This window comes from Arachis hypogaea, chromosome 13, assembly GCF_003086295.3.
Source record: "Arachis hypogaea cultivar Tifrunner chromosome 13, arahy.Tifrunner.gnm2.J5K5, whole genome shotgun sequence".
Lineage (NCBI taxonomy): Eukaryota > Viridiplantae > Streptophyta > Magnoliopsida > Fabales > Fabaceae > Arachis > Arachis hypogaea.
Window position 1 is genome coordinate 13,821,695 of NC_092048.1, and position 56,204 is coordinate 13,877,898.

Here is a 56,204-nt window from a genome sequence, read left to right on the forward strand (position 1 = left end):
TTGTAGACTTTCCGAGTCTTGTTCCAAATTTTCGTTGGTAAGGTGAAGAACCACTAACTTTTATGAATCATTAATAATTATGAGTCCTAAGTTAATTTTTAGTAATATTGTTGGTATTAGATTATATTGTGAGTCTTTGGATCAAATTGGTGGTGTTGCAAAGCGGGAACTTGAGTCTTGGTGACTGAGAGTTTGCGTTTGGTGAGGACTTGAAGCATTGGAGCTTGAGAAACGGTAAAATTGAAGTGTTTTGGGCTTTATCGAGGAATCATCCAAGGTATAGTTTTGGTTTCTCATAAATAACATATAATGTTTCATGAAAACTTAGGTTAGATGGCTATAGGATAAGTTGTATGATATAGAAAGTTGAGGATTAGTGACTTGTTGTTAGAATTTGTTGAGTGAGTGACTGAAATGTATGATGAATGATTGATGATAATTTATATTGAATAATGATGTTGATGAGAATGTGTGATGAATGATGATGATATTGAGTTAGGATGATGACATTTGAAATGAATAATGATTAAGTGTGGTTTGGGTTGAGAATGCTTAGAGGTATTAATGAGAGTTATGTATTGATGATGAATAATGTTTGTGAGTATTGGGGTTGTGATAGCTGTGAAATAATGGGTTATGTATTGAGGCTTTAGCAAAATTGAGGATTGGTGATTTTTGATAAAAACTTGATTTTTTTGACCAACTTTGTCGAGACATAACTCTGCTTCTAGATCCTCAATTTCTATCAAACTTTATTTAAATAAAAATTGGGTCCGTGAAGTTTATGCCATTCAAAGAACAGATGAAAAATCATTTAAAACAAGAAAGTTATGCACGTGAGAAGTTCAGAGCAAAAATCTGGTTTTCTGCAAACTTTACAGCTTTTGAGAAAAAAGGTAGTGTCACGTACGCGACTACACATGCGACGTAAGCTATGCTCACTGTTTTGCAATCTCGCGTACACGGGACAAGATCTGCATATGCGAAACCTAATTTTCTAAGCTCGCGTACGCGAGAGAACGCACGCGACGCGAGCACTCCTCCCTATTTTGAAACCTCGCGTATGCGGACATAGTCTCGCGTATGCGAGCCACTTGTTTTAGCCAAAAAATGAGATTTTTGAATGTGAAGTCACTCCTCTATATTTTCAAACCTCCTTTATACTCGTTTAAGGTCCGTTAGTAAGCTTTTAAGCCTTAGAATGAGGGTGAGTCCATTAAATACGAAGGAGGAGACATTTGAAAGGATTTTGTGAAGTGTTAACTAAAATAATGAAGGGTTGGTTGATTGAGGAAGTGCGTAATATTGAGACTATTATGAATGAAGGCTAATTTGATTGATTAATATAATAAATGAGATATGATCGAGGATGATTGATGATGAGCATGTTTATATTTTCTCTCTATTTGTAGAGTATGTCGGACACTATATCCCAAGAGTGTGACGAGCACTATATCCGAAGAGTGTGGGAGCACTTTACCTTGGAAAGTGTGTCGGGCATTATATCAAATGAGTGTGGCAGACACTATATCCTTAGAGCGTGGATCCCAAGAGTATGGAAACACTTTATCTCAGGAAATGCGACGGGAACTATATCCCATGAGTGTGACGGGCACTATATCCCGAGAGTTTGACGGACATTATATCTCAAGAGTGTGGAGGCATGTCAGAAAGACGATATCCGGGTTAGCTATCGGGTGTGTTAGGTTCTGGCGAAATAACCGACACGTGAGCTCAGGGCCAGTAGAAAAGGCATACATCATATGCATTTGTTTGTCTTGTTTGAGTTTGCATTACTTGAGTTTGCCTATTTGAATATCTATGCTTATTTGCTATATGTTCTACTTGCTGTAACTATATTTTATCTGTGTTTTCCTTGTCTGTATTGTATGTCTGTGCAACTGAGATCTCCCTTGTCTGACGGATGAGTGACGAGGGCTGTTCCACCAGAGTTTTGGAGGGTTGGAGAACAGTGAAAATTTAGGGGTTAAGTTAGATTTGGATTAAAGCCTAAATGCGTTAGATAACATACCTTGTTTATGGTTTTAAATTATAACTCTAAGGTTTAAATCTGAGTGTCGGAGTTCTAGGATCGTCTCTGGCTTTCCCGAGACCTTATATATTATGTATGTTAGCACCATTACCATACTAAGAACATCCGGTTCTCATCCTATACATATGTTGTCTTTTTCAGATGCAGGTCGAGAGGCACCTCGCTAGGCGTATGAAGTTTTTTGTCACAAGCGGAGTTGGGATATTGTCTTTTGAGTGTTCTTATGTATATGTATAGATTTCTCTTTTATATGTTTCACTTTTGTCCCTCTTAGAGACTTTTTTGGAGAATTAGGAGTTTACTTTATGTATTTTGGATTATACGGGTTGTATATATTTGTATATGATATTCTTCGGCCGGCCTTGGCTTCGCAGATTGAACTGGAGCTCGATATTCTGTATCTTTGACACTCCGACCTTATTATATGTTTATGTCCTTACTTTTCTTCGTTCGCAAGTTTCTGTTACGTGAGCGTTGCACTTTTCTTTTCACGATTTTGTTTAAGCTTTCTTTCAAGACTCCTCGAATATTAAATTCCTTCAACTATTATTATGTATATATTTAATTTTAGAGATTGTAATACCACACCACATCTGATTTACGACTTAAGCGTAAAGCTCTGTGTGGTAGGGTGTTACATATCATCTTTGTGTAAATGTGTATTATTACTATGTTTTCAGTTTCCTTCATCCTTGATTCTGTCAATCAATTATACAGAAATCATGGAATGTACAAAATATGCATAACTGAATACACAATGTCTATTAATCTAGGACCATAGTTTATTACAATTTCATAGTCTAATCTTTCACTGGATTCCCAAATTGTACCCATTACGAAACATTAAATTTACACTAACAAAAGCATACTAACATTATACAGCTGTAACTAGACTACATCCCTTTTCTATTACAATGTCAAACAAAATCAACCCAAACAATTTTCAATTGCTAAAAGCACCACTGTTCTTCTCATCGTTTTTTACCTCATCCATCTTCTTCTCTATCTCTACAATTTTGTCTTCCATATTTTTCGTTAGGTCTGTAACTCCATCTTGTGGCACTTCATCAATACAAAAATAGGCAATATACTCATCTAGCCAAGCAAAGTATTTGCAATATCGTGTGTTATTCTATATCAAAGATGCCTACTGTTAAACTCCAAAAATTACAAAATAACTCAGCAAACCAAACAAAACCCTAAACACAAAATTTACCTTAAAATAAGAACAACCAAAGAAAAGCCTCCTTGAATTTTTTAAGTGCTAGATTCGAACAAAATGGCGTAGGATCCGCAATTACACACTGGAGGAATAAATTTCTTCTTCATCCTTCTTAATGCCCCTTCCAGACTGCTTCCATCGGCACTCATTCGACTGCTCCAACTCTCCTCACACTCACCGCATCTTTTCTCGTGACTGACTGAAGAATCAGAATCCGCAGTACCCATGGCCACTGTTGTAAGTCCTCTCACATAGACTGAAGATAAAAACCCTAAACCCTTTGAATCGTACGAGAAAGGGGGGATTATGAACCCCACGCGACGACGATGTTTCAGTTGCAAGGAGGGGGTATTTAGTCTCTGTAACAATTCCCAGTGACACGTAGCACTTGCATTTGATAACTCAACCTCTAACTGACACGTGATACAGGAAACCTGTTCGCAACCGGTCACAGGGATTGATTAGTTCACTTATATCAATGGGTGGGGACCTGATTGAGATTTAGTCATGATCAGGGTGTGACATGTCCCCTGGACAAATGGTCAGGAGGCGAAAAGGGTAGTTATCCTAAACAACCTGAAAATTATAATATTGAATTGTGACGAAAAAAGTGTTAACAAGTTTTATAACATAACAAGTGGTTTAGAGAAATTTTAGAAGACCGGCAAAATTTTATTGTTTTTTATTAACAATTAGCTGCTAATGTTTAAAAATATAGACAAAAAATATATTATTAAATTACTACTAAACTAAAAGAATTAAACTAATAGCTAAAAATAATAGCAAAAAAAATAAATTTTGCTACTCCTCTAATATTCTTCAGTAGTTTAATAACTTGATTTAAAAAAAAAAAAATTAATGATCCTTTACTGCATAACATGAGCAGCCAAAATTTAGTGTTACCACAACAGGTTCTACCATTACAGGGTTAGAGATCAACTACTTCACATAGTATAATTCTTGATTATCCCTTGCACAAAACCGTAACACATGTTCATAGCTTTTGCTCAAAGGATAAAACTAACTTTTTTGTATTTTTAATTAAGTACATCGTTTCAATCAAATTCTATTAAAAAGAATAAAGGAATTTGAATTTAATTATAATGTAAATTCCATGAATTTACAAAATTCAATTTCTATTTTTCACAACAATTTCAATTTCATTGTTTTCCAAACTACTCAAAATCCCACTCTATTACATGCTTTAACAACATCTAAACTAAATGAAATTAAATTTACTCATTTATAAAATAAGAAACCCCTTTTCTTAAGTAAAACTTTATCCAGCAGCATAAGGTACACGAATATTACCATGCAGCGTTAGGCCATAGATTATGGATTTTACCGAGGGATAAAATAAAATTCGAGAGCATACATTAGAGAACTCCGAAAACGACACATTATTAAATAGGTAAGTGGCAGACTGGCAATCAAGGAGAAGAATAAAAAATACAATCCAATAATGTTCTGAGTTACAATTACACTTGCAGTAGTTCAAAATAGTTACAGTATTTAAAGAACCACCAATTGGCAAGTACCAAAACTAACCTATGGTTACAACTTACAAGACAACCACCCCACCCCCCACCCCCCCCCCCCCCCCAAAACAAAAAAAAAAAACAAAAAGAATACAGAAAATAAAAAACATCAACTATGATCAATGGTCACAAGAGGTTATATAAAGGAAACCTTTTTGGAAGGAAAAAAGAAAAAGAAAAAGAAAAAAAAGACAGGCAATAGTTAACACCTGGGAAAAGTTGTCGCCACACTTCAGAAGAGAAATACGTTAGCATGAATATCTAAATATCTAATGAAATAACATCGTACATATGATATTGATACTAAAGAAAATTTGTTCAACCACAAAACATGTTACCTAATTCTGATACACACTATGAACATCCAACTTTATACGCACTGATTGAGCTACACGATACTTGTTTAGTTCAATCAATTTTACATCATTCCATAGTGCTATTGGATCGATGTAGAAATCAATTATTCTAAATAAATACAGACAAATTAAAACTTGGCGTGTTAATAATCATTATCCATGTCAAAGATTGACACAATTTTGGGGGAAGCGTGATGTGTTTTTAACTTTTAAGGACTTCACACTAACCATGATCTGAAATTAAAAGGTGGCTACTCTAAAGGAGGTAATGTTATGACATGTCTATGATTGCTCATTTGCTCTACATTATAATTGATCTTTTGCTACCCTGGTTCGTGCCTATTTTGTCTAGTTTACCACTTTTCTATCCAGCTTATTGCTTCTATTATTTTGTTTAATATTTTCATCACGGAATCATTTTATTTATGTATTTGTCTAATCCTATTTGAGTGTTGATGTCCCTAGCTAGTCCTTGGTTAAAATGAAGCCTTATTACAAATACAAATACAAATACCAGGCCTCTTTCTAGGTGGACCATGTTGAGTCATTTGAAATTTTATTATATTCTTCTACTCCAAAAGATGGAAGGCAAACTATACGACACATTGCGTAATTGATTATACTGAAAATGAACTCGCTGAAAATCTTATTATAAATGTTATATATGACCTTAATAATATAATATAATACACTATTACAACTATAAATTTGACGGCATAAATCTTATACTGCTAATGCTCTATACTATTATACCCTTCATAAAAATACCAACTGCATAAACAGGCATATTTTAGCAATCTGTCGTCTTAATTATAAATTTTGATTTGTATGGTATACACTATATTTTATGCCTTAGTACCTTAGAAAGTTCTCCAATCCCCACCTCCTAGTTAAAATCCTGGCTATGGCCCAGAACTTGATCACCTCTCTCCCACCCCCCCAATGGCTACAAGTAGCATTCACATGATTGCGTATCTAAAGCTAAACTGACGCACATAGTATATTATCAAAATGTCAAGAGTTATTTTTCTTGTTTTATTATAAATTCATACATCTAAATTGCCTAGCATTTAAATCAAAACGCTATGGTACTAACAACTCTTTAATCTTCTTATGGTACTTCCACTAATTTACATCAAACGTTATTTAACTTATGACCTTTGGTCTCAAAAACTAGAAACTAATTCAGGTTTTCTACACATTTTGAGAGGTACATACTAGGCAAAGGGAGACACTTTCATTTGTAATTGTCAATTCCAAACATTCCATGTCTGTCATTAGAAGCCAATTGATGTTGTTGTCTCAAAATGATTTCAACAGAGTTCAAGGTTAAGCATCTTACTATTCTATAAATTTGCATCATTGTGAGAACTAAAGTAACTATGGCATATAGACTACACATGGCAAGCAATCAACATAAGTTCATACAACATACAAGCAGTGTTTTTAGATTGCGGCCATGGCATGTCAGTTTTTGAACTAACTGCCATCTTAAGTGTGTGGCATTGCAGAAAAGGCATTGAGCAAATGGTGGCCGCATTGGCGGTGGCACCATGGCGGTCCAATACAAGTATGGCGGAAATGGCATTGTTTTTTGGAACTTTATAAATTAGAAGGGTGTCTTTTGGTCATTTTAATAACCCTAAACCTAACATTTATAAGTCAAACCTTCTCTAGTTCTCATATCCTGCCTCTTTCATGCCCTCTACTCTCTGCTGTTCACTCTCCCTCTCTGCTGCTAGAGGAAGAGGAAGACCACAATGATGAAGCAACATAACACAACAGAGGCATGATGGTGCCATGACCAGCAGAGGGATACGACAGCATTGGACATTGTTCATTAATCTGCTTCTCTAAGCTGCTTCCTTTTTTTCTTTATATTTTGAACCTTCAAGTTTTTGTTTTTCTATTCTAATCCTCTTTTTCTTTTCCTATTCTCACCCTCAAATTTTTTTTCCTAATCTAAACCCTCAAATTGCTTCTGCTGTTGCTTAATTTAAATTAATATTATTATTTATGTCAATTAGAAATTAGTTTTAATCTTTAATATTGATTGTTATAATATGGACAAATAGTTTCATATTATTATTGATAAAGCATTAGTAGTTAGTAGCTTAGATATAAATTTTTTCCTTTGTCTTTTAGTAGTTTTATTATGTATCGGCCCTTGGAAATGGATCCTCTCAATTTTTTTTAACAATTGATGGAGTAAAGTGTGATCTCTCACCATTAATTGTTATAAGTGGGACCAAGAGAAAACATGAGAGAGAGTGCATTGAAGGGTTATAGATCACACTTTACTCCCTCAATTTTTTTCAACAATTGAGAGGATCCATTCCCACGGCGATTTCCGCTATTTGCCTCAACACCATCTGCTGTAACCTCATGGTGGTTTTTTACCCTTCCGCCATGAGCCACCATCCACCATCAAAATATATGCAGACAAGTTAAAACAGCCTAGAGAACAGACTCTTGGTTTGAGTTCAGAAGGAATCTATTAGCAATTTTGCATAAATTATTAAGATTAAAAAATAACGAACCTGATAAAAACACAATGACAATGCAGAGATTGAAGCCAAGAATTGCCAATCAACAAGCATATCTCACCACTTCAATGAGTGCTCCCCACAATGTGATAGAAAGATGATATAAGCTTTAACTAGGAAGAAGCGGTTCTAGGAAATAAAATACAAAAAAGATAAAATAAAATAAAATCCAACAACCTCTAAATTAGAAGCAGTCAATTTTAAACTCTTGCCACTATCACCACTACAAATTATCTGTATCCATATATAGATTACATGTTACTCAATCAGAACCAGTGTACCATAGCAGAGTATTCCTAAACATATTGGTGAATTGAATACATCCCCCTATCCTTTAGAAAAAGTTATCATAAACTAAAGTCCTCTTACATACAGTTTCCCAAGTTTCATATCATCAACAATCCAACTATACTTGTTGAACCTATGAAACTGTCAGTGACGCGTCCTAGTTGCTTATGCTTTCCTTATTAACTCTTGTCTTTGTCATCCCCGATTATGAGTCTTTATTGCTAGACATTGATAAAATATACAGTTGTTGTTCATGCTGTGTAGCATAAAATAAACATACACATTAATAACTTTTGTATATCAACCCAAACTCTACTAGAAATTCTTGTACGTATTTAAATGTTTTCTATTCAAATTAACTGGCCAAACCCTATATATCCTAGATTTTTTTTTTTTAATTTTAATAGGTAATGTACCATTTTGTAAATTTGTAGTCAAACCTGTGCCTATGCAAACAACTAACAAAATTAGCTAAGTTCATTAAAAACTAATGCCATAAACTATAATTCATGTTTAGACCTCCTAGTTACCAAATACATTAAGATTAAAACCCAGTTATCAAGCGGTCTCTGCTCCTGTCAACATTTCAAGCTACATCTCCCAGAACACATCAATTTAATGCTCTATCGATAAAAAATAAGGAATATAACTGACGGCTTCTTACAAAAGAAACCAAAAGCATGCCAATTTGCAAAATTTACAAGACATTTTTGCTTTGATTTACTCCAAATAGACTAAAAATTGTTATGATTATTAAACTTCTTTTACACATCAGATGAAAGTATACAATGCACTAGTACTCTAGTCTTATTGAGTAAATGGCATCATCCTCCATAGTCCAAAGGAATATTAAATTATGTCTGGATATTAGTGAAAATTTGGTCTAAGTTATTCTCCTAAAAATCTTTTATTGGCTAGATTCAATTTAGGGCATAATAGTTAGTCTAAAATTTTACATTTTTGATGAAATTAGAACAGTAGTGATGAACAATGATGCACTGCAACATTTTAATCCTCCACTATCAAATACGCTAGAAATGCCAATGCCTTGAGGAAAAAAGTGCCAAAAGGGCGCTTCTCAATTTATTTTGCTGTTTGAATTCTTCTATGGAATAAGTATTAACAATTCTCTACATCAATACGGTTTAATTCTTCTCCTATTTAGACAAACCCCAGACGCTCTCCTCAAATTAGATATCGTTGTACAACCTTCACCACTTTCTTAACAAACTCATTCACTTCTTTCCCAATAAACAACTTGCTCAATTTAGAAGCTATACCTATGGACATTGATGTCATGCATGTAACCAACCACACTAAGGCTTTGTTTGGTTGGAGAGAAGTGGAGGGGAAATAGGGGGACGGGAAGAGAAGTTGCACATTTTTATATGTAATTTATGAAGGAAGTTTTGCAACTTTTTTTCCCACCCTCTATTTCCCCTCCACTTCTCTCAAACTAAACAAAGCCTAAGGGATACGGCTTAGTGGTTATTGAAGCCTTTCTATGTTTCTCACTTTCTCAGTCTATAAACCGAGTCTAAACAGACTTTCAAACTATTAACATATAAAAACAGTAATTTAAAAGTAGAATTGATTAAAGTATGAGTTGGTATAAGAAGTGTGGCTTTGAAATTAATTTGCAAGGAAAAGATTTTCCTCGTTTCTTTGATACAGCCAAAAACAAAATAATGGAATAAAAAATAATAATAGCTCCAAATAGGAATATCCCTTTTCTATGATAGTGTTGAGAAGTTATACACAACAACACATAATAATGGAAATTGCATAGCCTTTATCAAGAAACATTTTTAGAAAATTAACTAGACAGCACAACATATCATACCATAATGCAGAGGCATCAATGGACAATGGAGGCCTCTACTAAAGCCCAAAAGATAAACATTCATATGTATTGTCCTTACCATTAGCATCTAAGCAACATGGGCAGAATAAAACGACAAACTGTTAACAGAGCACAAAGGTTGAAACAACTATTCTAGTTATAAATTAATTTCAAATTCAAAAGCCAACAAACTTAACTGCCAATGTACTTCAGATCCCAAAAACATCTCCATTAATATGATGGTAGCAACCTGAAATGACACAAGCAGCATAAGCAACTTGGGAAGTAGAATACGGGGATCAAATAAATAGTAATGTTATTGCAATAATACCGCAGCAATATCTTTGGTTGAAATCTGCATGAAAGCCAAGTAACCGCAAACGATGGCTACTCAATGTTTATTTCCTCGACCCTCAAAACCAGTGTTTCTTGTCTTGTTTCCATCTTTGACTGAGGAATGTTCACTTGGTATTCTACCAAAAAACGAATTTACATAATGAAATAATAAAGGGCTGACTACCAGAGAAAAGTTTAACCATGGGTATATTAAAATAATGAAAACAATTTTAAAGAAATAAAATAACATAAAAAACTTACAATTTTTGTTTCTTCACATTTTGTTTGATGCTTTTAACTATATCCATAGCCGTCCTCTGGTGCTCCCTTGTTTGAGAATGCAAGTCCAAACCTTCAACTGTTTCACAATCAACTCTACATATCCGGCACCAACCCATGCTAGCAGGCTTCCTTCTCACATTATCAAATGACCTGGCTTCTCCCTAAAAAACAAATAGTAAATTATAAATAAAAGAAATCATTAAAATTTCCATCAACAAGAATGCATTTAACTTCTTTTTAAAAGGAAAGGGGGGAAAAACTCAATGCATTCAACTTAGCTATATGATAACAATAACAAGCATAAAAATACCATGTGAGCCATTGAAACTTAACTGGTAAAAATCCAGCATCATTAGGAAATCCAGGAAGAGAAAAGCTGCTCCTGAACCCAGGTTCACCAAGCTGCGGATGACCTGGCCTGTTTCCTTTGCTGAAAGATTCAAAACTTCGAGAGCCAGGATGGGCACCATAAACTATAGGTTCCCCTTGATGCAATTGCCTTGAAAAGTTATGCGGACCAAAATGTTCACCCCTTTGAAATGGACCAGCAAATTCATCTTGGCCAATAAAATTACCATCCCTTGGATGTTCACCCAATCGAAAATTACCAAAACCCTCAAACTCATCTCTATGCAAATGACCAGGCAGACGAGGAAACCGACTATCATGGAATGCAATGCCAAATGGCTCACCAAAATGACGTGCAGGTCTTCCATCAAAATCATCTATATCTGCCTTACCAACAAGCCCACCAGAGAGGGGCCGCATTCTATGGGGAGGCATATCAGGATATTCACCACCAGGACTTCTGGGAGCCATACCGTCCATGTGATGTCTCCCATGTCCAGGACCTAGGCCAAGATAACCAGGGTGGAGAGTAGCACCTGATTTGTTAATGGCCTCATCATGGAAACCAACTGGTCTCTTCCCTGCCTCGAGTGGATCAAATGAATGATTTCCATATCTAGGAACTGGCTCAGTGTCCAAAGGCATCCTAGGGAATTTCCTGATACCATCTTCAAACTCTCTTCGATCAAAATTTTGATGTCCTTGTGCCGGGAAAGAGTTAAACCTTTCATCCCGGAAACCAAAATCATCAGGAGCATGTACTAGCATATTGGCAGTCAACCCACCGTGCATATCTCTAGAAGGTTGTGCACTAAATCGTGGCCCTCCAATACGAGATGAATTAGATGCACCAGCATGAAAAGGAGGTTCCTGACCTTGATTATATGGCGCTGCAGGTCCAAGAGACTGAGGTTGAAAGTTTTGCCCTGGTGTGCCAAATTGGATGCCAATACCTTGCGGCTGCTTTAACATGGTTGCCTGTCCCAAATGAGGATCATGGGTAGGTACATGATTCCTGACAAAAGTAGAAGAGTGTCCAGAAGGGAGAGGATCATTTGGCCCTGCTGGACGTAGCACCTGTGATCCTAACATTGCAGAAGACCTCTGCTGGACAGCAGCATATTCAGTCATTGGCTGATGTTGCTTACCATGATCAGCAGCAGGTCTTGAAGTGTGTGCATCATCATTATTCACTTCATCAGTTTCAGACTCTTTCTTGGTTTCCATCTTCAGCAGAGGACCATCTTGATTCTCATTGCCCTTGGGAGCAGAATGCTCATTACCGTTATTTTCAGCAACCTCTTCCTTACCAACACTCTGACCCACTGAATCACCATTTTCTAATGAATTGACATTTGGGCCTGAAGTTTTCACGGCATTTTGATCTCCACCATTTTGCTTGTTCCCAGCATCAATAGGCTTTATATCCATTTTGACCTTTTCAGATTTCAACTCATTTTCTGATAACGATGCTGTATAAAAATCTTTAGAATTTTTAGCAAGTTTCCCAGTGGCAGAGTCACTGTGCTGTTCAGTGGCATTGCCTTGCCTTTCATGAGGTGCTGGAGCCCCAGACTGCAAATCAGAAGACAACTGCACTTGATTATTGGTCCCAACCAACAAATTATGGTTTTCAGGCAGGTGGCTGGAACCAGTTTGCCCTGGTCTAACTGGAATGTTATTAGCAGTGTGTGCAAATGGCTGTATTTGTATTGGATGATTGGGGATTGAAGGTTTTCCAACAGCATTTTGGGATTGACTGAGCTGAGTGCTATTTAACGGTGCAGGATTACCTTGTGCGGGTGGAAAAGAATGCCTGGGAAATGAATGTCCTGGACCTTGAGGTCGTAAATGAGAAGACATGGGCATGTGTGCAAAAGGTTGCTGAGCCAAACTTTGTTGAACTGGTTGCAGGGTAGGACGGTGGTTAATTGGGCCAGGTTGTTGATTGGGATTATAAACCGGCGGCTGTTGGATAGGAGGGGTACCTTGGCCTTGAACAGGTGAAGGCAATAAAGCTGGCTGTTGCTGATTAGAAAACATCACTGGAATTTGCTGAGGAAACTGATTCTGCATCAGGACTGGATGCTGAGCATGAGGCAGAGGCCCACTTTGAGCATGCATCTGCATACCATGTTGAGGAGCTCCTGGCTGAGTACTCTGGTGAAGTTGAGGTTGTGGTTGTGGATAAGATTGAAAGCCTGTTACTGCATTTGACGATGCATTTTGTCCTTGAGGTTGGACACTAGGAGTTAGGGACTGGTGAGGACGCATTTGGGACTGAGAAAGATGTTGAACTGGAGCATTAGGGTGTGCTTGTGAATGAACTTGAGGTTGAGAAACAGGATACTTCTGAGCTGGCTGTTGAATTTGAGGCTGTGAATGCTGAGCTTGAGAGTGAGGCTGCTGATAAGGAGGAATTTGCATATGTTGCTGAGGTTGAGGGTGAGGCTGGACAGCATGAGGAACTAGGGGGTAAGGATATGAAGACTGAGGCTGAGAGAGTGCTTGGGTGAGACCCGGTGGATTACTCTGTGGCAGAATCTGACCATGTGGCGTTACAGCAGGTTGAAGCTGCTGCTGTTGTTGGTTAACTTGCATCTGATTCTGTGGTTGCGGAGCCACAGGAGCCGGAACTTGTGGAAGCGGATTAGAAACTCCCTGCGGTTGAAGTTGAGGCTGCACTTGGTGTTGGGCTTGTGGCTGAGGCTGCACTTGGTGTTGGGCTTGTGGCTGAGGCTGCACTTGGTGTTGGGCTTGTGGCTGAGGCTGGGGCTGGGACTGGGGCTGGGACTGAGACTGAGGTTGGGGCTGGCTGTAGGGCTGCTGGTACTGTGGACCTACTGGTTGTTGATAAGGGTAGTAATGTTGATACTGCTGTTGATAAGGATCTTGACCAGGGTATTGCAGGTAGTATTGTTGATATTGTTGCTGCTGATACCATTGCTCTGCAGTTGGTGCAGCAGTCTGAACATTCTGCGTTGGTTGAGATTGAGATGCTGGGTTAGGTAGCTGACTCGAATCCTGCCCAGATGTAGTTGTTGTAACAGCGGTTTGAGAATTCAAAGCTTGTGAAGCCACAGCTCCAACTGGAGCAGCAGTCTGGTTCTGATCAGTAGAGGCAACTGTGCTGGTGGCTGAAGGTTCCTGGGTAACGGCAACCTGCTGTGCCTGACTTTGCACACCCTGTCAACCAAAAAGCATAAGAAGGCAAGATGAGCTACAAAATAAATCAAAAGGATAAATGTAATGCATGAGTGGAACTTACAGGACAACTTTGTGCATGCTCTTGTACTTGTCGATGCACTATTTGGATTCCACACCTATTGCAAACAACAGGTGAATTGCCAAAAACACATCCAGAACAATGTGATGTACACTCGGACAACGTTCCTTGCCATGTGCATCCACTCCTGTGATATAGGCAATGAACAGGTATTTTTCCAATAGTTTCAGCAAGTGCCTTATTCGACTCTGTAAGAGGCTGCAATTAAATTGAGAAAAGCAAGTTCATAAATAGGTAGAAGCCAAACAGCACCAAAACAGGAGCATTTGTAAGTAGAAGCAAGACAAATACCTTAGAATCCGCCTCAGTGACCAAGTAACCATCGTATGGGCAAGCTCTCGTTGTGCTCACTACATATGTCAAGCATGGTTTGCAGTATAAGTGAGTGCATTGTGACTGCATAGCCTCGCTTGGGTACACAAGGAGGCGACAAACTGGACAGAAGTACTCTCCCGCAAGTGATTGAATGTTGACAATGCACTCATTATCGAATCCCATATTGAACTATAACTTTCCCCTCAACTCTAACTGAACATAAACCCTGAACACGAACGAAGCCAATCAACACTACATTCTATCATTAATGAATCAGAGAGAAGCTCATTACTAAAGGAGCTGATAGTGCAACAACAGTACACATTATAGCTAGCACTAGCATATAGCTCAAAGGAAGAAAAACAGCAATGTTAGTTAATATAATCAGATTCGCGAAGGGAACAATCATAGAGCATTCGATTACGAATGAAAACAAGGAGAACAATGAAATAAATGGATTCGGATTAAAGCGGCAATGTCATAAAAATCAAAGATTTCTCGAGAAATGTTCAGAACCTAAAATCTTGATAGGCGTTCCAATTCGAATAACAGAAACCCTCACTGCACAAAAAACCTGATAGGGAAAAGAAAAAAGAATCAATAGCAAGAACAAAGATGATTAGTCATAGAGAAAAAAAGAAAGAAAGAAAGAAAGAAAGAGGAGGTTACCGGGAGCTTGAAGATCGAAGGATCGCTGCAAGTGGCAGTGATTTCGTTTTCGAGAGGAAGAAAGGGTTTGAAAATCAGAGATAAAAGAAGAAAACGAACACACAGAAAGAGGGAATGCGGTTTTGTGTTGTTGAGTATTTAAGAGTGACAGAAACGAATAAGGGTAACAGTGTTTGTTGAGCTTTGCTGCGTTGTGTGTGCAACCTTCCCATATGTCTTTCCGCCATTGAAGAAACGGCGGCGTTGCCTATTCATTTTTTTTCTTTTACCCCAATTTAAAATATTTGTGAGTAAACATCCCAAAACACCTGCCTAGGCTAAGGCTTAGTTTGTTTACTATTTTAAAATGAGTGATGTTATATGTACACTAAAATTAGTCATTAAATTTAGTTATTAGTATAAAATATATGTTAAAATATAAATATACATTGAAAATAAATTAAACACACATGTATGTATTTTTTTTTGGTGACTTAAAAGAAAATAAACAAAAACTAAGAAAGGAAAAAAAAAAACAAGAAACTGCTTAAGAAAGGCAGTCCCGCTGAATACTACTCTCAAACTCTTTCCAAGGCAATGGAAGCTCCACTTGGGGAGAAATAGTCCTCATTGCAGTCTTTGCCATGATATCTGCTACTGTATTTGCATCTCTCAAGATCAACCGAAGATCAGCACGCCATTTCCAAGACATGATATCTCGGATTTTTAACACCAAAGGATCAGTAAACCCAGAGCAATCTTGTAAATTATTGACAATAGTAAAAGCCTCCACACAGTCTGTCTCACATATAATGTCTCTTTGTCCCGAGTCCCATGCTAAAAGAAAGCCTCTCCAAATAGCAAACAACTCTCCTTGCAAAATGCTACGACTCTCAATTGTTCCCAGACAGCCTCGTTGCCACCTTCCCTTCCAATCTCTGCTAACACAAGCAAAACCAACTCGAGCACCACTGCCAGGATAGCTAGCATCACAATTAATCTTAAAGGTACCCACTGAGGGGGGAATCCAAGAGCCACTAATGGTTGAGGGGATAGATAGTCGTTGCAACTCAAAAATATTTCGGAGCTCCTTTTCTAAGGACAAAGCCATACCAATCATCTTGTCTGTGGTCCAATGCTCGTGAGGATGAAAGATCTCGTTGTTTCTCGAACACCAAATCCACCAGAGACCAGAAAAGAATCTAAAGGGGCGCTGTTTGCTATTATGTAAGAACCAACTCATCAAATCCACTGGTTGATCGGAGATCCCTAAAGCTTGCCAAACAAGTTGGTGACTAATTTTAGTTATTAATTTTAGTGTATAAATAGCATTTTTATTTTAAAATATATAAGAAGAATATTTTCTTTGTTCCAACACTATTTTTATGTGATACTTACAATTAATATGTCAATCGATTCACATTTCGCAATCAGTTGTAATGATTTACTAGTCTAATTTTTTTTATGAGTGAAAGTTGTTAAATATTTTGGGATGGTTGAGGAACACAATAAATAGTCAGTAATATTCACTCATATATATTTGTTTTCATCTTGATATTCAAAATTTACATGCCTTCATTTTGCAAAAATAATTTTATATACAATGTTCTATATCTATTATCACGCAAATAGCATTTTGTAACATTTGATGAGGTATTAAAATGAAATTTGATAAAACTACAAGAAAAGTATGTGCGTGTATATATAATTTTTCATACCTTTTATATTTTTTAAAAAAAAGTGTTGAGTATGAAAGTTTAGATTTTATTTATGACAATTGTAAATGTTACAGTCACGTACAAACAGATTGTAAAAAGAGTTTAAAAGGTATATCTATAGTTGAGAAAATGAACTCTTTAGTAGAGATGTTTTATTCACTACATATAATGGTAGATGACGAGATCGCAATAGCGAGTACGACGAAAATCGTAAATACAATGAAAAAAGTTTAAAATTCGAATTTTTTTAAATTTGGTAAGAATAAATAAGCTGATGCTAAGAATAACGTCAATTTAGATATGACGCATATGAGTACATGTAAGGTAATAAACAAGTGCATGAGGGATAAACAAGAATGTTATGTATATGGTAATTAATAATGTTAATAATTTGAATAAGTAATGGTTTCTTGCAAAAAATGAAAGAGAAAGATGGTCCAAGACTCTTTCTTTAGACAAAGGGCAAGGTTTAATAAAAATAAATATTCATACATTTTATATTTTGAGGGGAAAAAAGTGTTGAGTATAAAAATTTAGATCTTATTTGTGACAATTGTAATTGTTATGGCCATGTGCATGTAGATTGTAAGAAGAGTTCGAAAGATGCAGACAAAATGGAGGAAAAAAACTCTCTAGCAGAGGCGCTCCATCCACCACACGTGATGGTAGATGATGAGATGGTAGCAGCGGGTGCGACGGAAGTTGGTGGTGCAACGGAGGCCACAGGTGCAACGAAGAAAGTTAAAAAATCAAATATTTTCAAATTTGGTAAGAATCAACAAGCTGATTCTAAGAATAATGTCAATCCAGATATGGCGCCTAAGAGCATATACGAGGAAGAAAACAAGTGCACAAGGGAATAAACAAAGATGTTATGCATGGGACAATTAATAATATTAATGATTTGAATGGTCATTATTTTTCGTAGAAAAGAAAAGAGAAAGATGATCCAAAACTCCTTTTTTGTAAAAAAGAGATGGTTTTATAAGCGTGCACGAGGAAAAAACGAGTGCAGAAGGGAATAAACAAAGATGTTATGCATGGGACAATTAATGATGTTAATGATTTGAATAGGTCTCGTAGAAGAGGAAAGAAAAAGATTATCCAAGACTCCTCATTTGAAAAAAGGACAAAGTTTGATAAAACCACAAAAAATGTGTGAATGTGTATGTGTGTGTGTGTTAATGATGTTAATTATTTGAATATGTTATTGTTTCTCGTAGAAAAGGAAAGAGAAAGATTATCCAGGACTCCTTTAGAAAAAAGGACATAGTTTTATAAGCGTGCACGAGGAAAAAAAATAAGTGCACGAAGGACTAAATAAAGATGTTATGCATGGGACAATTAATGATGTTAATGATTTGAATAGGTCATTGTTTCTCGTAAAAAAGGAAAGAGAAAGATGATCCAAGACTCCTCCTTTGGAAAAAGGACAAGGTTTGATAAAAGCATAAGAAAAAGTGTGTATCAAGAAAAGTATGTATGTATCAAGAAAAGTGTATGTAAGAAAAGTGTGTGTAATTTTTCTCGTAGAAAAAGAAAGAGAAAGATGATTCAAGACGCCTCCTTTGGAAAAAGAACATGGTTTTATAAGCGTGCACGAGGGAAAATAATAAATGCATGAGGGAATAAACAAAGATGTTATGCATGAAATAATTAATAATGTTAATAATTTCAATAGGCCATTATTTCTCGTAGAAAAGGAAAGAGAAAGATCATCCAAGACTCCTCTTTTAGAAAAAGAACAAGGTTTGATAAAATCACAAGAAAATTGTGTATCAAGAAAAGTATGTGTATCTGTGTGTGTGAAATTTTAGATCTTATTTGTGGCAATTATAATTATTATTGTTGTGTAGGCAGGTTGTAAGAAGAGCGTGAAAGGTGCATATATGGTAAAAGAAAAGAATTCTTTAGCAGAGGCGCTCCATCTACCACATGTGACGTAGCTGACAAGATTGCAGCGACGGCGGAAGTTCAAAATTTGAATCTTTTCGATTTTAGTAAGAATCAACAAGCTTATTCTAAGAATAACGTCAATCCAGATATGGTGCCTATGAGCGTGTATCAGGAAATAAACAAGGCGTTATGCATAGGGCAATTAATGACATAGTTGTAAATACTTGAATTAGTATATTGATCGTTTAAGATTCTGAACTGATCTGAATTAGTATTTTGACCGTTTAAGAAAATAAACCAATATGAACTAGTCAACAGTTAGCTACGCAGTCAACCAGTTAATACACGTATGCCCACGATGATCCAAAAATAACAGCACATGGGAGTTGAACCTTATAAAAACTTAAGCTGATAGGAGAAGGCAACATTAATGGTTATATCTCTGACAATCACCCCCAAGCAAGAGCCTCTTTTAGGTTTGCTTGATATTTGTATAGGCATTATTTTCTTCTTTATTTATCTTATGCTATTTTTTTACTTTTGGGATTTACCAAAAATCGAACTCTTAACCTTTCAGATATAGAACTCTGATATCATGTTTGGCTCACTTTTGTCAGGGTTAATGTACTCTATAGGGTTAGGATCACAAAAACTCTAGATTCCCTCAAGAATGACGAGAAGACTGTGGAAGCGTGACTTAACCCAACCAACCCAGTCTCTAAGCTCACATTGATTGGTAGTACAAAGGTAAATCTTGACAAATTTAAAATACCTTTTTGAGTATAAAAAAAGCTTAAATATATTGTCCCACGTGAAATCCGGCTTCAAAAGATCACTTGTCATATTGTATCCACGTACAAACTCGATCCTAATCCGATAGAAAGTGCTTTTGGTTATATTTGAATGGCAAAATTCTTAAGGGCTATATGACAGAAAAATAGGCATGAAAGATCGCATTTCCATACTCTCTAGTTGTTTTAAGAACATTCCTTCCTGCAGCATCATTGGCGTAGTCCAGGACCAAAATGCAAACATTCAGAAAAAGTTCATAATCAAAGCATTTATGAAGGTATCAGGATGTCATTGACAAAAATAAACTACAATAATTGCCAAATGGACTCCTCCCAAGTAACCATGTAATGTGTCATAAACTCTTTGTCTTTTTGCCCATAATTTAAGACACCTATCATAGCTTGAAAATTTTCAACATTTGGTACTAGCTAAAGAATGCATTTATTTGCTTGTACATCAGACAAGTTTTTCTAGCTAGTATCATCAATATCCCTCAAGAAAAATGGGTGTAGTATGTGAACACTCTCAGGAAGATATAGTACGTTCAAGCAAGCATATGAGAGATCAATGGAAATTCCACTGAATTTGAATCGCATCAGAGGGACTTTTGCACTCTTGACACAGTAAAACTCTGACACTTATGGCCTACTTTTAAGCATGTCGTGCAAACACAACAAAGAAGTTTTTCGAAAGGGTTGCAAAATAAGGAGGAACACACAAAGCATCAATGTTAGATTCAGCGTTGTGAACTCTTAGGCCATAAGATTCATATGTCAATACCGTGGGAGATGTAGCCGCAATCTGATGCTTTGGTAATCGCCGTTCTACAACGACCTGCTTGATCCATATTGACACAATCTGTTTGAGCTTCTAAATAGCATTCTTTCTTCTCTCTTTCTCTTACATAGAAGGAACAAATCCTTCATTAGCCATAAACTGAAGAAGAGAGATAGATCTTTGGTGATCCATTGGAAAGGTTGAAAGGGAAAGGTTGCAGGGAGTGGAACAAGCACCCCCACAGAACAATCAATAGGCAGAAATAGCGGTGGAGATGGCAGTAGCGGCATCAGAAGATGAATAGGAGGGTCCAAAATGATGCCGCTTAATGAATAAGAATAAGAAGGATAAGGAGAAAAAGGAGAAGAATAGACAATTATAATTGTTATGGTAATGTGTAGGCAGATTGTAAGAAGAGCCCAAAAAGTGGATATATGGTAAAAGCAAAGAACTCTTTAGTAGAAGTGCTCCATCCACCACATGTGCAATGAAGGAAGTTCAAATTTGAATATTTTCAAATTTGGTAAGAATCAACAAGTTGATTCTAAGAATAACGTCAATCCATATATGGCGCCTATGAGCGTGCATGAGTAATAAATAAGGCGTTATGCATGGAGACAATTAAATGACATAGTTGTAAACACTCGAATTAGTATTTTGATCATATAAGATTCTGAACCGATCCGAATTAGTATTTTGACCGTTTAAGGAAACAAACCAATACGAATCGGTCAACAGTTAGCTACGCAGTCAACCAATCAACACTCGTATGCTCAGGGTAGTCCAACAAAACTAGTGAACACGATAGGAAACCCAATTTTCGAAATTAATTCCAAAAATAACAGCACATGAGAGTTGAACCTTAGACAAGCTTAAGTTGATAGGAGAAGACAACATTAATGGTTATATCTCTAACACTCTCCCTCAAACAAGAGCCTCTTTTAGGTTTGCTTGATTTTTGTATAGCCATTATTTTCTTCTTTATTTGTCTTATGCTAATTTCTCACTTTTAGGACTCACCAAAGATCGAACTTTTGACCTTTTGCACATAGAGCTCTGATACCATGTTAGGATCACTTTTGTCGAGGTCAGTGTACTCCGTACGGTTAGGATCACAAAAATCCTATATTCTCTCAAGAAGCATGAGGGAATAAACAAGGACTCAAATTAGTATTTTGTTCATATTATATTCTGAACGATTTCGAACTAGTATTTTGACCATTTAAGGAAACAAACCAATACAAACCAGTCAACAGTCAGCTACGTAGTTTACTAGTCAACACACATATGCCCACAGTAGTCCAACAGAACTAGTGAACACGCTAGGAAATCATATATTGGAAATTAATTCCAAAAATATCAACATATGGGAGTTGTACCTTAGACAAGCTTAAACTGATAGGAGAAGGCAATATTAGTGGTTATATCTCTAACACTCCCCCTCAACTAAGAGCCTCTTTTGGATTTGCATGTTTTTCATATAGGCATTCTTTTCTTCTTTATTTGCCTTATGCTATTTTTTCACTTTTGGGACTCACCAAGGATCGAACTCTTGACCTTTCGGACATAGAGCTCTGATAACATATTTGGATCGCTTTTGTCAGGGTCAGTGTACTCCGTAGGGTTAGGATCACAAAAACCCTGGTTCCCTCAAGAATGACGAAAAGACTGCAGAAGCGGGACTTGACCCAACCAACCAGTCCCCAAGCAAACATTGATTGGTATTATAGAGGTAAATCTTGGCAAATTTGGAATACTTTATTGAGTATGGAAAAAGCTCAAATATATTGTCCCATGTGAAATCTGGCTTCAAAATGTCCCTTGTCATATTGTATCCACGTACAATCTCGGCCCTGATGTGGTAGAAAGTGCTTTTAGTTATATTTGAATGGCAAAATTCATAAGGGCAAGATGGCAGCAAAATAGACATGAAAGATCGCATTTTCATGTTCTCTAGTTGTTTTAGGAACATTCCTTCCTGTAACATCACTAGCGTAGGCTATGACTAAAATGCAAACATTCGGAAAAAGTTCATAATCAAAGCATTTATGAAGACATTAGGATGCCGTTGACAAACATAAGCTGCAAGAATTGCCAAATGGACTCCTCCCAAGTAATCGTGTAATGTGCCATAATTTAAGGCACTGTATCATAGCTTGAAATTTCTCAACATTTGGTACTATCTAAAAGATGCGTTTATTTGCTCGTACACCAAACAAGCTTTTCTAGCTGGTGTCATCAATATTCCTCAAGAAGGATAGGTATAGTATGTCAACACTCTCAGGAACATATAGTACTTTCAAGCAAGCATATGAAACATCAATGGAAATTCCATCGACTTTGAATCGCATCAAAGGGACTTTTGCACTCTTGACACAGTAAAGCTCTGACACTTCTGGCCTACCTTTAAGCATGTCGTGCAAAACAACAAAGAAGTCTTTCGAAAGGGTTGCAAAGGAATGAGCAACACACAAAGCTTCAATGTTGTGGTAGATGTAGCTGCAATTTGATGCTTTGGTAATCACCGTTGTACAGCGACCTGTTTGATCCATATTAACACAATCTGTTTGAGCTTCTGAATAGTATTCTTCCTTCACTATTCCTCTTCCATAAAAGGAACAAGTCCTTCATCAACCATAAACTGAAGAAGAGACATAGACCTCTGGTGATCCATTGAGAAGATGAGAGAATAGTTGAAAGAAAAAAGTTGCAGGGGTGGAATAAGCACCCCCGTAGAAGGATCAATAGGTAGAAACGGCGATGGAGGTGGCAACGGTGGCGGTGGTAGAGGAAGAATTCGAGGGTCCAAAACAACGTCGCTTAATGAATAAGAATAAGAAGGAGAATGAGAAGAATAGGCAATTATAATTGTTATGATTTGTTATGGTTATATGTAGGCAGATTGTAAAAAGAGCCCAAAAGGTGCAGATATGGTAAAAGAAAAGAACTCTTTAGTAGAGGCGCTCCATCCACCACATGTGACCGAGGGAATGAGTGCAATGAAGAAAGTTCAAAATTTGAATCTTTTCAAATTTGGTAAGAATCAACAAGAATTTATATCTACACCTATGCTGCCAATCTACTATAGCTCTTATTGTGCACTATGCGAATAATTTTATACATATTCTTTCCCATTTTATTTCTTTTTGGTCAACATATTTCTATGTTAGCCTTTTAATTATATAATTCTTAAAAATTCTTTCATTAACTTCAAAATTTAAATCCATAAACTTTTATTTTTAGTGAAATATATTTATTACTTTGACTAATTTTAAATTATTATATTATCATCTATATTTATTTTATAAAAAATGAATTTATTTAAATTATTAAATTTGAGTGATATGAAATATTATTTTTATCACTTAGATATTCAATAATAAATTTTGCATTCATTTATTTTAATATTTTAATTTATTATAATTTTATATATTTATTTAATTATTACTAGATTAATGATTTGACCTGTAACCCATCGGTTGAGCTAATAATCCAGTGACTCAGTAATTTGACCAGGTTGATTACCGATTCGATTTTGATAATTATGATTAATAATGCCAATGATTTGAATAGGTGTTTCTCACATAAAAAGAAAAAAATGGTGCAAGACTCTTCCTTTGAACAAAGGACAAGGTTTGATAAAACTATAGTATATATATATATATATATATATATATATATATATATATATATATATATATATATATATATATATATATATATATATATATATATATATATATATATATATATCATACATTTAATATTTTGAGAAAAAAGTATTGAATATGAAATTTAGATCTTATTTGTGACAATTGCAACTGCTATGACTATGTGCAGACAAATTGCAAAAAAAATCCAAAATGTACAGATATAGTGAAAGAAAAGAACTCTCTAATAGAGGCGTTTCTTCCACCACATGTGACGATAGCTGACGAGATCATAACTGCAAGTGCGACGAAAGCCAAAGGTGCAACGAAGGAAGTTCAAAATACGAATCTTTTCGAATTTGGTAAGAATCAATGAACTGATTCTAAGAATAACATCAATTCAAATATGGCACCTATGAGTGTGCATGAGGAAATAAACAAGGACGTTATGCATGGGGTTAAATAGGTCACTATTTCTCAAAAAGGAAAGAGAGATGGTTCAAAACTATTTTTTGGACAAGGGGCAAGGCCCACCACTGAAAAGCTCACATTCTAGAAAAACAAAAATGTTGTATGGACAAAAAAAAAATTTCTTTCTCAATATAAAAATGCTCACTCTTCTTCCAAGTTAGGACCAAATGAATTTTCATTAAAAATAATAATATTGTGATAAGACAAATTGAAACTAATTAACTTGATACTTTCTCATCTAAAACTTCTTCACAGCATAAGCATCTTTGTCCCATACTTCTGGAGACTATGCAATAAAAAGGGTTCAAGGTCTAATTATTGATAATGAAAATGGTAACAAGCATATTCATGCAATCAATGCTTAATTCTAGATTGACTTGTGAATCCTTTTAGAATAGCAGTTAAGAAATACCTACAAAAGATTCCAATATCTAAGTCAATAGGTATGTGAGTTGAGTAAATGTAACTTAGACTAAAATTTACCTGAGACATGTGAATATTTATAAAATAACTTGGTATTGTTTGGTTGCGTTGATGATGGACAATTATCTCCCCAAAATATGAATAACTTAGCATAGTCAGTAATTATAAGAGAGTTTCTTACTCGATCCTCAAGTTCGGTAGAACCTCAGGTCATGGAGTCCGAGATCGGATCCATACCAAGTTTCCTAGGATATTGGACCCGCTTGAATTTTTTGCTCAGCTTATTAGACTAGGTTGGTCATAAAGGATCTTGGTTGGTTCTGCGTATTGAAAAATGCAGATTTAAGCCTTATTGTCTTGGGCCTGGATAAGAACAACTATCTTTAATATATTTTTTTTATTTCTCTCGGGCTCATTATTTGCATTTTCTCTTTGTCTTATTTATTTTATTTTTCTATTTTTTAAAATTATTTTTTAGCCAAATAATAAATATTTTTTTTAAAATAATCGTTTTTATATTTGATGTAAAATAAATTATAAAATACTATAAAAACAAATATTTTAGAATTATTATAAATTTTTATTTGATATAATGACAGAATTACAAACTTTAAAATTATAAAGACATAATTAAAAATTTAATAAAATGATAAAAATTAGCAAAATAATTAAACTTAATTTTTACTATAAATTTCACTATCTTAATTCAAATATTATTAAAATATTACTTTATTGTTTGCTCATTATCTCCATTTAAAAAGAAACAGCTACTTCATTAACAGTGATTTTTTTAATAAAAATCTTTAGTGACTACAAATTATTTAACCTAAAAAATAGAGATGCTCATAGATCAGATTATATTCATAAATTTATGGTATTTATCTATATTTGAGCCACAATTTGCAAATATGACTCGATCTACAAGACGATCAGATCGAAACAAATTCGATTCGTACTCTAATCGGATCAGACCGGATCACATATATCCCATATATATCTACGGATCTAATTTGTATGTCCATACAAAATAATAAATAAATAATATATATGTTGTATTTATATTTTATTTAAATTAATAATTATTATTCATATATATTGTATTATTTTATTTTTGTTATTTAAAAAGTTAGTTTAATAAGAGTAAACATGTAAAAAAATGAAAAAATAAGTTTATTTACTTTTTTTAGAAAAATAAAAATTTTTAATATATTATTTTATTTAGCCGATGAATCCAATACCCAATCCAAGTATAAAACGTATGACTATAGGATCTAATTCAATAAATTTAGTATGGATCGAATCAAAATTTTAACTATATAATCTGATATGCGAACATTTTTACCAAAAAAGGGGTCTTCCCTTCATCCAATTATCTTGTTGAATTACACCAATTTGGCTACCATATTTACTTTTTAAAGTATTTAACTCTCTTCATATGAATTTTAATATATTTCTTTTCATATCGAGGGTGGCACATAGCGAGCTAGCCGGCCATGCCGGCGGAAGCAATAATGGAGAGAGCGGAGAGGGGCATGCATCGGGTGAAAAGGAGGGGATTAAAAGAGACAGTAACAAGACTCAAAGTCAGCGGATATCATTCAAACATAAAGTTGTTGATGCCTCGGCAAGGAGAGTTTTGGAGGTTACTGATTCTCTCTTTATGGGGATAAGATGGCTACAGTAGTTAGTAAGTAAGGCGATTCGAAGATACCAACTGAGACGTTCACTGAAGAAGCAAAAGAGATATTAGCAGAGCCCTACAAAGATGCCATCGTGATCAAAGTTCTTGAAAAAAAAATTTTAGCTATACGGCGATCACATACAGGCTTAAAAGTGTGTGGAGAACCAAAGGAGGACATGAGGTACTAGATGTCGGTTTTGGTTTTGGCTATTTCTTAGTCAAATTTGATCTCTTGGAGGATAAAGAAAAAGGTCTCCTTGGAGGACCGTGGATGATTACTGGTAGTTATGTTGCGGTTAAACCTTGGAGTTCTTCATTCAGATCTTGTGAAAACACTTTTGGGTCTACCATAGTTTGGATAAAAATCACAGGTTTAAACATTAACTATTTCCGTAACAAGAGAATGTGCGAAAGAGAACAACAATGGCATTAGGAAGGAAAGCACGGTGAAGGAGAAAAATTTGACGTCATTATTTCCGGTGGATAATAACGAGAAAACGGTGGAAGGTAGTCAAATCCCAGTAAGAAATCAAAATTCAACTTCTGAATTTGGAATTAATGTCAAATCAATTCCAATTATGGAGAAGCATGGAGCAGCGAATCTTGTGCATGATAATATGCAAGAATCACGCATGGATAGGGATACTCATGCAAAAGAGGGTGAATGTGTTACAGTTAGTAGAAAAGGCAAGAAAAAAGTGGGTAAAGGCCCAAAAGTGGTGCCAAAAAAAGCCAATGTAGCAATATGCTCTAATTTGGTGAATAAGAAATTTTCTTTTGGGTCTAATAACATGCATGCTGGATCCTCATCAAATACAAAGGTGGGGCCTAAGAAAAAGAAGGATCTTCCATCCACACTTGGCTCTTTGGGAACAACTCAGGTGGTTTTCAAGGATCAGAGTACTCCCTTTTTTAAAACAGGGCACAAAAAGCAGCGTCCTATTTCGCTTCAAAACTCACATACTAAAGTATTGTCAATAGATTCTCGAGTACAAAAAGAGATTGATAAAGCTAGTGCAATAACAAACTTGGAGAACCAACTTCAACAGAAGGAATGATGGTTCTGCGGCGCAAGTCCAAGAGAAGACACTTGGAGACAGGGGTTCATCAACGTGAGGTAGGATGATTAAACATTTCAATTATTTAATTTATTTTTTTGGATTGTGACCATTTAAATATTATTAGTTGGAATGTAAGGGGGCGTCAAATAAGATGTCTTGGGTGCACTGTAAAGAGTTGGTACGAAAATTTCAACCAACTTTTTTTATTTTAGTAGAAACTCATATTGGGTTTGAAACTATGAAAGAATTTTGGGGGAGATTAGGCTATTATCCTGTAGGGATTGTAGATGCTATTGGACACAAGGGAAGAATTTGGTTCCTCTCTACTAATTTAAAATTTTCTTGTAAAATTCTTTGGGCTATGAATCAATGTGTAACTTTGGAAATTGATGGTGGTGGGAGAAGATGGATCTGCAGTACAGTTTATGGCAGCCCTCAAGCCACTAATATAGTAGAATTATGGAGTCATCTGCTTGATATTAATTTGTGCATTTAGGACCCATGGGTAGTGGTTGGGGATTTTAATGATATTTTGAGTGTTCATGAGGTGAAGAGGGGTAATTTCTATTCGAATCGCAGTAGTATCTTTGCAAGTACTCTAGATTCTTGTGGTCTTTTGATCTGACAATCTCTGGAAGACGGTTTACTTGGTTCCGTAAAGTTCAAGGAAACAAAGAAATTGCAAAGAGATAATGGCGCCTTTTTTTCCAAAAGCTTTTATTGAAGTTCTCAACCGTTCTCACTCTGATCATTGTCCCCTGCTTATCCGATGTCAAGGAGTTCCTATCAAGAAAGAAAACTGGCCTTTTAGATTCCAAGCGGCATGGGCAATGCATCATGATTACAAGGCTATTGTTCAAAAATCTTGGGATAGTACAGACTTTGGCATCCATAGGAAGTTGTTGGGGGTTCAAGAAGCTTCGTTGGAATTCAACTCTACGGTCTTCGGCAATATTTTTATTAAAAAGAGGGAATTAGAGGCTTATTTGAATTGTATTCAACGGAAAATGAAAGCTGACGATGATCCGATTTTGAAGCATAAAGAGGAAGAATTGAGAGCTGAGTATAATCTAGTTTTGGCCCAGAAAAATTGCTTTGGTACCAAAAGTCAAGAGATCAATGGGTTCGGTACGATGATAGAAATACTAGCTTTTTCCATATGCAAACCATCCTTAGAAGAAAATCTAACAAGGTACATGGGTTGCTGGTCAGTGATGGTCCTGGTCTGATGATCCCGAAGTTTTGCAAAGAGAGATTGTTCATTTCTTCAAAAATATTTTTTGCTCTACTGAGCCTGTTGGGGGTTAATTGCATGGGAGAAATTCCTATGCCATCTCTTAGCCAAGATGTTTGTGATAATTTGTCTAAACCAGTAACAATATTGGAGGTTAAAGAAGCTCTAGATAATATGAGCTCGTTCAAAATTCTTGGGCCGGATGGTTTTCAAGTTTTTTTCTTCAAGGAATATTGGGATGTGGTGGGTCATGAGGTGTGGCGTACTGTTTAGAAAGTATTTTTAGGGGAGACGTTAAGCCATTCTTTGTTGGAAACTTTTATTGTTCTTATCCCTAAGTGCGACCCTCCAACTAGATTGAAGAATTTTTGACCAATAAGCCTTTGTAATGTAATTTATAAGCTTGTGACTAAAGTGCTGGTTAATAGATTACGACCATTTTTAGATGAGATTGTTAGCCCAACTCAGGGAGGGTTTATTCATGGTAGAGGAGCGCCTGATAATATTATTGTCGCTCAAGAAGTTCTTCACTTTCTTAAGTGGAAAAAGTCTAGAAAAGGAGCTATGACTTTTAAGATTGATTTATAAAAGGCTTATGATAGAGTTGATTGGAATTTTCTTGAGCACACTCTTGAATCTTTTGGCTTTCCTTCTCTAATTATTCGACTTGTAATGAATTGTATTCAGGTCTCAAATCTTTCCATCCTTTGGAATGGGAATAGATTGGACAGCTTCCAACCTCGCAGAGGGCTCAGGCAAGGAGATCCAATTTCTCCTTATTTATTTATTTTGTGCATGGAGAGATTGGCGTGCTTCATTTGCAAACAAGTTGACGAGGGTATTTGGGATGGTGTGGCTGTTTTTAGAGGGGGACCTAGAGTTTCTCACTTGATATTTGCAGATGACCTCCTCCTTTTTTGTAAAGCGAAAAAAAATCTAATTCAGAATGTTGTGCACACCTTGGAGTTATTCTGCAAAGCTTCAAGTATGAAGGTTAACATTGAAAAATCTAAAGCTATTTGTTCTAAAAATATCTCTAATAGAAAGAAGGAAATGTTGTCTGGTGTTTCTCATATTTCTTTTACTAGTGACCTAGGCAAATACTTGGGGGTGAACCTTAATCATCATCGAGCTGCTAGGTCTATTTTTTCGGACTCTTTAGAGAAGATCAAGAATAGGCTGGCTAGTTGGAAAGGTCGGCTCCTTAACAGAGCAGGCAGGCTTTGCTTAATTAAATCTGTTGCTTCTTCTCTTCCTATTTATCAAATGCAAGTGACTATTTTTCCTATTTCAATTTGTCAAAAGATTGATTCTGTGTTTAGACAATTCTTGTGGAAGGAAAAGGTGGGGGAGCGTTGCTTAAATTTGGTCAAGTGGAGCAAAATTTTCACTTCAAGAAAATATGGAGGCTTGGGAATTAGAGATACCCAATGTGTAAATTTTGCTTTATTAGGAAAGCTTGTTTGGCAATTACTGCATAATAAAGATAAGCTTTGGGTAAGAATTATGTTGGCAAAATATTTACCTGAGAGTTCTTGCTTTTCACCCAATTTTTTTAATAATGTTTCAAGCACTCGGCGAGCGATTTATAAGACAATAGAAAAGTTTCGTGATGGTTTTGATTGGTGTACAGGCAGGATGTCTCAATCCTTTTAGTATCATGCTTGGCGACCATGTGGAACGCTAGCTCCTTTGGTTTCTTTTATGCACATTTCTGATTCTCATTTGAAGCTAGAAGGTCTGACACCAAACATTGGCGATGGGATATTCTTTGCACAATGATTCTAGAAGATGTTGAACTTGATTTGATACTCTTTGATCCTATCAAGCTGGCAGGAGATAAAACAGGTTGGTTTTGAACAAACTCAAATACTCTCACCTACTCGACTAAAAGTGGGTATGAATGGCTATTGAAGAAGAAATTTGGCTGGAATGATAATGAAAATTGGCTTTGGCTTTGGCAATTGAGAATATCGGAGAAGATAAAGTGTCTGCTCTGACTTTGCCTCAACAACGGAGTTTTCACAGCTAGTTACCGGTTTCAAAGAGGTCTTGCCACTTCTGATTTTTGTCAGAAATGTTATCTTGCTCTAGAGGACAACCATTGTTTTAGGACTTTTTTTTACCAAAGATATGAGACTCGAACCCGCAACCTCTTAATTGAGTATGGGGAGATTATGTCATTTGAGCTATTACTCATTGGCACCATTGTTTTAGGACTTGCCAAAAATAAAAATATAAATTATATATATATATAAGAATAAAAAAATAAATTATATATATATATAAGAATATTTAATCAAATATGTTACATTTTTTAAATATTAAATGTTACTTTAGTATTTTTTTACATGATACTCTTATTTTAGTACTCTCAATAATCTTATTCTTAATATTAATTTAGAATCCAACGTTTATAATTTTATTATTATTTATGATTAATTTTTTATTTAATTTATCTTTTTTAATAGAATCATAATCTATATTATAAAAAATTACACTAAACATAGTATACGAGAATTACAATTATAAAAGAGAGTACTGAAAATAATAAAAAAAATTAAATATTTACTTTATAGTGATTGAAACAAATCTGAAAGTTCTTGATGATCTTTTTATATAATATATTTTTAGTATTTTTAGTACTCTTTTTTTAGTATGTTATAATTTTTTACTATTATTATTATTTATAGTTAATTTTTTATTTAATTTACTTTACCTAATAAAATCAATAAATCATATTATAAAAAGATAATAACAAACATAATATACAAAAATCACAATTATAAAAGTGTATAATGTCAAACAAACAGTTGAAAAAAATATAAATAATAAATAATAAAAAAATAGAGCTCATATAAATAGAAATAATAAGAATTTTATAAATAATACAATAACATATATAAAGGATAAAGTTGGTAAAATATAAATAAATGGTTAGTATCTATGGCTAAAAGCCCGTTAAGAAAATGCAGAAGTTAAAAATAGTTGCTTCTAGTAAACATGATTTTGGCAGCAAAATTACTTCTGCCTTGATGAGAAAAAAATTTGCTAAACCAAAAGTTGAAGTTTTTAAGAAATTTAAACGTGCTTCTTTCCTTCTAACGGATTTTCTAAACACACCTTTAGACATTATTATTATTATTAGAGAGGAGTGCTACTCTTTATCTTAGATTTTTTTTTTGTTATGTTCAGTCCAAAAAAAATATTGTGTAACAATTTTTTGTTTAGATTTATGTTTTTCCTTCTGAAAAGCCAAAGAGGAAGGAGGGTACAAGTACACCTGAAGTCTTGAAAGTTTCCAATAAACAAACTCGCGGATAAGCTTACAAAGAGAGTCACAGAAGACACTATTCCGAGCTCATTCCTTGAAAGGCAAGGCAGAATCTGTGTAAATTTTCTCCTCTTTCTGCGTGCTTCTCCTGGCATATTGTTCCATACAACTATGTTACGCATATCTAGTGTTCGATAAAATGACTCTGCTTATTTTTCTCCACTTAACTGCAAGATTATCAAGTTAACGGCCAGCCCAAGTTAACTACTACTGGTTTAGGTCCCCAAATTGAGGTTAACACTCTAATAGTTGAGTTTTGCGATTTAATTTAACCTGAGCTAATACGAGTTTGTGTGAACTCTTGAGTTTGATTACCTTGGTTAAGTGCAATTGTTACCGTACAAGTTCAATTAAATACCACGTAAGAGGTGTTTTGTTTTGTTTTCACGGACAGGTGCCAGAGACACCAACCGGGGCTATGGTTTGTTTGTGAAAAGGGATGATGAAGTTTGCAGGGTACTCCTTGGGAGTTTCATTTGCTCCCATAGGCTCAAATGTCTTTGCAAAAAGTTTCAGATTCCCAATAGTTGGTAGCATATATCGTGGGAATTTGCGAAGTTCAAGGTTGTTTTCTGCTTCTTGTTGGAGAGAACAATCAAATGGAAAAAATGGGGTGGTTGCAAAACAGTATCTTCCACCTTGGTTTAGGTTGGTACCATGGTTTCTGCATTTTCAGCTATCTGGTTGTGCTAGCTATTTGTATGCTGATTTTATTGACCTGATTTGTTTTTGTGTATTGCTTTTTTGTTGGTTGAATTGAACTATTTCAGTGTTGCTCCAATGATGGATTGGACGGATAATCACTATAGGACTCTAGCACGCCTCATATCGAAGCATGCTTGGCTCTACACTGAGATGATTGCAGCTGAAACGATTGTTCATCAAAAGGACAACCTGGTAACTGTAAAGAAAACTCTACTCATTAAAAGAAAACAAAAAAGACCAGGAGCTCTGGTGCTATAAGACTAATGTCATGGTTGCAATTTGTGTAATGTCACTTTGTTGTCTGAGTTTTCTGTGGTAAAATATATTGCCTAACTAGTAGTGATTAAAATTTAGCTTAGAAGTTGACTGCTTATCTCTTAATGCTGGGTGTATGTATTTGTGTAGAGCCAAAATCGTTGGGATGATATGCAACGTTATCACTTCTGTATGAATTGCTACTGAACAACTAATGATTACATTTTATGTTTTATTTCTATTTCTATTCTGCTCAGGACAGGTTCTTGGCATATTCTCCAGATCAGCATCCCATTGTGCTTCAAATCGGAGGGTATATAGAAAATTTGGCAAAAGCAACTGAACTTGCTAATGCTTATTGCTATGATGAGATCAATTTAAAGTTCGTATATTTTCCTTTCACCTTAAATCTCACTTAAAAGTTTCACTGATTTATGCCAACATCTCTGATGGAGACCCTCCCTTTTTGTTGTTTAATTTTAATTTTAATGACCAGCTGTGGATGCCCTAGTCCAAGGGTAGCTGGACATGGATGCTTTGGCGTGAGCCTTATGCTTGACCCAAAGGTTAGAAAATGACTGTTAATTAAATATGAGATCCAAACAGAATCAATATACAAATCTTCACCATCAATTCACTTTGATATTGAAATCTAATTTATTCAAGGAAAGTTTGTTGCTGAAGCTATGTCGGCAATTGCTGCCAACACAAATGTACCTGTTAGTGTCAAATGTCGCATTGGAGTGGATGATCATGATTCCTATGATCAGCTATGTAAGATTCTTCTTGCTATTATAGTTGAAAAACTATAAGATTAGGATTTTATGAATTGGGTTCGAGTAAACCTGATATATGTTAGTTTATGATATATTTCAAGAGCTTTTGCAGCTAAAAATATGCTCGAATAGTGTTCAATATCTTGCATTCATAAAGTAATTAAAAAGGGGATATCCAGTGGATTTGGTACATGATGCTCACTGCTTAATATCTCAAATTGCTGCTGTTTCTTGTTACCATTAAATCAAAATTATGAGTTGAAGAAGCCAGTTGTGACATGCCAAGAGGTGGTAGGAAGTATTGCAAATGAAATCATGATTGCTATAGTAACAATGGGGTTGAGTTGGGTTGCTAACCCCTTAGTAGATTTGTGCATCTTCAATTGAGAATAGATTAGAGAACAAACTTATAAAACCTTTCCTTGTCACTTGTGCCAATCTGAAATCAGTATTATTTTTTGTTTCTTCACCCATTTGTTAATGATGATAACTTATGCCAATCTGAAATCAATATTATTTTTTATTTCTTCTACCCATTTTCTTAATCATTATAACGCAATTGAACAAGACCAACAGTGACAACAACAAAACCTTTTCTCAATAAGTGGGATTATGTACATGGATCAAATAATGTGATAGTTATAATATAGCATATAGCAGTTTGAGCACCGCCAATTCAGCAATTGCTTCTTTTAATCCCTGTTATTTTGCAAATTTCTAGTATTCTTAAATATGCTCAAATACCGTTGTCCTAAAGTTAAATGGATCTCTATTATACACTGCTAGTGATGGTATTTAGATTTTAGTTATAATTCATTCAATAAAATATTTAACATACTTTTTTTTTGCAGGTGATTTCATTTACAATGTTTCGTCTTTCTCTCCCACTAAGCATTTCATAATTCACTCAAGGAAGGCATTGCTCAATGGCATTAGCCCAGCTGAAAATCGGAATATTCCTCCACTAAAGTAAGTTCTAGTAGAAATTGACTTTTGCAATCATATTATATATTGGGTCACCAATGATCTTTCATGCTCTCTAATGCAGATATGAATATTTTTATGGCCTCTTACGTGATTTTCCTGACTTAACATTTACAATCAATGGTGGCATTTCTGGTATTGATGAGGTGAACTCTTGTCATGCTGATCAGTCTTTGTTTATTGACTCATATTCCTAAGTATTTAAAGGAATTTTCCAGTACTCCATTCTCTTAAAGCATATACATACTGTTCAGGGCCTTTACCTGTTTTATGGGGATTTTGATTGTAGGTCAATGCAGCTCGAGAAGCTGGTGCTCATGGTGTTATGCTTGGACGTGCAGCATACAATAAGTATGTCTTATAAACAAATATTTTATATTTCCGTGTTTGGCTTTCTTGATAACTCAAACAAACAAGATGCTGCTTTTTTATAAAAAGAGGAAAAAGAAATCCATTCTAAAAGCTTAAACTGTTATGTGAAACAATAGAAAATGTTGTATATTTCTCGAAATGTTTTCTTGGTTGAACCTTCTTGTTGTTGCTAATGTACATTGATACATGGTGGCTTGAATAACATTGTTGATAATCATACCAGTCCATGGCATATTTTGGGACATGTTGATACTGCAATTTATGGTGCACCACGCAGTGGTCTCACACGTCGTCAGGTTCATTTACAGAATTTTTGGCTTTCCACTGCTACATCCTCTCCAACTTTGATAGTTACCTTTTCACATTACTGAGTTTCCCATTATTTTTCCCTTTAATTGCTTATTTCTCATATAATTAAGGTACTCAAAAAATATCAAGTCTATGGAGATTCTGTGTTGGGAAAATATGGGCACAAGCCAACTGTGCGAGATATTGTGAAGGTGAGGGGGATATGTAACTCTGTCAGTTAGTTTCCTAATTTGTCAATTTCCTACTTTCAAGTTTCAACCATTTACCTGTTCTCATTGAAGGGTTTCTGTTTTGTTTTAAGATTTTTTTTCTTTTCTTCCATTTCATTTACAAAGCTATATATGACATGCACATTTTCACCAGCAATTTACTGCTATTATATTGATATAATCTATTCTGTTACTGCAGCCTTTGCTCAATCTTTTCCATTCAGCACCTGGAAATGGACTTTGGAAGCGCAAAGCAGATGCTGCTTTCCGAAGTTGCACGGTAAAGTTGATGCCCAACGAAATGTGTCTTCTGTATATAAAGTACTTAAATAGTTAATCAAAGGAGAAATTCTTGTATGCTTCTCTAATTGGATTACTAAGATCTTGGGTTACATCCATTCCTTAATATCTTCAGTTTTTGTATTAATTGTTTCATATGCTAACAGAATTCTTGTGCTATCCAGACAATTGAATCATTTTTTGAAGAAACCCTTGTAGCAATTCCTGACTTGGTATTGGATTCGTCTGCTGTGGAACCACCGCCTGGCCGTGGTGATCTTTTTGCCAACATAGATAGTTTACTGCCTCCTCCTTACAGAACAAGAGAAGAAGAGATCGTTTTATGCGCTTAGGCTTGCATGTAGTTCCCAAACCCAAGTTCTAGTAGTTACCATCTTTCCCCATCTTTGTGAAATGAAAATGATAGTATCATTCAACAGAACAGCTTAATACAAGATAAATTCATTAGTTATCTATTTGTAAGCAATTGATTTTGAAATGTAATCCATGCCTCCTCCTCCTTGTGGGGTTTGCTTTAGTTGTGGAATCTTTTAGGGGGTGTTTAAATATAATGTTGGGTGGTTCATATTTACTTGTAGTTTATATCAGATAAGAAGCTCAAACCCCTTTCCTTTGGAAAAAATAAAAAAGAGACAAAGAAAAAGAAGAGGGAAGGGGAGGGGGATATAAATTTGAAAGCTAATACAATCCTCATTTTTCTGATCCTCCGAAGTCCTAGTCAGCATTTCATAACACTAAACTTCTCAAGGCCACATGTTTCCAAAGGATCAATTATTCAACGTGGCAATAATCTATTGGACACACTCATAAACTAGATAAGATTGTGGATGTCCCAACTAGTTCCTTCTTTATGACTTACATTCCATATATTTCTTTTATGATCTAACTTAACTACTTGCCGGGTAGAGAAGCTACTAACTAGTTCAGACTTCAGAGCTCAGGTTAACGTTGCAGCAATGGCATCATCAGTCACCATGACAGCATCATTCCTTGGCAGCTCAGCCCTCAGCAACCGGTCTCCGGTGGCAACCCCGAGGAGGGTGGTTGTAGCAAGTGCTGCCAAAGCAGTTGAAGGTGAAAAAATGGTTAAGGTAAGTTATGAGGACAAGGAAGGAAGCAACAACAATGGAAGGAGGAACATGATGTTTGCTGCAGCTGCAGCTGCTGTTTGCTCTGTTGCTGGCATGGCTGTGGCTGATGAACCAAAACGTGGCACCCCAGAAGCCAAGAAAGCCTATGCACCAATCTGTGTCACCATGCCTACAGCTAGGATTTGTAACAAATGAGAGTACTATAGGATTTTCTTTCACTTGTATTTTGCTTTGAAAATGAGTGATGGGGTTCTAATGTAATGTAATGCTTTGATTTCACATGATTCTCTTTGATTCTATGCATTAGCTGTTCATGAAAGAATCACTGCGCCTTATTTTTTGGTGTCTTTGGGTATTCTTAGTTTAATGGTCAATAAGGAAAAATGGTTAGTTAAATTTCTATTTATAAGAAGTTGGAACCAATTCATAGAAGAAATATTAGATTTGCTTTATAGAAAGATGAATGAAGACTATATTGTGATATTTTACTAGAAGCCGTTTGTAGAAAGGAACTGTTTCTAATGTTCTCATGAAACTTAAATCAACTTTTTCCCCCATCAATAAGGATAATATTTTTTAGCCAAACTTAAGCGTAACACTTAAGATGATAATAACAAGAACTTAAAAGTTAAAACTATAACCCCCTGTACACAATTTATTTTCACATCACCAATTTTCAGGATTTATTGGATTCATGTCATTTGGTTACAGTAGAGTTGATCTAATATTTTTCCGAATTCCAATACTATTTTTTTTCCTTTCGTTAAGAGAATAAAAGTTGAATTACTTGAATCAACCAAGTTTCGTAATTTGTCTTTCAAATAACATTTTATTCAAAATATACCAATGTTCGCACATCAATTATTGGTAAATATCTTTTATTTATTTTTATTTTTTTTAAATAATCTCATTAATATGTTGAAAAAAGAAGGAACAAATACTTGATTTAGTAATTTGGTTCAATTCATTGCTAACTTTCATTACGTTCCCTTAGTAGCTTCAATAATGCATGTTATTTTTCAAAATAAAAAATTGTTAATTAAAATAGTATCAGAAAGTTTTTAATCATTAAATATTTGAACGACAATAAAGTTTTTCAATAGTTTAAAAATGCGATAAAAATAATTAATAAATATTATTTTTTTGTAAGTGGCAAAAAATACTTTTGTATTTAATAGACAATATATCTATTTGATTTAAATCTTTGTGGTGACATTTGAATATGCACACAAAAAATCATAACAAATTTAATCTTTAGATTTTTTTATTTTTCAAAATACTTGGTCATTCACAATTTTTTTAAAAAGTAAATTTACTTAATATAAAATTACCAAATTTTAAAGTTGAAAAAATTGCATCAAATTTGATTTCTATAGTTTTTTTAATATATATTTAATATTTAATTATTTTATTGTATTTTAAAATCTTTTAAAGAGTGTCGTTTATATCTTTTGGATTACTTTTGTTAATGCGAAATTTTTGGATACTATTTTGATAGTTTAAAAAAAACACTAAGTAGCTTATAGGTTATCTTACTAGCTATGATGAGTAAACATAATTATATTTGTATGTGCATCTTAGTACCTTAGTACAATAATAAGTAATTGATGTATTAAAAGAACTAATAATGTATCTATTAATTTATCCTTTTACACTAAAAAAAATTGAATTCAAATGTTAGAGATTATAAATTTTATTAGAAGATATATAATAAAAATAGAATAATCCATGAGAATTTTGATGATGAATGATCCCACAAGAAAATTTTAAATTTTAGAGTGTTTGGATGGAATAAGGGTTTATTTGGGTGAGCTTTTAAAAAAGATTTTTTTTTTAGTTATTTTTTTTAAAAAGATCTTATGTAATAAAAGTAAGAGCACCGCTAAGGGCCAGCAGTTTTCTAACTTTCGGGCCAGCAAACAACCAGCATTAGTAATTTTATACCTCAAACAAAATAAAGCCCAAATACATATAAAGAGCGTGTACTCACACTCCTTTACCATGCTCTCTTCTTCTTCCCCAAAATTTTACACAGTCTCTCCTCTACACTCTTGCGCGCCATCTTTGTTGCTCTCAATACTGGAGCACGCTCAACACGAATCGGCATTTTTGAGCTCGCTGTCCATCCCAAGTAGCGTCTCCAATAGCAGCGGCGTTACTCTCTGCAACAGCATCTCTCAGCTCTCTATCCATTCTTCTTCGTTTCTAGTAATACGTGATGCTTCTGCAAAATTAATCTGAAGGTTAATGAGTTTTGATTTTTGTTCATTTATTGCTTTCTTCAACTCTTACCTTCTTGCTGTCCATCAATTTGTATCCATTCAAAACATGCAACGAGAAATTCATAATGGTACCCAAAAATATTACTCAATGTTTCCTCTCTATTTATGAAAAATCTTTAAGTACTCTATAATACAATTTCTTTTGATTTTGATTTTGATTAATCATATCTAGTTTATGAAACTTAGGTACTTTTAATTTATAAATCTATGAAAAAATTCATTAAGTTATTATCTTAGCAACACCATTTTCATGAGTAAATTGCCCACCACCTGTTTGAGAAATTACCGCAATACCACGAGCAAATGCAAAAAAATCCGTCCCTCCAATAACCCTTAACTCTTTTCTTCTTCTACCTTTATTATTACTTTCTGGGGTGATACTTTTTCTTTAGCCTAAACACTTAATAGTAATAGTGTACTAACAACTGAGATAATAACTTGAATTTTTTCAAAAGATTTATAAATTAAAAGTTCCAGCAATATTACTATTATGATTCATCTGCATTCAATGTCATGTGTTTTTTATATGTGTTTGTGTTAATAATATGTTTCTTAATAATATGCAGTGATTATTTGAAATGGAAAAAGATCCAGATATTAAGATGCCCCGAAGAAGTACAAATTCAAAGAAATCTGAAACAGGAATTAGAAGAAAAATGCAGCAAAAAACTTTTGAAGAACTAGAATCTCGGGTATGCACCCATTTCTTCCGTAATATTGCGTACCTTTCTGCTGAGATAGTTCCTAACATCTTTTTCCATTAAGTTTATCTTAGAGAAACCCCGCTTCACCCACCAATACTTGATATGTTTTGCTTGTTCTCACACCTGCTTCATCATTCCTCTCAATGACTCGACACATGTGCATAGTCATCTTCCTATTACGTGTCAACAATTTTGCCATCTCTGGATCACAAGGATGTGAATGATCCAAACACACCTTCGATATAATTGAAAGACCTTCCTTATTCAACCTAATAGAAATCCTTGCGGGGCAATTGTAGTTGGTTCTAAGGTTGGTCTTTTCTATTGGGGAAACTCTAGACTTGCGTTTCCTTCCCTATTGCAAGTGATCATTTGATTCTTAGGAACCTTATTTTTACCAACTCTTCGGGTAAACCTTATCTTAGTAACAAAACCAACGCGCTTGGCATAATTCTAATAAAATTGATTTGCATCTTCAATGGTTCCAAAACACATGCCAACCTTGGGCACATCCTGTAAAAAAGTTAGCATACATCAGATAGTAAATCAAAATCTCATTAAAGTAGGTACAAACTATGTTAAGTCATGTGTGCAAAATCTCATTAAAGTGGGTGCAAACTATCTGATTCATGTGTGCAAAAATAATTATATTGGATGCAAACCGTGCTGAGTAAAATGTACAAAATCTTATTAAAGTAGGTGCAAAATGTTTGATTCATGTGTGCAAAATTACAAAGATAGTCCCCTGTTTAATGTTCATACAATATTATAATGTCTAACTGCTGTTTAATGTTCATACAATATTATAATGTCTAACTGCTAACTAGTTTGTAAAGTTAGAATACAACTTTTTGTCAAAAAAATAGCATACCTTTTTGAATCCCATAACTACTCATCATGAGTCATAAGATCATAAGAAACATGTCATACTACTAAGTACTAAATATTAATCTCTTTCCTTCTCTCTCTCTCTCTCTCTCTCTCTCTCTATATATATATATATATATATATATCTCCAGATATTTGTTTGTTCATCCCTCTATTGATTGCACTTTTTTACTTTAGTTACTTTTAGGCTTTTATGGAACTAACTGTACAGAAGAGAATGCAAAACAGGACCCTACAACAACAGACCGCATTTGAATGCATCACAAACCCAACCAAAACAAAACAACTACATAAAACATAACACTACCTATTAACTAGCTTAGCCTCACTTTCCTAACCCTTGGAAATTATGTAGCTCCAACCCCAATAAAATCATAGAACATGTTTACTGTTATAGAACAATTACAAATTTGATGCTTCTACTTCTACTTCAGGTTCTTAGCAGCTAAGGTTAGATCAGTTTCATTGAGCATGCATCTTGTCTTAGCAAGAATAGAGGAACACCTTTGAATAGAGGGTAGAGCCTTAAATGAAGGGCCACAACCAAAAAATAAGGAAAGGGTTTTGGGTGGAGAATTTGTACATATTTGAAAGTTTTACATGAAAATAGCAAAATAAGAAAATCATGACTCCTAGATCCAAATATCTGAAAATTGAAAGTTGAGTCGAAAGTCCAAAAATCACGTTTCTTATTACTAATTATTAAGAACAAATAGTGGATATGTATATGAGAAGCATGCAACAATTCACAGAATCCTTAGCAAGAATGAAGCTACCTATGGAAATTGACAAATCTGAAAGAAAAGATCAAGATTGTGGTGATGTGATTCAAAATCATGAAAGCAGCAATAATAACAACATCATATCAGAAATTGATGATGTTAGTAATAATAGTACGAAGAAAAAAGATGGATCAAGAGTGTTTTATGGTAGCAAGGCATTTTTCTAAAACCATTATTCATTACTCAGAAACAACAAACAAGAAACACTAATATTTTTTATATTTTCTGTCTTACTCATTTCATCAAACAGTTAGTTTGCGTTAATTGTGGATTGTTGCATTATGAAAATCAAAAGCGAATAAGGTATAATTTGAATTCTGTACATTCAATTTAAACTCTATTATGAAAAACAAAAATAGCATGCTTTGCGAGCTCAGAAATTCATAATCATAATCATCATTGTGTTCGTTGATGCACTATAAAAATCATTACAAAAATCATGAAATTAGAAGAGGGAGAAATTGCTTACTTCAATATTCTGTTCTTCTAACACTAATTCCATCATTGACATGCAGCGAGAGAGTGAAATTCTGAGTTGTTCTGCAATTAAGAAGGAATGGGCGACAGAGAAGAAAATTTTATCCAAGAGTAAAAGGTGAAGCTTCAAGCTTTGTCAATGAAACTGCGATCGTAGAAGAGCGTATCCGGCTAGTTCCTTGGAGAGGAGCGTGAGAGAAAGCCGTTTGTGATAGCGCGTGAGATAGTCCTAGTATAAAAATGCATGCTAGCTGAATGATGGTTAGATCTTGATATATTTGCTGGTCCCTGAGAGTTTTTATATCAAGATCTAACCATCATTCAGCCAGCATGCGTTTTTATACTAGGACTGTCTCACGCGCTATCACAAACGGCTTTCTCTCACGCTATCACAAACGACTTTCTCTCACGCTCCTCTCCAAGGAACTAGCCGGATACGCTCTTCTATGATCGCAGTTTCATTGACAAAGCTTGAAGCTTCACCTTTTACTCTTGGATAAATTTTCTTCTCTGTCGCCCATTCCTTCTCAGCTGCAGAACAACTCAGAATTTCACTCTCTCGCTCCATGTCAATGATGGAATTAGTGTTAGAAGAACAGAATATTGAAGTAAGCAATTTCTCCCTCTTCTAATTTCATGATTTTTGTAATGATTTTCATAGTGCATCAACGAACACAATGATGATTATGATTATGAATTTCTGAGCTTGCAAAGCATGCTGTTTTTGTCTTTCATAATAGAGTTTAAATTGAATGTACAGAATCTAAATTATACCTTATTCGCTTTTGATTTTCATAATGCAACAATTCACAATTAACGCAAACCAACTGTTTGATGAAATGACTAAGACAGAAAATATAAAAAATGTTAGTGCTTCTTGTTTGTTGTTTCTGAGTAATGAATAATGGTTTTAGAAAAATGCCCTGCTACCATAAAACACTCTTGATCCATCTTTTTTCTTCTTACTATTATTACTAACATCATCAATTTCTGATATGATGTTGTTATTATTGCTTCTTTCATGATTTTGAATCACATCACCACAATCTTGATCTTTTCTTTCAGATTTGTCAATTTCCATAGGTAGCTTCATTCTTGCTAAGGATTCTGTGAATTGTTGCATGCTTCTCATATACATATCCACTATTTGTTCTTAATAATTAGCAATAAGAAATGTGCTTTTTGGACTTTCAACTCAACTTTCAATTTTCAGATATTTGGGTTTAGGAGTAATGGTTTTCTTATTTTGCTATTTCCATGTAAAACTTTTAGATATGTACAAATTCTCCACCCAAAACCCTTTCCTTATTTTTTGGCTGTGGCCCTTCATTTAAGCTCTGCCCTCATTCAAAGGTGTTCCTCTATTCTTGCTAAGACAATATGCATGCTCAATGAAACTAATCTAACCTTAGATGCTAAGAACCTGAAGTAGAAGTAGAAGCATCAAATTTGTAATTGTTCTATAACAGTAAACATGTTCTATGATTTTCTTGGGGTTGGAGCTACATAATTTCCAAGGGTTAGGAAAGTGAGGCTAAGCTAGTTAATAGGTAGTGTTGTGTTTTATGTAGTTGTTTTGTTTTGGTTGGGTTTATGATGCATTCAAATGCGGTCTGTTGTTGTAGGGTCCTGTTTTGCATTCTCTTTTGTACAGTTAGTTCCATAAAAGCCTAAAAGTAACTAAAGTAAAAAAGTGCAATCAATAGAGGGATGAACAAACAAATATCTGGATATATATATATATATATATATATATATATATATATATATATATATATATATATATAGAGAGAGAGAGAGAGAGAGAGAGAGAGAGAGAGAGAGAGAGAGAGAGAGAGAGAGAGAGAGAGAGAGAGAGAGAGAGAGAGAGAGAGAGAGAGAGAGAGAGAAGGAAAGAGATTAATATTTAGTACTTAGTAGTATGACATGTTTCTTATGATCTTATGACTCATGATGAGTAGTTATGGGATTCAAAAAGGTATGCTATTTTTTTGACAAAAAGTTGTATTCTAACTTTACAAATAGTTAGTAGTTAGAGAACATTATAATATTGTATGAACATTAAACAGGGGACTACCTTTGTAATTTTGCACACATGAATCAGACATTTTGCACCTACTTTAATAAGATTTTGTACATTTTACTCAGCACAGTTTGCATCCAATATAGTTATTTTTTGCACACATGAATTAGACAGTTTGCACCCACTTTAATGAGATTTTGCACACCTTACGTACTCATCACAGTTTGCACCCAGTTTAATGAGATTTTGCACACATGACTTAACATAGTTTGCACCTACTTTAATGAGATTTTGATTTACTATCTGATGTATGCTAACTTTTTTACAGGATGTGCCCAAGGTTGGCATGTGTTTTGGAACCATTGAAGATGCAAATCAATTTTATCAGAATTATGCCAAGCTCGTTGGTTTTGTTACTAAGATAAGGTTTACCCGAAGAGTTGGTAAAGATAAGGTTTCTAAGAATCAAATGATCACTTGCAATAGGGAGGGGAAACGCAAGTCTAGAGTTTTCCCAATAGAAAAGACCAACCTTAGAACCAACTACAATTTCCTCGCAAGGATTTCTATTAGGTTGAATAAGGAAGGTCTTTGGATTATATCGAAGGTGTGTTTGGATCATTCACATCCTTGTGATCCAGAGATGGCAAAACTGTTGACATGTAATAGAGTGATGACTATGCACATGTGTCGAGTCATTGAGAGGAATAATGAAGCAGGTGTGAGACCAAGCAAAACATATCAAGTATTGGTGGGTGAAGCGGGGGGTTTCTCTAAGATAAACTTAATGGAAAAAGATGTTAGGAACTATCTCAGCAGAAAGGTGTGCAATGTTACGGAAGAAATGGGTGCATACCCGAGATTCTAGTTCTTCAAGAGTTTTTTGCTGCATTTTCCTTCTAGTTCCTGTTTCAGATTTCTTTGTATTTGTACTTCTTCGGGGCATCTTAATATCTGGATCTTTTTCCATTTCAAATAATCACCGCATATTATTAAGAAACATATTATTAACACAAATACATATAAAAAACACATGACATTGAATGCAGATGAATCATAATAGTAATATTGCTGGAACTTTTAATTTATAAATCTTTAAAAAAATTCATTAAGTTATTATCTCAGTTGTTAGTACACTATTACTATTAAGTGTTCAGGCTAAATAAAAAGTATCACCCCAGAAAAGTAATAATAAAGGTAGAAGAAGAAAAGAGTTAAGGGTTGTTGGAGGGACAGGTTCTTTTGCATTTGCTTGTGGCATTGCGGTAATTTCTCAAACAGGTGGTGGGCAATCTACTCATAAAAATGGTGTTGTTGCGTCTTATCATGTTAAACTTCAGCTTCAATTTCCAAAGCTCTACCACAACAAACCTCTACTAACAACTGAGATAATAACTTAATGAATTTTTTCATAGATTTATAAATTAAAAGTACCTAAGTTTCATAAACTAGATATGATGAATCAAAATCAAAATCAAAATCAAAATCAAAATCAAAAGAAATTTTATTATAGAGTACTTAAAGATTTTTCATGAATAGAGAGGAAACATTGAGTAATATTTTTGGGTGCCATTATGAATTTCTCGTTGCATGTTTTGAATGGATACAGATTGATGGACAGCAAGAAGGTAAGAGTTGAAGAAAGCAATAAATGAACAAAAATCAAAACTCATTAACCTTCAGATTAATCTTGCAGAAGCATCACGCATTACTAGAAACGAAGAAGAATGGATAGAGAGCTGAGAGATGCTGTTGCAGAGAGTAACGCCGCTGCTATTGGAGATGCTACTTGGGATGGACAGCGAGCTCAAGAATGCTGATTCGTGTTGAGCGTCCTCCAGCGTTGAGAGCAACAATGATGGCGCGCAAGAGTGTAGAGGAGAGACTGTGTAAAATTTTGGGAAAGAAGAAGAGAGCGTGGTAAAGGAGCATGAGTACACGCTCTCTATATACATTTGGGCTTTATTTTGTTTGAGGTATAAAATTACTAATGCTGGTTGTTTGCTGACCCAAAAGTTAGAAAACTGCTAGCCCCCTAGCGGTGCTCAATATAATTAACTCAACCAAACAAAACATTTTGAAATGAAAGGAAATTTAACTACATCATTTAATTTTTTTATATTTAAAATATACTAAAATTTAAGAATATTTCATCTAAACACACCTTTAGAGGTTTATTAATGCCAGTCCGTGAAAGTTATAAAAGTCGGTTATTAAAGAAATAATACACATGAAATTAGTAGCTGTTCGCACCCAACCTGCCGATCCGTTGTGGGTCGGGTTGAGCGTGGAACATGTTTATCAGTGGTTCGGATAGGATATAAGATGAGATTCAACTCTATTCGATTATTTTTTTAATTAAAAATAGAGTGGTTCAAACTCAAGATCTCTTAAATAAATGTAGAGAGACTATGTCATTTGAGTTATAACCATGGTTTTGAAAATCGGATCGGACCGGCCGGTCGAACCGGTTCAATCAAAAATCGGCAATGCAAGCAGTTCGGTCCTCCTCCTATAACCGCTCGAGAGAAAATTGGTGAAAAATTGTCGAACCGACTGGTTGGGCCGGACCGGTAACCGGCCGATTCCCCCAAAACGACGCCGTTTTTTAACTTATTTTTTTTAAAACAAAAAAAAAACCGATCCACTCGTGAACCCACCCCCCTTTCCCCCATTCATTCATCTCACTCCAATCTCCATCGTCGCCGAACCCTAACCCTCTGAAGCAAAGGAACCACAAACCCTAGCCCTCCATCGTCGCCGCCGTTCTGAGGTCGTCAGCGCCGCCGTCGTCCTCAGCACCGCCGCTTCTTCCTCTTCCCCGCTTCTTCCTTGAACCCAGGTGAGTGCTCCTTGTCTTCATCTTCTCTGAACTTCTTCTTCAATTTTTGTTCCATATTTCTTCAATTCTTCTTCTTCGGTCTTCGGTCTTCGGTCTTCGGTCTTCGTTCTTCGGTCTTCTTTGTATGTATGGTTCTGATTGCTGTGAAAATTTATATGTATGGATTGGTTGCTAATGCTGGAAAGTGGAAGCTGACTCTGTTATGTCATTTGTATCAACCAGAGTCCAAAACACCTAATATTGCTATTTTAGTGTTTTGCTGTTTTGTAACTGTTACTCTGTTTTAGTCTAGAACACCTAATATGCTGGAAATTTACTCTGTTATGTAACTGTTACTATGTTTAGTATTTTGTTGTTTTGTTAATGCTGGAAACCTACTCTGTTTTGCAATATTGTTGAATGCTGTAGGCAGAATTTAGGTATGATTTTGTTAATTTTATATCTGTTTTTAATTGTGTTGTGGCTCCTGCTTTAGGTTAAGAATATGGTTAATCATTGCGGATTTTGATGATTGATAAATCATGATGTTGGGATTTAATATTTAGATATACTTTTTTACTATTTAACTTTTGAGTTTGGATTTTGATGAGATCATATGTATTTGGTTGATGATATTTTCTATAGTATTTTAAATTTCGAATATATTTTAAGATTTATATCAGACTGTAATTATATTTTAGGATGTTTATTTATAATTTATTTATTATTCTATTCTAAAACGATTTTTTCGGTTGAACCACCGGTTGGACTGGTTAGACCAATAAACCAGTAACTAGAGCGATTTGATGACCGGTCCGATTTTCAGAACCTTGGTTATAACTCATTAGCCTCTACGGCGACTAATTATATATATATATGTCCGGAGTAAATGTCAAATTAAGAATCCTTAATTTATCATAAAAGTCTTCAATTACTAAATTAAGATCTTCAATTGAAGATTTAACATTTTTGTTTATGTAAAAACCAAATTTATTTAGTGATATATAAATATCAAATTATAATTTCAATATCTCATCTGAGTATTAAATATAGCATTTTGTTTTATGATCCGTGAATAGGGTTAGATACCCGCAGGTTGAAGACGAATAGGATTATGGTCACGTATTATAAACTTGCGAGTAGGATACAATTGAATTTTAGTAAAAAAATTTAATTTGCGAATAAAATTAGAGTGGGATCTAATAGGATATAATACAAAATTGAATAATTGTACTTCTTATGTAATTGATAATTGTCTGAATTAAAATCATTGAGTTCACTTGGAACATGAAGAAAGTAAGGTCTAGTAAATTTACAAAAAAAAAAAATTGTTATACTTATAGCAGCATCATTTTAGTTCTGCTTGGATTGAACTTGTTGCAAATATTTTATACAACCGGTTGTAAATCAGAATAAAAGTGAAGGATGGTGTTAAGTCTTCAACGACTAATATAGAATTTTATCAAATCTCTGTAACATAAATCAAATATGAAATTTTGTGACATACATTAGTTTAGACTGAGCCATGGATTGTTGTAGCAACTCCCTAGTTGTTCATTTGGTGGCTCCCATGTTTAAAACGAAATGCGACCCATCAGAGTTTGGGTTGATGCATCCGCATTTCCATTGTTTCATTCTAAGAAACACGAAGATTCAAACTCTGAGATAAATCATAAATTCACTGGTATTTGAATGTTAACCGTTAATGTTGGTTTCATTTGACTAGAATTAGGGATGGAAATATGCTGGGTTGTTTGTTAAAAGATTTGACCTAATCTATTATACGATAGACACACACAAGGTAGACAAAATCGCGTTTTTACTCGTAAAAACGCACGATTTTACGTTTCTGGTCCATCTTTCCATCGCGTTTCTGCTATCCGTGTTGGTGGAGTTGCAACCGTGCAGAATCGCCGAGGAAAATCGCAGACTCGTTGGAAGCGAGAGTTTTCCGACGACCCACGTCTCATGAAGAAAATTGGTCCATAACTTCAGTTTTGCACAGCCCAGTAAATACCGAACCCGAACCCAAGCCCAAGCTTAAGCCCCAATTTGTGTTTAATAAGGATTGGAACCCTAGGTTCCCCTCTCCCCTCTCTCTCCTGTTCTGCATCTGAAGCCTTTCTCTTCTTCTCAATTCCGAAATCAAAGTATGGGTACTAGTGGTGGTGGTTGATGTGTCAATTCTCTATGTTTCTCGTTCTCTTCTTTCAACCATCTCTTCTCCTTTTGTCATTGCTAAAGCAGCATAGGTGTAGCTTGGTTGCGCTGCTGCCCTTTCACCATCACTCAAGTACCATGGGTGGTTTGGTCATGCTGCTGCAGCTCTCCTCTTCTTTCCGGATTGTTGGATGTCGCTGACTGCTTCACTATTAGCCTCCTCCTCCTCATTTTTTTTGTTGTGTTTGTGTTAGCTTTGTTGTGTTTAATTTAAACTTATTCTATTAATTTTTTCAATTTTCTTTACTTAGTTATTAATCTGGTTTGCTAGCATATATTATAGCCATTAAGCATATATGATATAGCATACATATGTTCTGCTCTGTAATTTTTTTTTAATTTGTTCTATTTTGTTTTGTTCTAAATTAAGAAAACAATTTTTGTTGTTGTTGTGGGCTTACCCGCTTAGGTTCTGAATCTAATATGTTGTTAGGATATATATTTAGAATTAAGAATGTCATTTAACAATTTGGATGTTTTATTTGTTATTTGGATTTAATTTAGTGTTATTGTATGAACTTGAGTTGTAAAGAGTTGTGACTGATTATGATTTGTGAATTATGTGTGATTTCACTGATTTGGTTTATTTGAGACTTATAAAATTTACGAGTCATGTTTACGTTTCGTCTTACGATTTTACGAATTACGATTTTACATTGGCCTTCCGAGTCAACATAAAAACTACGAGTTCACTACCTTGGACACACATCTATATTTTTTTAAAAGTCTAAATTTATTAATAGAGTTTGATCAGTTTATAAATTAACCCAACTGACCTACCACACCTGTTTGGATAAAAAAAAATATAAATAAGTTTATAAATATATATTCTAAGATTAAATAAGTTATTAATTTTTGGGTAATTTATTTAAATAAATAAAGTGGAGATCAATTTTACTTAATTACACATTTCTAAATACAAAGATGCAAATGTATTTTTTTCATAATTCTATAGAAATCACTACTGGTAGTAGCGGATTAGTTTAGAACATAAACCGCTGCTCCTATAACGTTGTTTGGGGGCTTAACAGAAACTGCTATATGCAGCAGCATCGGTTTCTGTAGAATGTTGTTTGGATATAAACTGCTATATTGGCATTGATAACGCCCAACTCAAAGGCGCCATCTAAGAATAATGCCTGCGAGCCTACCTTCTACCTTCTTCTCACAATGGACGTTGTGAACGTCCAAAATGAGGGGCGCTATTCCAAATAGAAGCGTGAATATTTGATTCATGAAAGAAACTTGAGCGTTAACACAATGAAGCGCCCATTTCAAATTGGAAGCTCTTGATATACTAGACACTCTTGGAGATAGGCACTTGGCATTGGTAACACACTCAACGTAAATCACTACTGTTTACGTTCAACATCCAATATAGGCAGCAGCGGTTTCTGTAGAACGTTGTTTGGGCAAAATCGCTACAAGCAGCTGCGGTTTACGTTCTACAGAAACCAGCAACATCAGTTTCTGTAGAACGTTGTTTGGGCATAAATCGCTACCGGCAGCAGCGGTTTACGTTCTAACCTAATCTGCTACTACCAGTAGCGGTTTCTATAGCATTATGAAAAAATTGCATTTGCGTCTTGATATTTAGAAATGTGTAATTAGATAAAATTGATCTCCACTTTATTTATTTAAGTAAATTGCACTTAATTTTTTATATTTATTATCCTTTATTATAAATACTATTGTATAGTCACAAAAAAAAAATACTATTGTATATTTTATATATAAAAGTTTATATAAGTTTATAAACATTAAATTTGGTGTATTACATATAAATAGTTTGATATATATACAAAAAAAAAAGATTTTTTAAAAAACATAGATTTTAGGTTTTTTTTTTCAATAATTATCAAGTCTTTTAATAATTTTCAAGTCAGACTAGACTTAGACTTAGTTTGGTAAAGTAGATAATTTTCAAAAGTAATTTATAAAAGTTAGCATTTTAAAAGTTATAGTATTTATGTTTGGTAAATTAAATTAAAATTAACTTTTAATGAGCATAAGTAGAGATGTTTATGGATCGAATCCGATCCGCATATCCACGGTATTTATCCGAATCTGATCCGAAAATTGCGGATATGGATCCGATCCGCAAGGCTTTCGAATCGGATCCACATACTAATCGGATCGGATTGCGGATTTTGTGTTGGTATCCGCACATTCGCATATCTGCAAAAATAAAGAAATAAATAAGTAAATATTCTTTTTATGTTTTATTTCAACTAATAATTATCATATATGTTGTATTATTTTAATTTATTATTTAAGAAAAGTATGTTTAATATTATTTTAAGAGTAAACATATTTAAAAAAATAGAAAAAATAAATTTTATTGATATTTTTTTAATAAAAATAAGCTTTTAAAAATATTTTTGTGTTTTGCGGATATATCCGATATTCGATCCGATCCGCAAATGTGCGGATCGGATTCAACCTTAAAAACTGCGGATATTGGATCCGATCCGATCCGCGTTCACCCCTAAGCATAAGCAACAACAAGTGTATTTAGTAAAATAGTTTTTAAAATTTAAAAATACTATAATAGACATTAGTATAAGAATTAAATTTGAATATTAATTCATGTACGATGTTATATTAGATTTTTAAATTTTAATAAGTACAAGCCAACTTTAAAAAGTTTTTCCTTAGGTATTTTCAAAAACACCCTGATTTTTTAAAAAATGCAAGTATAAGAACATGAATTTTTTATTTACCAAATACGAAACAAAGTGCTTATACTTTTAAAAAACACAAACACCTCTCCAAAACAACTTACCAAATCAAGCTTTAATAAGAGTGAACTAGCAGACCCCTGTGTATTTTCACAAAGGACAAAGTGACACTCTAAAATAAAAATGATCCACTCCGTCCCTTATCCACTACTTCTGTGACACAACGCGGTCTCTATGGGTATTTCTCCGTTAACTCCAAACGAAAAACGCTGATGTGTCACGGTAACCTTGTGCGCTGGCATATGACGTTGCTGATGTGGAGGTTTGTTGCAAACGTGGACTATGTGAAATGGTCGGGGACTTATTTGTCCAGATTCATGTTGTAAAAAACGTCGTCGTTTCCAAAGAACGCGACCTTTCATAAGGATTTCACACTTGAGGTTTCCATAATACCCCTTCATTCACCCTGAAGAATTATCAGAAAACTCTAGGAGAGAACCTTCTTCACCGCGGAGACCATCGTTGACCTCGGGGAACTAGAGGGTAGAGCTGACGTTGCTGTTGACGAATGCGCTAACGACATTGTTGTTAACGGAGGTTGGACGGGGCTTGGAGGAGTCCACTAATGGTGCTTGCATTGTCACTGTTGAGGTTAGTTTAGTTCTCCATGTGCCTCTTTGTCTCTTGTTCTTTGTGTGGTCTTGTTAACTGGTTCTGACACACCACCATTGATATTTGGAACCCACTTGTGGTCCTGAAAAAAGAAAACATAAAGTATGAATAATGCTGATTTATTTTTTTTAATAATCAGTATAAAAAGTATTAGTTTATAACACATTCGGAAACTAGAAACAGATTCCAATAATTTGGTATTGCATGGAAATAGGGAAATTAATTTTTTTAACTATGTTGTTGTTTATATATGTTGTTAAGAGTTCAGTATATACATATATTTACTACAAACGTATGAATATTTAGTCATTCCTGTGTTTCAACATGGAAAAAATTTTGGGAGAGATTCAAAGGAAGGTCTTTGTTACTTGCATGGTAAAGTGAAGAGGTTTTTCCCAATAGACCTAGATTATGTTAACTTCTTTTATTTGGTGGCATTGTTTAAGGAATTAGAATACTTGGAGTATAAAGAGATGTTTTGGCTTGATATGACAGCACCTACAGAAGATAATGTTTTAGATTATGTTAACTTCTTTTATTTTGATCACGAAGTTGACATGCATGTCTGAAGTAGTTGAAGAAGGTTTAGCTGAGGAGACTATAATAGTTAGTTCTTCGTCATCATCTGATGATGATGGATATGAGACTACAGAAGATAAGCCAACAAGCCCCCTCCTCCTGGACATCAGACAAATGATAGTAATAGTGATGGAGAAGAATTATATAAAAAGAAGAGTGTCAAAGAAGTCAGCGGCAGGTAAGAAGAAAATTACTAATGAGGCTGCTGGTTATGAAAAAAATGACAATGTAGTGATGAGAGGAATTTGGGAGTATCACCTAAGAAGAAGAGTGGCTGTAAAAAGGCCCTTTCATCTAGTAGTGGGCCGAAGTTGACACCAAAGACTGCTAAGAAGAGAGTAAGCAAAAAATACGCAGGTGTTAAAAGGAGACATATTTTAAGAGATGGAATGTCCAATGAGCAGATGTCAGGTAAGAACACTAGGCCTGGTCCAAGTGCTGGGCCAACAAGACATAGGCCTGCTGGAGGGACAGAGGATGGTGAAGGCAACTATGGGTCTAGTCTTGTGCCAACCAATGTAGAGATAGATCATGACTATGATAAGCCATATGAGTTTGAGAGTGAGGCCTTCAATAACCCAGTTTCATCAGAGGATGAGGGTAAGACATCATATGATTCATTTAATGAAGACGCTGAATACGGTGAGGTTGAGTTCAAGGTTGATTCAAGAATGTCTGTGGTTTTCAAGAATGCCCTACATGCATGCAGTTGTAGCCATGTACAAAATTGGGTTGAAGCCAGAGGATTTTGTGCATCAGTAGCTGACTATGGATGCTATAAGGTCCACTTATAAACACTGCATTAGACCTGTCAACAGTGAGGAATACTGGTGTCCAACAGATGCTCCAAGATGTGAACCTCTCCCAGTAAAGAGACCTGCTCATCATCCGGAAATGAAGAGAAAGATAGATCCAGTAGAGGGAGAAAGCACACCAACAAAGCTAGGAAGACATTTGAAGTGACATGTAGCAAATGTCAAGAGACTGAGCATTATTATAAGACATGCAAAAATCCCTCAAAGGACCCTAACCGGACACCAATGACTAAAAAGGAGAGAAGGTTCAAACCAAAAAAGCACTTATAGATTCAGATTGTAACCAATATTTCAAGCCAGAACATTGCCCAGGTAATGTTAGGGTTAGATTGGGCATATTATACATATTGTTAAGGTCTAAAGTGTCTTAAAATTTAATTGTTAGAGTTCGATTTGTCCTAAAACAAAATTTTGTACATCTTTCTAGAATGAACCACATGGGAAAACAATGCTGATGCAATTGCAATGGATCCTTTGGTAACTTAATATGAAAAATGATTTGAACTGCATATGATTAGTATGTATTGTTAACTAAGATATTCTTGTGTTGGGCTAGGCAAAAGCCAAAAAAAAAAAAAAAAGAAGCAACCTAAAACTCTGCTGAAGAAGAATTTTTCAGAGACTCAGGAACAGAGGGATGAGATACCACTGTCAAAAACTGCACCCTAGGCAGAAGAGATAAGTTTCTTGAAATTTAAAGCTACAATTATTGAACATATTTAATTGTTTCATCATTTGATTTTCTTGTTTCAGGTTTCAACTGATTCATTCAACTTGAATCAGCCACCACCACCACCTCAACTAAATCAAACTCAAAGGATGAAGTACCTTGTGGTTAGGCCCTCTTGTTCTCCCGCATCTGGTCTATCAATGGTTATACAATCTACTCCACCAACAATGGATTTTAGACCCTGTCTTACCCTAAACCAAGATATGCATCCCAAGACAGCAACTACTAATGTTCTCCCTAAACAAAGGCAAAATGACATTTCTGCTAAGACAATGGCTGCAACAAGTTCTGAGACTACTTCAAGACTCTTCAAATTTATCCTTACTCCTGGATTCAAGCCTCCTAGAAAGAGATAATCTAAGCAGTCATAGGACACTTTTTTTGGACATGTTTTCTCTATTAATTAGGTTATGATAAACAATAGTTGCTTACACAATGTTTGGAATAGCAGATTTTAAAAAGAAGGAAAATGAAAAAGGAGAAAATGGATGGAAAAACCAATTTTTCTTTGTTTAGATTAGAGAAGAAAATAAGTGAAAAATAAAAAAGTAGGTGTGAAGTCTATATAATTTTCTTCTTCTCAATTTTGCGATAAAAACTGAAAAGAGATGGCCAAACAATGTTAAAATTTCATATTTATCCTTCCATATTTATCATATGTCCTTGCTGATTGAATTTCTCAACTAGGACCTTGAGGCTGTAATAAACACACACACACACACACACACACACAACACACACACACACACACACACACACACACAACACACACACACACACACAACACACAACACACACACAACACACACACACACACACACACACACACACACACACACACACACACACACACACACACACACACACACACACACACACACACCACACACACACACACACACACACACACACACACACACACACACACACACACACACACACACCACACACACACACACACACACACACACACACACACACACACACACACACACATATATTATGTTCACGCGCGTGATTATCATATTATGTAGTATATGTATTTATTAATTTTAACCCGTTTAATAAATGCCTTATGACATAATTAATATAAATATATTTGCGCATACAAATTTGTTCCAAAACAATATAAATTTAGTAATAATAAGCAAATAGAGTTTTTATAATTTAGGACAAAAATAACCTGATTTATTAGCCACTAAAATTACGTGTAATTAGATATGTGTATACAAAAATATAAATTTAATAACAAGCAAATAGAGTTTTTATGTGTAATTAGAGTTTTTATAATTTATGAGTATATTGCTTAGTACAAGCAGAAATAAATCATGTGTTAATATTTTTAACTAGAAAAAATATTTTTTTTTGAAATAAATGTGTACAGGTAGTTCTAGCTATGTGGAATTAATTTTATTGGAAGTAAGCATATGC

At 34.7% G+C, this 56,204-nt stretch overlaps 3 protein-coding genes and 2 pseudogenes across 21 annotated transcripts; 2 read left to right on the plus strand and 3 right to left on the minus strand.

Moving 5' to 3' along the window:
• Positions 1 to 7,751: 7,751 nt before the first annotated feature.
• LOC112737353 (uncharacterized) lies at positions 7,752 to 15,396 on the minus strand. Of its 3 annotated transcripts, none has more exons than XM_025787214.3 (9): positions 15,083 to 15,374; positions 14,930 to 14,987; positions 14,390 to 14,639; positions 14,081 to 14,296; positions 10,798 to 13,998; positions 10,444 to 10,625; positions 10,178 to 10,319; positions 10,044 to 10,096; positions 7,752 to 7,844 (listed from the first exon to the last, which is right to left on the minus strand). In XM_025787214.3, the coding sequence occupies exons 3-7, from the start codon at positions 14,594 to 14,596 to the stop codon at positions 10,238 to 10,240; spliced, it is 3,888 nt and encodes a 1,295-aa protein (XP_025642999.1). In that variant the 5' UTR covers positions 14,597 to 14,639; positions 14,930 to 14,987; positions 15,083 to 15,374; the 3' UTR covers positions 7,752 to 7,844; positions 10,044 to 10,096; positions 10,178 to 10,237. The 3 variants fall into 3 exon arrangements, with proteins under 3 accessions (XP_025642999.1, XP_025642998.1, XP_025642996.1); XM_025787213.3 differs by lacking the exon at positions 7,752 to 7,844 and adding an exon at positions 7,874 to 8,259; XM_025787211.3 differs by lacking the exon at positions 7,752 to 7,844 and having other exon boundaries at positions 9,711 to 10,096; positions 15,083 to 15,396.
• Positions 15,397 to 19,248: 3,852 nt separating this feature from the next.
• Positions 19,249 to 20,436, minus strand: LOC112732713 (nuclear poly(A) polymerase 3-like; annotated as a pseudogene).
• Positions 20,437 to 21,765: 1,329 nt separating this feature from the next.
• LOC112732714 (nuclear poly(A) polymerase 3-like) lies at positions 21,766 to 22,918 on the minus strand (annotated as a pseudogene).
• Positions 22,919 to 31,928: 9,010 nt separating this feature from the next.
• LOC112737354 (uncharacterized) lies at positions 31,929 to 37,418 on the plus strand. Of its 17 annotated transcripts, none has more exons than XM_072213157.1 (14): positions 31,979 to 32,139; positions 32,273 to 32,331; positions 32,493 to 32,746; positions 32,869 to 32,995; positions 33,316 to 33,440; positions 33,555 to 33,624; positions 33,730 to 33,832; positions 34,686 to 34,803; positions 34,883 to 34,964; positions 35,108 to 35,169; positions 35,414 to 35,486; positions 35,610 to 35,690; positions 35,908 to 35,988; positions 36,155 to 37,418. In XM_072213157.1, exons 3-14 carry the CDS (start codon positions 32,538 to 32,540, stop codon positions 36,338 to 36,340), a joined length of 1,317 nt encoding a protein of 438 aa, XP_072069258.1. In that variant the 5' UTR covers positions 31,979 to 32,139; positions 32,273 to 32,331; positions 32,493 to 32,537; the 3' UTR covers positions 36,341 to 37,418. The 17 variants fall into 17 exon arrangements, with proteins under 17 accessions (XP_072069264.1, XP_025643003.1, XP_025643000.1 ...); XM_072213164.1 differs by having other exon boundaries at positions 32,032 to 32,155; positions 32,282 to 32,331; positions 36,173 to 37,418; XM_029291458.2 differs by having other exon boundaries at positions 32,043 to 32,155; positions 32,282 to 32,346.
• LOC112737355 (photosystem II 5 kDa protein, chloroplastic) lies at positions 36,965 to 37,294 on the plus strand. Its single transcript, XM_025787222.2, has one exon. It carries the CDS (start codon positions 36,965 to 36,967, stop codon positions 37,292 to 37,294), a length of 330 nt encoding a protein of 109 aa, XP_025643007.1.
• Positions 37,419 to 56,204: the final 18,786 nt, after the last annotated feature.

What these genes read in the sequence shown, in the direction of transcription:
- LOC112737354 (XM_025787218.3), top strand. Translation starts at nt 32,538, where the DNA reads ATGATGAAGTTTGCAGGGTACTCCTTGGGAGTTTCATTTGCTCCCATA. An exon ending in GCCTTATGCTTGACCCAAAG is followed by an intron (nt 33,625 to 33,729) that starts GTTAGAAAATGA and finishes ATTCAAGGAAAG; the next exon opens with TTTGTTGCTGAAGCTATGTC. An exon ending in GTGGTCTCACACGTCGTCAG is followed by an intron (nt 35,487 to 35,609) that starts GTTCATTTACAG and finishes CATATAATTAAG; the next exon opens with GTACTCAAAAAATATCAAGT.
- LOC112737355 (XM_025787222.2), top strand. Translation starts at nt 36,965, where the DNA reads ATGGCATCATCAGTCACCATGACAGCATCATTCCTTGGCAGCTCAGCC.
- LOC112737353 (XM_025787214.3), bottom strand. Translation starts at nt 14,596, where the DNA reads ATGGGATTCGATAATGAGTGCATTGTCAACATTCAATCACTTGCGGGA. An exon ending in ATGATGCTGGATTTTTACCA is followed by an intron (nt 10,626 to 10,797) that starts GTTAAGTTTCAA and finishes TTTGTTTTTTAG; the next exon opens with GGAGAAGCCAGGTCATTTGA. An exon ending in AATGTGAAGAAACAAAAATT is followed by an intron (nt 10,320 to 10,443) that starts GTAAGTTTTTTA and finishes GTTTTTTGGTAG; the next exon opens with AATACCAAGTGAACATTCCT.